The following is a 71,250-nucleotide window of genomic DNA, read 5'->3' as shown; positions in this document are numbered from 1 at the left end:
ATGTAAGGTTTTGTCTTAAATTGATTTCAAGACTTAATTACAACACAGCCCATACTGTTCAAGAAGTAGCAAACAGTGTAGGTAGATTTTGAGATTACTTGGGAACTGATAATCTTTTTTTTTTTTTTTGTCAGTCGTGGGGCTTGAACCCTGGGCTTGGGTGCTGTTCCTGCGCTCTTCAGCTCAAGGCGAGAGCTCTACCGTTTGAGCCACAGCACCACTTCTGGTTTTCTAGTGGTTTATTGGAGATAAGAATCTCTCAGACTGTCCTGCTCGGGCTGGCTTTGAACTGCGATCCTCAGATCTCAGCCTCCTGAGTAGCTAGGATTACAGATGTGAGCCACCGGCACTCGGGGGGAACTGATAATCTTATTTCAAAATCACCTTGTATAAATACATTTTACTCTATTCAAACTAGCCAGTTGAGTCAATTGTGAACCTGAGCTCAACCAATCTAAGCAGAGGGGCAGGACCTGATGCATTAGCAATAAATATTGGCGCAGACTGCATGTTTGCTTGCCAGATTTTTGGCTAATGGCACACCTTGCTGTGCAGAAGTAAATTTTGCCTTGTTGAGACAGTTCTTTATTTTCATGTCTATTGTTGTGACTCCACTGGTTCTTGGAGAGTATATATATATATATAACAATTACTTAAGGGGAGCAATCTTGGTCTCATGAGATGGTTTTCCAGGATGCAGCCTCATCATTATAAGAAATTGACCTCATTCTGGGGTGAATTGTCCTTCAAGGTTCTCTGGTTACTTAGAGGTAATTTCATTCCTTTGTTATAAAGATGTTATCCTTCAGGCCTACCTTTACTGGAATCCAACATGATTGCCAAGAGACTATAAAGAGAACAACTAAAGCAAACACAAAATAGAGGCAGAGATGTCAGGTTTTCCTGCTTTTAGTTAATTTTGGTCAGTAAAAACAGTTTTAAGTACCTATTACAAATATACTTTTTTTTTCTTGTTGTTGGTCATGGTGCTTGAACTTGGCCTGGGCTCTGTCTCTCAGATCTTCAGCTCAAGGCAAGCACTCTACCACTTGAACCACAGAGCCACTTCCAGTTTTCTGGTGATTTATTGGAGATGAGTCTCACTTTCCTGCCCAGGCTGGCTTTGAACCGCGATCCTCAGATCTCAGCCTCCTGCATAGCTAGAATTACAGGAGTGAGCCACCGGCACCTGGCACAAACACACTTTCAACGGTTTGTGTCTATGATAACATTATTAGCCTTTGGAGTTTGAGTACTTACTGAAGTTGCCTATGAGAAATCTCTATCCTTCTGTTCAGTCTACAAGGTTGAGGTTTCCTGTGAATCTGAGTTTTAATTACAGTACAGTAGGTTTTCTTAAAGAGTTTGTGATTCTATCCTCCATTTTAATTGTTCTTTGATATTTCCCCCATCATTTAGGACTAGCTGATATCCATCACTGGGGTTTGTACTGGAGGCCTTGTTAGGTCTGTCCTGGAGAACAGTACCTCCCTCTTCCTCTTTGTGAAAGACCTCACATAGCCTTACCAGAAATCATCTGCCTAAAACCTGTAATCAACTGACTGTCAATCTCCTGATTGTGATCTCAGGTTCTGAGGTTACTTACTGAACTTCCCTGGTCACACCTTCAGACAGTAAGAGGTTCCCCAGGCTCTGAGGATCACTTCCATATCTGCTGTGGTCACACCTCCCCCTTTTCCTATAAAATCCCCGCTTACCTAGTCCCTCCCTTTTCTCTCTCTTCACGCCTCCACCTCTTTTTCTCTCTTCCTCCCTCTTCTCTCTCCACATGCTTCCTTCTCTTATGGGCCAGCAGTTTGCTCTTCCCCCCAATAAACTCTTGTCTGCCTGAACCTTGCACTTGTGAGGTGCTTTACCACTTGAATTACATGCTCGAACCTTTTTGTTTTTATTTTATTTTTAAGATAAGGTCTCACTTTTGCCTTGGCTAGCCTTGGACTGAGCCCCATGAACTGGGATTATTGGCACACATCGCCATTTCTGTCTTGTCTATGGTAGTCAAAGAAATAGGGAAAAGCGTTAAGATTAAAACCCTGCCTGTCTCTAGACTAAAAACCTAGAATATATGTGCAATTTAGCAGAAGTGTTGCTTTAGTAAACTCTTTTTCTTTCTTCCTTTTTCTTTCCTTCTTTCTTTCTTTTCTTTTTTTTCTTTTTTGGCCATTCCTGGGGCTTGAACTCAGGGTCTGAGCACTGTCCCTGAGCTTCTTTTGCTCAAGGCTTGCACTCTACCACTTGAGCCACAGCACCACTTCTGGCTTTTTCTGTTTATATGGTACTGAGGAATCAAACCCAGGGCTTCATGAATGCTAAGCAAGCACTCTACCACTAAGCCACACTCCCAGCCCAGTAAATTATTTCTTTAGGTACCTAATGATACTCTTTATAAATTGCCAGAGGGTTTCCAAGGATTATACTAGTGGTTAATCTGACAGTTCTCTCTCTCAATCTCTCTCTCTCTCTCTCTCTCTCTCTCTCTCAATCTCTCTCTCTCTCCCACCCCCACCTCTATCTGTGCCAGTCCTGGGGCTTGAACTCAGGGCCTGGTTGCCTGGTTGCTGTCTCTGAGCTTTTTTTTGCTCAAGGCTAATACTCTACCACTTGAGCCTCAACTCCATTTCTAGCTTCTTTTGGCAAATAATTGGAGATAAGAGTCTCATAGGCTTTCCTACTTAGGCTGGCTTTGAACTGCAATTTTGGGATCTCAGCCTCCTTAGTAACTAGCATTAGAAGTATGAGCCATTGTCACCTGCCAAGTACACTGTCTCTTTTATAGCAGAGTTTAATGTATTATTCCTCACAATAACTATTACTTTCTTAACATATTAAAACAATTACTGTATCTCATCCTTCTTAATTGGTCCCTAACACAGACTTCAGTTTGAAAATATTTTAGGAAAATCAGTGTCATGTCTCATTTAAATACTATAATTATTTCACTTTTAGAAAGTAACTAAAATTTAACATTTTTCATTGAAAACAGTTTCAAGACTGATGATACAGCTTAGTGATATATCACTTGCCTAGTGTTTTGTTTTTTTTTTTTTTTTTTGTCTGTCCTGGGGCTTGAACTCAGGGCCTGGGCACTGACCCTTGAGTTTCTTTTGCTCAATGCTAGCACTTTATCACTTGAGCCATAGCTCCACTTCTGGCTCTCTCTCTTTGTGGTGCTGAGGAATCAAACCCAGGGCTTCATGCATGCTAGGCAAGCACTCTACCACTAAGCCACTTTCCCAGCCCTTGCCTAGTATGTTTCAGGGCCTGGGTTTGAATCCCAGAACTGCAAAAGAAGTAGAAGAGGAAGAAGGAGAAATCACAATTCTATAAACAATATTGCAAAAAGAAAAACAATTGTCAACTTTTCCTCACTTGCTAAAACTTCCCATAATGGACATTTAGTTTATATGTTATGTTGATAATAGCAGCATTTGAAGTGCCTCTAATTTTGAGTCATTTTTTGCTGAAACCTGTCTGTAAGAAAATTGCTGATAGCAAACTTACTGTTTGACAATCTAAGTACTAAGCTAAGACCATCCTTTTATTTTCTATCAATTTTCTCACATTCTTAGTTGGCTTTCTCTTGTACTGTTCTTGTCACTCAGAGTATTTTAAATGGAACAGGAGAAACATATTTCTCCATGTGTCATCAATAGATTTTGGAGAAAAGAATTATAGTAGAAAATTTCTGTTTCTAGGTCATTAGTGAAATTCAAAATCCAAGGCTATCACTAATTCTAATTACCATGGGTAACCAAGAAAGGCCAGGCTAGTTTACAGTACTGACACATGGTTATTACTCTAAAGCAATCTAATTATGTGTGTGACTATAATAACAGCCAGCTTTTTATTTCTTCAAAATGAATCAAAATGGGCTAATTATCAGATTTGTAAATCAAGGATTCAAATCATGAAAGATTAGTGTACTCAAATATGTATGAATGTATGTATATATGTTTATACATACTTCTAGAGATAGATAGAGAGAGAGAGAGAGAGATACACACACAGAGACAGACAGAGAATCTTTCTGTGGCTAGCTTCAAACTCAAGATCCTCCTGTCTTAACCTCTCAAGCACTAGGTTTACCACATCCAGCAGACTTGTATATTTTAATCAGATTAATCAGTTCCAGTTTTGAGCGTCATCATGGAGAATTAGAACTGATTGAAAATTAAATTGTAGTTGGAGTAAAGGGATAAGTCTTTCCCCAACAGGTGGTGCTAGCTGTCCTCTAATGAGTTGCCCTGGGTTTACCCCTTCTTAACATGTTCCATGACACTGAAGATAAAGAGTGATGTAGGGATTTGCATGGAATATATTCAGAGCTGGCTGAACAGAACGTTCTATGATAAAAGTGTTCTATGTCTTCACTGTCTAGTTCTGCACTCACCTGATAGGACCATTGAAAAATGTAAAGTCAAATTTTAAATGCTATTTGCTACCCAAGCCACATTTGAAGTACATTTGAAGTATGCACATTTGGCTCAATACAGCTCAGTTTTCTGGAAATCCACGGGACAGAAGAACACATTAATGAGCACCACAAGGAAGCAATTAGCAATTATCCATTAGCCAAGGACAAGTACACAGGGTATTCAATGAAGACATTTAAGAAAAATATAAAAAGGAGGGAAACAAAGGAGGAGGCAACAATGCTTGATAGGAAATGTACTCATTACCTTGCTCATGTAACTGTAACCTCTCTGTACAGTGTTGTTACAATAAAAAACATTAAAATTTTTTAAAAGGGAGGGAAAGTGGTTATGAGCACTGTTGGAAGATGGAGTTGGGGGTTGAGAGGGGAAAAACTGGGAGAAAATGAGAGAGGAGGTGACACTGTTCAAAAAGACATGTCCTCATTACCTGACATGTAACTGTACCCCTCTGTACAATACCTTTACAATTTTTTTTTTTTGGTCGGTCATGGGGCCTGAACTCTAGGCCTGGACATGTCCCTGAGCTCTTCAGCTCAAGGCTAGTTCTCTACCACGTTAGCCCACAGCACCACTTCTGGCTTTTTCTGCTTATGTGGTGCTGAAGAATCGAACCCAGGGCCTCATGCATGCAAGGCAAGCACTCTACCACTGAGCCACCTTCCCAACCTTACAATGATTTTTTTTTAAAGATGTAATGGTCTGTCATTCTGTGGTCCAGGACTCCTTGATATGCATCATGGGGCCTTTCCTGTAGAGCCACTGCCATATGAGGAGGAGTAAGGTGGGTGTGGGAAGCAGGAGGTTGTGAAGGATAATGGGAAGCAAGAGGGCTGGGCTCATGTCCCATCATATATGTCTGTACATCTTCATGATTCCCAGATCATTTTTTTAAAGAGATAGATCAAGGTGGATGAATCCTAAACATGTATTAAGCAAAAGAAGTGAGATGCAATAGAATATTTTCTGTTAAATTCTATTTGGGGAGGTTTGAAGCTAGCCTGAGTGGGAAAGTCCATGAGACTGTTATCTCCAATTAAGCACCTGAAAACTAGAAGTGGCTCAAAGTGGTAGAGTGCTAGTCTTGAGCAAAAAAGCTCAAGGATAGTGCCCAGGCCCTGAGTTCAAAACCCACAACCACTACCACTAACAACAAAAATTCTATTTGGTGGGTTAGTTTTTGTATGTAGTGTGTGTGTGTGTGTGTGTGTGTGTGTGTGTGTGTGTGTGTGTGTGTGTGTGTGTGTGTATGAGCTCTAGTATTGTCTTGAACTTAGGGCCTAGCTGTTGTTTCTTAGGGTTTTTTGTTTGTTTTGTTCAAGGCTGATGTTCTTCCACTTGAGCCATAGCTCCACTTCTAGCTTCTGGTGATTAATTGGAAATAATTTTATGGACTATCCTGTCTGAACTGTCTTGGAACATCGATCCCCAGATCTCAACCTCCTGAGTAGCTAGGATTACAGGCATGAGCCACCATTATCTCGCTGTGACTCCACTTGTAAGAAGTTCAGGAAGCAAGATAATGTATGTAAATAGAATTCAGTGTAGTGTTTGTTTTGGGGAAGTACCGATTGGTAGGAGGAACTTTCTAAGATGAAACTACTACACTTAGATTGAAGTATTGACTACACAGGTGACTATCTTTGTCAAAAATTAATCAGATTGTACACTTAGAATATATTATTTCCCAGAGTATGCATTTTTTCCTTAACATGCTTCAGTTTTTAAAAATTAAAATTTGGTGCAGAGGATCACTGGAGAGTAACAACAATAAGTTCTTCAAAATTTAATCTCTCCTTTCAACCAGCTGTATTAGTATACTAGCCAGTGTGAGGTGATTATAGACATAATGGAGTAGTATCCTTTGCTGTGGGCTGATGGAAGCAGAGCTACTGGGCACAACTCTTACAGTGAGCTTCAGACTGCAATACCAGAAGCTAAAAGGCATACTTCTGTCCATTTGGCCAGACAGTGACTTCATGTGAAATGGAAAATGCCCTTTCATAAACTCTGGTTCTACCAATTGATCCACTGATTTTTTTTTTTTTTTTTGGGGGGGGGGGGTCCGGTCGTGAGGCCTGAACTCTGGGCCTGGGCGCTGTCCCTCAGCTCTTCAGCTCAAGGCTAGCGCTCTACCACTTGAGCCACAGTGCCACTTACAGCTTTTTTCTTTTTGCTTACGTGGTGCTGAGGAATCGAACCCAGGGCCTCAGGCATGCAAGGCAAGTGCTCTACCACTGAGCTACCTTCCCAGCCCTGGTTCTACCAATTGAAAAGAAATGTTAAGCCATCAGCAAGCATGGCACTATTCTAATTGTTGCATTTTGTCTTTAGTACCTGATAGAATTCTTGGATAGGATGCGTGAGTCTCTAAGTCCAAAATCTCACTACTGAGAAAAAAAAACGAAACAAAAGTAGAAATGCTGGGGACTGTAGCTCATGGTAAAGTCTTGGATTACATTCTAGCAAACACATACACACGTGCACGCACAAACACACACACACACACACACACACACACACACACACACATAGAGCATGTTTTTGGTTTCATGTTTTTGGTTTTCTGCATTGAGATAGGGTCTTACCATGAGGCTTAGGCTGATCTCAAACCTTCTATCTGTTGTCTTATCCTCCTGGGAATACAAGCATGTCTCACCATGCCTATCATAGGTTAAAATCATAACCCCCAATGTGACAGTATTTTGAAGGAGGTATTAAGGTTAAATGAGGTAATGGGGTTGGCTCCAGCTGGATTGGATGCATGAGAGACTGGGGGAGAGAAGAGATGATGCAGTTGTTAAACAGAGAAGGACTTTGGGAGATAGTGAAATGTATGAATCATGTTAAGGAAACTTTATAATGCTGATTATAACAGTCTCCTCATTTCTCTTCAAAGCACTGAGGAAAATCTATAATAACCATCAGTGGTTTGAATCTAATGCATCAAGTCTGACCTACAAATGAAAATGGAATAAGACAGAAACTGGAAAAGGAATCCAACTATGCACAGATGATACTTCCTCCATACATGTGGCAAAGAGAGAGGAAGAAGAGAGAACCTGGAGACACATACACCAAAATGCTAATTTTTGTCATTCACTAGTAACAGTGATGAGATCATAAATAATAATTTTCAAATGATTTTTGTACGTTGTTGGCTTTTTCAGTTTTTATGGTGACATTATTTTAAAATATTGAAAGTCTTAGTAATGACAGATTATTGTTACTTTTGTGTGCTGCAGTTTGAACATGAGATCATGCAGGCTAGGCTAGTATGCAGCTGATTTGTGTGTGTGTGTGTGTGTGTGTGTGTGTATGCGTGTGCACGTGCATGTGTGTGCGTGCGTGAGTGCATGTGCGCATTCATGTACTGGTCTCAAGGCTTGAACCGTGGGCCTGGGCACTATTTCTGAACTTTTTCTTCTCAAGGCTCTATCACTGGAGCCACAGCTCCAGTCCCAGCTTTTTAGTGGTTAATTATAGGTAAGAGTCTTATGGACATTACTACCTGGGTTGGCTTCAAACCATGATCTCAGACCTCAGCCTCCTGAGTAGCCAGGATAATAGTTGTGAGCCACTAGCACCTAGCAGTGCAGCTGATATTTTTGAGTACATGTATGTTTGTATACTAGGTACCCTTCTAACTGATTACATGTATAGTTTTCCCTTATCTAAAATTTGTTTTCCATGGTTTCAATTACCTGAACAGTATAAAAATAGTAAATTGAAAATTCCAAAAATAAACAAGTTTTAATATAGTACAATATATAGTATATTGTTATGGTTATTCTATTGTTATTATTGATAATTTCTTAGTATGTGTTAAACTTTACCCTAGGTACTTATGTACATGTTACTAAACTCAAGTTTGTTACTCAAAAAGGATAATAGCTTGCCAGGTTCAGTGGTACATGCCTGTAACCTCAGCTGCTTGGGAAACTATTGGTAGAATGATCTTGGGCACCTTTGGAACATTGTATTTTCCTAATAGGTTTTCTTGGAAATTTCTGGTTTGCTCCCCACTTCATCTTTTATGATACTTCTCATTACTAGATATTTACTTATTAGTTTTTAGACCACAAACAACTCTTTCTACCATCTTTTACAAAAATTTATTTCCATACAGTGTTTTAAAGATTTTAAGCATCCTGTGATCATCTACTTACATCATTCATTTCTGCTAGCAGTTTTGAAATATATCCCACCAAAAGTTAGGGAAGTGAATCTTTAGTAAAAATAATGATTGCTTTTGTTTGTTTTATGCCAGTCCTAGGACTTGAACTCAAGGCCAGGGTGTTGTCTTTGAGCTTTTTTTTTTTTTTTTTTTTGGTCAGTTGTGGGGCCTGAACTCTGGGCCTGGGCACTGTCCCTCAGCTCAAGGCTAGCGCTCTACCACTTGAGCCACAGCACCACTTCTGGCTTTTTCTGCTTATGTGGTGCTGAGGAATCGAACCCAGGGCCTCATGCATGCAAGACCAGCACTCTTCCACTGTGCCACCTTCCCAGCCCTGTCATTGAGCTTTTTTGCTCAAGGCTTGTCATCTACCACTTAAGCCATAGCTCCACTTTCAGCTTTTTTTGGTACTTAATGGGAGATAAGTGTCTCATGGATTTTCTTGCCTGACTGGCTTTGAACCACAATCCTCAGATCTCACCCTCCTAAGTAGCTACTATTACAGGTGTGAGCCACTGGTACCCAGCTTAGTAAATATAATTATTAACCATGGAGTACACGAAGTCAAGATGCAAGCATGGCTTAATACATCAACATCGGCATCTCTCAAAGCACCTTCAAGTGCTACTCTGATCTCAAACTGTAGATTCTAGGCTAATAGAAGTGGTACAGCAATAAAAATTCTCCACCCATTTCCCTGAATCACAACTTTGGAGGAAGAATTTCTTATCCCTTACAAGCTGCAATGTGTATATCCCCTGTAGGGTTGTGTACAGGCCATGAGCAATCAGGGCATCAGACAAGCTTGTGTGTCCTCATTTCCAGGAATGACTGTAGAGAACAGAGCAGCTAATCTTACTGGCAAAATGGAAGGAAGCCAAAGGGAGCTGCAAGTCACCAAGCACCAGGACATTCAATGCTTTAAAATAGCTGCCTTCACTTTATGGGTCATTTGAGAAAATCAAAACAGGACCTAAAAACAAGTTGTAATAGAATGTTACCCAATGCACACAAGGATCTGCCACCGTTTTGCTTATTGTTTTTATTTTTTTCCATGTTTACTTCTGAAACTTTAAATCCTTTCTCCCAAGTCATTCATGCCCTTAATGATTTAATTTTCCTCTAGGTACACTCACTATGCATAGGGTAGCTCACTAGTCTCTTCTTGAATAGCTGTGTCCACCTCCCCATCATATGGCCTGTCTAAGGTCACTTTGCTTTTCATTCTCCCATCACTCCTATTTACTTTAATGGCTTTTCCATCCAATCAACTGTTAACAATAAAACCTCAGTTATGTTTCCTCCTTTATCTCTGCTGTGCTACTCTCCCCATACACAAACATTCAATCAAGCATCAAATCAAGTTACTTGGGCTAAGGAATATTTCAGGAATTCGTGGACTTTACAAAAGCTTTTTGTTTATCTTTGACCTAAGTCCCTTCTGTTTCTGTTAGTTGGTAACAATATAAATAGAAGCAGTATGCAATATTTATCTGTCCCTTCCTGTTGTTTATTACTGCCCCCACGGAAATAATATGGGCTCCATTGATGTCAGCAGGCAGAACTACAGCAGTAAAATGTATTTCAGTTGAATGATTATTGCAGATTCTGCTGTGAATAGATTTACTGTAGATACATTTGTGGGTTTAGATATCTATTTACACAAGTAATAAAGTATGATGGCTACACTTCTCCTGTATGACACCAAGCCCACCATTTACTAACTGTGTAATCCTGGGCACTCTGTGAACTGAAGGTAAATAATCCCATTAACAACCTCATAGGTAAGGATGAGAGTTGGATATGTTAATACATGAAAAGCACTTGGAATAGTGCCTAGTGTACAGCTCTGTAAATGTCATTTGGTTTTACTCTATGAGAGCTGTGGTTTTTAGCCAATTCACTCATAGATATTGGGAGGGTTTTGTGAGAGTAAGATTTATTAAGTACAGCTGAGTGGGCCCAGGAATTAATATCATATTTATATTATGTCTGGAGGGTAGAGTTTCAAATAACGTGTTCACTGAGAAAGGCAATATTTTCCAGTTAGAATGTTCCATTCACATATAACATATAAAGTAGTAAGAATAGAAGTTTATAGTCTTCCTGCATGTTAGCGTCCTTTACACTTTTTTTTCAAAAGATGTATCTGACTTTTTTACATGAATATATCTTGTCTTACTCAATCCAGTTGTGGCAAATTAAGGAAGGGGATGGAAGGGTAGAAAGAGCTGAAGCTTTCAATATGTAGAAACCTTAGAATAGAAATCCCAAAAATGTTAGCACTAGTAGCATCGAAAATAGTTTTTCAGACATTCTGCCTAACTCTGGATAAAAACAAGAGTATGATATCTTCAATTTCTTCATTGGGTAATTTAAAATCTGGTTATAATGTGAACATTAGCTGTATATATCACGTTACTTGAGTTCAGCATCAATTACAATCTAAATAAAACTAGTCATATGTTTTCTTTTGAAACTACTATTCAAAATAACTTCATCTATGAAGTTAATATTAATATAAATCTTTTGTTTAACTCTTTGGTTTTCTATATTTTGTGTTTTAAGTCTTTTTAATTTTTATTTTATTTGAAACAAGGTGTGGCTGTGTAGACCAGTTTTGGCCTCATACTAAAAATTCTGTCTCAGACTTCTAAATCGTTTGGAAGTGTGTGTGTGTGTGTGTGTGTGTGTGTGTGTGTGTGTGTGTGTGTGTACTGGGGCTTGAACTCAAGGCCTAAACTCTGTCCCTTAGCTTTGCTAGCTCAAGACTGGCACTCTGCCACTAGGGCTATAACTCTATCTCTGGAGAGAAGAGTCTGATGGTCTTTCTTGCCTGGGCCGGCTTCAAACCTTTAATCCTCAGATCTCAGCCTCCTGAGAAGCTAAGATTATTGTGTGAGCCACAGGCTCCCAGCTAAGTGGCTTTCGAGAATTAGGCACCAGAAAACCGGAAGTAGTGCCATGACTCAGAGTGGTAGAGCACGAGCCTTGAGCAATACTCTATTCAGATGGATCATAACATAGTATCGAATGCATACGGAGAGCATGCTATAGAACCCAGGTGACATTCTAAGACGATGATTTTTATGTGAAAAGAAAAACAAAATGCATAGAATTGTGGCAGCTTTTACATAATACATCAGGAGGAAAAAGTAGGGCAGCACTGAATACTTACCTGTATTTGGGCGAATAGGCCAGTGTTTTTGGTTCACGATGTGGATTGACACCATCTTTTAGGAACTAAAATCTTTCCACTTTTTTACTTCTTTTTCCAGAAAAAAAAGTCATAAGGTATTTTTCAAAGTTATTCGTCTTGGCTGCTTTGGGATATAAACAATATGGGAAAGTTAATAGTCTTTGGAGCACGCACACTCATCCATCCAATCCCCAGGCTCGTCCCACGCCCCGCCCCGCCAGCCGGGGAGTACTACTCGCGGAGCTGTGGGCGCCGGGCCTGGGGAGGAGCCCGGGGCCGGCGGCCTCGGTGCGCACGCGCAGGCGCAGAGCGCAGCCACGGGCGCTCGCAGGCGTGTGAGCGGACAGCGGCGCTCGGGGCAGCATGAGGCCGGGAGAGGAGCGGCCCGTGGAGGGGGGCCTGTGCGACGGCCACTCCGAGGTGGAGCTGCTGGAACTGCTAAAGCTGCGCGCGGCCGAGCGCATCGACGAGGCGGCCGAGCGGCTGGGGGCCCTGAGCCGCGCCATCTGGAGCGAGCCGGAGCTGGCGTACGAGGAGCACCGGGCCCACGACGTGCTGATCCGCTTCTTCGAGCGGGAGCCGCCGGCCGCCTCCTGGGCGGTGCAGCCGCACTACCAGCTGCCTACGGCCTTCCGCGCCGAGTGGGCGCCGCCGGGGCCCCGCGGGCCGGCCGCCGCGCCGCGCGCGCTGCACCTGGGCTTCCTCTGCGAGTACGACGCGCTGCCGGACATCGGCCACGCGTGCGGCCACAACCTCATCGCTGAGGTCGGCGCGGCGGCCGCGCTGGGCGTGCGGGGCGCCCTGGAGGGCCTGTCCGGGCCGCCTCCGCCCGTGAAGGTGAGCGGGGCCGGGGCGGCCGCGCACCTCCGTCCCTGCCGGGCGGGCGGGCGGGCGGGCGGCCACCGGGGACCGTGCCCAGTGCACGGCCCTCGCCTCTGCCTGCCCCAAGGCTGGACGGGGTCCGGATCCGTCTGGACTAGCGACGCCCTGTACCTGAATGTACCGTAGCCGAGAACGTAGAGCCAAGCCTGGTTTTCCTTACCAGTTATTTTTGGTATCTATGAAGCAACTGCAGTTGGCTGGCCGGGTTGTGCGATCTCTGGAGAAAGTTGGGTTATGTTTGTTTGCTTCTTTTGTTTTTGTTGGGACAGGAAATCCTACAGCACTTCATCTGTAGGCTAAACACAAAACCCTTTTGGATGTTTCTTGGTGTTTGGATAGGCAGCTTTTCGTCTTCAGGACCCCCAGACCTCTAGAAATGTACAAAATTAATAATGCAGAAACGAACGCATGCATACTAGATAGGTGGATCTATCGTGAAGCCTTAATTTTTCATGTCACAACTTGAAAGACATGGTCTCCAGGCGTTACACTGGGGGATGTTTATGTTTGTCATAATCTTGTGTTACTGTCTTTCCAGATATGCTTCATTCTCTGAGCTAAGATTCATTCGTCATCATTCAGGTTAAGGAGAAGACAATGTTTTATTTTAACACTCTTTAGCCCATTTTTCCCACCTCAGTAACCTCTTTGTTTTATCACAACAGTTCCTTCTCTTGAGTCTTTTTTTTTTTTTTTTCTTTAAGCTAGCTTCTCTCCTCTGCCTCTGGGGACTTGCTTTTGTGTTTGGTTAGGTTTTGTTTTCTTTGGGCTGGGGCACGTCCTTTAGTCTTTGCACTCAACCCTGAAGCGATGGAGCTTTAACCAGGTTTGTGAAAGGTTCTGAGACAAGATTTCATAAGCCAAACATCTCGTGAGCCAAAGAGAAAGAGCAGCTTAATTTAAGAGTTTGGGTGCTTTTTAACTCTAGAGAAAGATGGTTTGAAAAGAGACACCAACTTCTAATTTCAAATAGTTCTCAGCAAAGTTAACTTACTTGTCTTACCTGAAAAGGGAATTTAAGTTGGCCTTTTGGCAAACGAAAACTTTTCACGCTTGTTTCATTGTGCTCGAATATGTTACCATGAAAGTATATTAGTTGGTAATTTTTCTTTTCCTTTTAAAAACTGTTTGAAGAAGTTAACCTCAAATATCAATGTGAAATGTTTATTCTGTAAAGTTTTCTTTTGTTTAATTAGGTGTTTGGTGACCAATAAATCTGCCTGGTTGAACTGGTGGAATCGAATTAGTAAGTTTGTGTACTAGTTGGCCATTTTTAACCATGGTTATTAAGATTTGTTTAATGCTCTCCATAAAGGATTGAGTTGACTTTTTAAATATATTTTTTATTGTAAAGATACTGTACAAAGGGATTACAGTTACATGAGTAAGGTAATAAGTACATTTCATATCGAGCATTGTTGCCCCCTCCTTTGTTTTTCCCCTACGATCCTTTTCCTCCCCACCTCCCTACTCCCCCCTGCAAAGTCATAAAGTTCATTTCAACGCAGTGTCTTCTACTGAGTTAAGACTTTTAAAGAAGGTAGCACAGAATTGAATCAGAATTGAGTCAGAATTGAGGTCTGAAGCTCAGGCCATCCATCTGAGATAATGCCTAAAGATTACCTCTGGGACATGGGGCAAGCCACTTCACTGAACTCCCCAGAACCGTCTCCCTAAAATCACATCCTGTCACTCACCTACTTCACAGGGTTGTTGTGAGGAGACCTAACAAATTATTCATAGTTCCTTACCAGTAAAGATTATATACATTATATACAATTGTGAAAAAGGCTTAGCCATGGAGAAGCTTTAACAAATACCTCCTAATGAAGTTTGAAGTACTAAGTATGCAGTAGTCAACTTTTTTCAGCTTTGTCGTTAACTATAGTTATTATAAATATTTGAGGAAGCTTCCTGTCCTATCTCTGTATATACTTTGCACCAAATTAATATACCAATGTAAATTAAATTTTGTGATTAATTTAGCATTGTATATTTATGTTCATTGCAAAAATTTCCATGAATAAAACCTCTGTCCATAGTTCAAGACTTAAATGTAGATTGTGAACGCATATGTAAGAGAACCTGTTTAACATTTTTCCTACTAGGACTTGTTATTGTTCTTTGGCTCTGACATAGATATTTCCTTGTAGATAATTGTCCTGGGTACCCCTGCAGAAGAAGATGGTGGTGGCAAAATTGATTTAATTGAAGCAGGCGCTTTTAAAGACCTTGATGTTGTCTTTATGGCCCATCCATCCCAAGAGGATGCTGCTTATCTACTGGATGTGGCCGAACATGAGTAAGTAATTCTATTGGAAGACTTGAAATCAAGGAAAACAGATGTAGATAATTTTGATATCTAAGCCAGGGACTAATACTCCACATTTATACATTTAAGAACTAAACTGAGCCGAGTGTGTTGGTGTTTGCCTGTAATCCCATCATTCAGGAGGAAGAATAGTGCAATGGCATCACCCCTCCCCATCCCACCATAGTTCAAGCTACTTGGGAGGCTGAGGTAGGAACATCACTTAGTCCATGAGTTCCGAGCAGCCTTAGCCACCTGAGACCCTTTCCCCTTACCAACTAAAGCAAAAATTAAACTGAAAGATAATTATATAATATCTTTATTTATGTAGAATGGCGTTGGGCCAAGCCCCTTCTAATTGGGTGTTTATAATTAAACTATTAAAAGAGTGTTTAAAAAGCATAGGAATGACAAACAGCATGTTGACGTTCATGTTCTATATGGTATGTGTGTGTATATGCATGTGCTCGTTTAGGACCTGGGTCTGTCCCTGAGCTTTTTTTTTCCTCCTCAGGGCTAGTGTTCTACCACTTGAACACAGCTCTGCTTCCATCTTTTTGATGGTTAATTGGATATCAAAGTCTGATGGACTTTCCTATCCAGGCTGGCTTTTTATTGTAATCCTCATATTTCAGCCTCTTGAGTAGCTAGGATTATGGGTGTGAGCCACCAGCCCACTGGGCTCATATGATGTTTGAACTCTGAGAGTTTCTGGAAAACATCTTTTTTTAAAATATGTTTTTTATTGTGAAAATACTGTACAGAGGGGTTGCAATTACATGAGCAAGGTATGAGTACATTTCTTATCAAGCATTGTTGCCTCCTCCTGTGTTTTTCCCCTATCATCCCTTCTCTCCCATCTCCACAACTACCCCCCCCCCCATCTATCTTTTGATGAGGAGGTCTCTTTGTAATTGATATTGAACAGTTTTATTCGTTTTGGGAAGACAATATACTTCTCTGTTTCATTTATTATAGTTTGGTTCTTTGCAGAGAGTCTAGATTATTCCCTAAAAAGAGAACATAGAACCTGAGCAGCTGCATATTTATTGAAATTTGTCAACCTATACTTCTCAGATTTGCCTGTTGCCGAAAGCTCACTTTTTTGGTACCTATAAGCTTGTATCGTTGAAGTGGCTTGAATTTTCACACTGGAAATTGTTAGGTATTTAAAGAGGTTGCTCTGTAAGAACACTACCACACAGGTGGTATGCAGGTAAGGGATAGGTTTATTCAACGCACTAGCTGGCACTAGGCCAGCGCTCCACGAAGCTGGAAAAGGGGCAGTCTGGCACCAGGCCATGCCTTATCTATGGTAGGCCAGGTAAAGGGAGGTGGGAGGTGGAAGAAATGTGTGGCCACATCAGATCTAGATGTGACCTCAGTGGTTGCCGATGTGACCTTCACGTGTGCCAGTGGCCTAGGAACGCAGGTACTGGGTGGAGGCTTAGTTGGTCACGAGGAGGGAGGAGTCTGCTTGCCATCCAGGAGCAGACCTTAGAGAAATTTTAACCATCATCGGCTGGTTAGTAGCTCCTAGTCTATACTGCCCAGCTACTTAAGTGATTTTCGCTGTATAGCCTGGCACTTGGCAGTAATAGCAGAATTGTCCCAGCAGTTGATTGTATTCAGGTCCCATTTATCACCAGGGTTTTGATTTTAGAGGTTGAGCATTTTAGCTGTTTGGTATCTTTATTGTCATCACTAGGAATTGGCATTGTGAAAATTGGAAGACTTAACTTTGGTTTCAGAGGTAATATAGTAGCACTTGAATAGCTCTGGAAAACATTAAGGATTAGAAATGCTTGCTAATTCCTCTGGCAGGGAACTGTAGTTGTCCACAGGCTTCCCAGCCTACAAGAGTTAAACTTAAGCTTTTTAGTCTTGATCAGCTTTCTTGGCTCAGTCTTCTTCTTAGTGTCTGGCTTATCCTTTTAATACTATTTGGATGAATTACATAAGTAATTACCTGCATAAGGTATTTTTCTGGTTGGCCTCAAACTTAAGATCTTCCTGCCTTAGCTTCCCTCATGCTGAAATTACAGCTTGCACCACCACATCCAGCTCTAAATTATATTTTTCTTTCCTAAATTAAATTTTGAAGGAAGATTTTTCTTCTCAAGAATTTAGCTCAATATATTGTTCTAGTTGGTGTGTGTATATGTGTGTGTGTTGTTGTGTTTTTTTGTGTGTGATGGTCTTGAACTCAGTCAAGGCCTGAGCACTGTCTCTGAGCTTTTGTGCTCAAGGCTAGTGATCTATCACTTGAGCCACAGCTGCACTTCCAGTTTTTTTTGGTAGTTAATTGGAGAGAAGAGTCTCAGGGACTTCACTGTCCTACCTGGGTTTGAATAGTGATCCTCAGATCTCAGCCTCCTGAGTAGTGATGATTACAGGCATGAGCCACTAGCACCTTAGGGTTATTAATATTTGCTTTTAAAAAACTAAACAGCTAAGCTCTGGTGGTTCATGCCCATAATCCTAGCTACTCAGAAGGCTGAGATTCAAGGATCATGGTTCAAAGCCAGCCTGGGCAGGAAAGTCCATGAGATTCTCTATCTCCAATTAACCTCCAGAAAACTGGAAGTGGTGCTTCTCCAATTAACCACCAGAAAATTGGAAGTGGTGCTGTGGCTCAAGTGGTAGAGCACTCGCCTTGAGCTAAAGAGCTCAAGGACAGCACCCAGGCCCAGAGTTCAAGCCCCACGACTGATCAAAAAAAAACAACTGAAGTTTACCTTGAAAATAATTTTTTACTAATTTGTTTAAAATATGCTAATTAAGGAAAACTACTATTGCTAATGTAAAACAGCCACTTGCATTTTTTCCTTTAATAGTTTACTGTTCTTTAGTTATGTAGATTTGAACTTGGAAGAAATGGTACCAAAGCTATTTTCATGTAGGATTTCTTTTCCATATTGTAATATTAACAGTTTTGATGAAATTCTAGTTTCAAGATAATGGTGCTAATATATAGATTATGTATCATATGCATTTATGCATATAATATATACAAGTATATATCATGAATGATATATGATATATGCTGTAACATATATATATATAATAATTATCCTAAAATCTTAGAAGTTTCTTGTGATGCTTTGTGCATGTTAGGCAAGGTAGTTCTACCTCTGAGCTGTATCCACAGCTCTGTGAATTAGTTTGGAGAAATATTTAGTTAATTATTAGACTTCAGAAAAAGTAGTTTTCAATAATTGTTTGCCTCCTAGTGTGACTGTGAAATATTATGGGAAAGCATCTCATGCTGCTGCTTACCCCTGGGAAGGAGTCAATGCCTTGGATGCTGCTGTTCTTGCCTATAACAATCTGTCGGTGTTACGGCATCAAATGAAACCAACCTGGAGAGTTCATGGTAGTACTGTTCAATATTTTCCATAACATGATGACATTTTAACACAATGTAACTATTTGACTTTTTTTTTAAAAAAAGGATTGAAAACATAATATATGCTATATATGGATATTTTAAAATTTTAAACAGATTTTTCAGAAATTGATTTAACAGAATAATATACCAATCGGGTTGGAATTTGGTTTAGTGGTAGTGTTTGCCTAGCATGCATGAAGCCCTGGGTTCAGTTCCTCAGTACCATGTAAACAGAAAAAACCAGAAGTGGCACTATGGCTCAAGTGGTAGTGCTGGCCTTGAATAAAGGAAGCTCAGGGACAGTGTCCAAGCCTTGAGTTCAAGACCCAGGACTGGTTAAAAATATAGGTATATATGCCAAGAGGCACAAATGGTGTCATATTTTAGTAAGAAATACAAGGTTTTGGCTCTTGAGTGGTAGTGGGTTTGAACCTGGGACTTCACACTTGCTAGGCTGGCACTCTACTGAGTGCCAGCAAAAATGTAAGATTTGGGCTGAGATCTGGGCTGATCTACTTGAGCCATTTTACCAGCCTGAGCCTCTCTGCCAGCCCTATTGTTACTTTTGAGATAGAGTCTTGTTTTATGCCTGGGCCAGCCTGGACCGTGGTCCTCCTGTTGGTTCTTCCCATGTCACTGGGATGACAAGCCTATACCCCCGTAACTAGCCATTGTACTTGCCTTAAAGCTGAGATGATAAACATGTGGCCACTGTACCAGTATTGGTGAATTTACTTTTTGCCCAGACTAGAGCTGAGTCATGATTCTACAATTTCTGCCTCCCAAGTAGAAAGGTTACAGGCTTAAACCACTGAACCGGGTACATTAATTGTCTCTCTTATTTTTTTGGTGCTAATATCAGAGCTTGACCTTGAGGCCTTATGCTTCCCTTGGCTTACTCGCTCACAGCTAATGCTCTACCACTTCATCCACACCTGCAGTCTGGCAATTTGCTTCTTAATTCGAAATCAAGTCTCAAGGATTTTTCTGCCAGGCTGGTTTGAAACTTCAGACTTTTGCCTTCTAGGTCAACAGGCATGAGCCATCAGTGTCTGGCCTTTTTTTTTTTTTCTTAAGCAGTACCGAGGTTTTTAAATTAGGGCCTTTGTGTTTGGTAGCAGATGATTTACAACTTGAGCCACATCCTTATCACTTTTTGTTTAAGTTGAGTTTTTTGGATCTTTTTAATTTTTTTTGGCCAGTCCTGGGGCTAGAACTCAGGACCTGGGCACTGTCCCTGGGCTTCTTTTTGCTCAAGGCTAGCACTCTACCAATTGAGCCATAGTACCACGTCTGAATTTTTCGGTCTATGTGGTACTGAGGAATTGTACTCTGGACTTCATGCATCCTAGGTGAGCACTCTACCATTAAGCCACATTCTCAGCCCAGATCTTACATTTTTGCCCAGGGCCACCTCTGATCTTGATTCACTACCTATGTTTCTACTGTTACAGAACACAGTGAGTTAGGGCTATCCCTACTCGAGGATTGTTAAATCCTGACTGTTTAAAAAAAAATTATATGTATCACTGCCATAATGTAAATATACTAATAAAGCGTTGTCTTAAGAGCACACATTTCTTTTTTAGTTTATGTCCTTATGATTTAGGAAATTGTTCAATATCTATTCTTTGCCTGATTTTTTTATAAGTTGAAGTCAGTTTGTAATTGTTCCTTTTATCAATTTTTCCCCTTGAGTTCTCTAAAAGGAACACAGTATTTTAAAGTAGATCACATGAAATTAGATTTTGTGTATCATTTTATTACTTTGACTAGATGAATCTTTATTCTGTATAGTTAGAAAAAAATATATGTTTTGGAGGTTTTTAGTACATAGTGTTCTTTGATATGCATTTGGTATTTTCCCATAACTAAATGTGACTTATTTGTTCAGGGAGCTGGGCGCTAGTGGCTCACGCCTGTAATCCTAGCTACTCAGGAGGCAGTTCAAAGCCAGCCTGGGCAGGAAAGTCCATGAGACTCTTGTCTTGAATTAACCACCAGAAAACTGGAAGTGGTGCTGTGGCTCAAGTGGTAGAGTGCTAGCCTTGTGCTGAAGAGCTGAGTGAGGGTCAAGCCCTGGCCTAGAGTTCAAGCCCCAAGACTGACAAAAAAAAAAAAAAATGTTCAGGGGTTCTTCTCATTGTTGGCTGACAAACTATAGGAGTATTAAGTTAAAAAAAATGACCACAAGCTTAATTTCAATAATTTGGTTCTTTTTATAGGTATAATAAAAAATGGTGGTGTAAAACCCAATATCATTCCCTCTTATTCTGAATTACTCTATTACTTCCGTGCACCCTCAATGAAAGAACTTCAGGTTTTGACCAAAAAGGCAGAAGATTGCTTCAGAGCTGCGGCTTTGGCTACAGGGTGCACAGTAAGAACTTTTCAGAGTTAATTATAATCAAGAGTTTTATATGTGGACTGGGGCTGCTTATATTGTTAGATCTGAAGCCAATGTGCATCTCCCATTTGGTAATGGTGGCCGATGCCATGTTTGCTGTTGGGGATCTGTCTCAGAAGCTTGCTTTGACAGTGATGTCTTGAATACGTTAAATGAGTTGGTTGAATAGCTAATGCTATTTTACTCTGCTTGCAATAGGAAAGTCTACAGGTCTTCATACTTAACAGCAGTTAGAGTAAGTTGGGTACAACTATGCCATAGAATCCCTGCCTTTTTTTTGTTTAATTCAGCCAAAGATTTTAATGAATTAATCCCTGCTTTTTGCAAGGTATTTTCTTCCCTTTTGGTAGATGAAGTTTTTGAATTGCTTTATCTAGTTCCTTTGGAAGAGAGTATAACAGAATTTGCAGAATTTTTTATTGTTTTGGTGACATAGTAATAAAATTCTTAGGACTTGATGAAATGAAGTTAAAATAGACATAGAGTCCTTTGATTTAAACTATAACGTGCTCTAAAGTCGGATGAGTTTTAGGATTGTACAGGGCAAGAAACTTGCACATAGTTTAGTTGGAAAGACAGGTCTTGGCCTGTCTTTTGCCTTGTACTTCTACTAATTTGGTAGGCTTTAGATGTGTTATTTAATATTTCTGGGCTTCCATTTTCTCCCTTGAAGAATAGGGGTAATAATATAACCTATCACAGGGTTCTTGTGAGAGGTTAAGTGAGATAATGTTTATTAGAGCCTGGCCTTCATGTGTATTTATTACTTAGTTTGTTTTTTTTTTCTGTTCTTCAGAGAAAAGGTCCTTTACATAGTGGCAGTGTCTCATAGAGGCAGTGGTACTCAGTGTGTGTTTACTGTTCTAAGAGTAGGGTGGGTGGTGTCAGAAAGGATCTGAGGAAGGAAACAGTGGTCTGAAGGAAGAGGAAGGTTTTATGGAAGACTTTACACCTGAATTGAGCTTTGAAGGATGATCATACTTTCAGGTATGTAAAGGAAAGGGATGAAGGCACTTGGGGAGATGTAGGCAGCAAAAATTAGAATATAAAAGCTCCTGATGTGTTGTAGTGATTAGATATAGATATGGACAAATGTAGGAGCAAAGAACAAGCCTTCTTGTGCCAGTACCTACCAGCAAAGGTAGGTATAGATTTGGTAAAATTGTGAATTTACATAGGCATTACAGGGACTATTCCTGTACGTATTTAACTTTAAATATTTAGAAAACACAAACAAACTATTGTCGTTATCTAATACTTTATAGTGTGAAATGTTCCCTTAAAGGAGGCTTATTGGATTTAAATCTTTATATAGTTTCTTGTTTTTTTGGTGACTGATTTGCTGATTGATTCACCCTACCTTATATGTTATCAAAAGTACAAGAAATGCATGCTGTACTATTTTATGATTAGCTTTTGCTGACAGTTTGGAGATACAATGCCCAGTTTGACTTAAACGAAACTAAGTTTGTAAATCTGTGTTAAGTAGATACACATACACTGCTTTGGTATCTCCAGATGATTATACTGATGAGTGAGAACTATTGCCATCCCTTTGCTCTGAAGATTTAAGTATCTCTCTCAATGTCCCTTTTCATGCCAGGCAATAGTGTCATTCTGACATATCTTTTCTTTATTTGGGAGTCTGAAAGCTCAAGCAGAGTTCCTCAGAGTGTGGTTTTAGACCTCCAGCATCAGAGTAGAAATTGCTAGGTTCTTCCCACAGCTCTCAGTCACATAGGTCACTGAATTTGACACTTGCTGGCTAGTCTGGAGCTTGGTGTCATTGTATGGTCTGGTGCATATGTAACATAAAACAGAGAGTTTTAGGAACTCTTAGTATTAAAAGTATCTCTGTAAGGTAAGACATTTGAGAAAGTTTATATCTAGAGACAAAATTAACTGCTTTTAAATTTGTGAATTAAAGTTTTTATTTCAAAATTTGTTTTGTAATTTTTTTATTAGGTAGAAATAAAAAGTGGGGCACATGATTATTACAATGTCCTCCCTAATAAAAGCCTGTGGAAAGCTTATATGGAGAATGGGGAAAAGCTGGGGATAGAGTTCATTTCAGAAGATGCAATGCTGAATGGCCCTTCAGGTAATTAAATTCATTTCTTATATATTGAACTATTTAAAAAAGAAAAATGCCATCTTTGGTCAAACAATTTTGGAGGTTTTAATGATAGCTTCCAAAAGTTTATGATTATAGAAATCAATGTAATATATAATATCTTACTAGCAAACTTATTTTTAGGCATAGCCATCTACTTTAGGTTTATATTATAAATAGTTGTGGTATTTAAATTTGTTTAATTTTAACTTTTTTTTTCTTTTTCTTTTGCTGGTCCTGGGGCTTGAACTTGGCCTGGGCATTGCTCTTTTCTGCTCAAGACTACTTGAGCACAGTGCCACTTCCAGCTTTTTTTGAGTAGTTTATTAGAGATAAGAGTCTCAAGGAGTTTCCTGCCCTAGCTGGGCTTTGAGCTGCAAGTCTCACATCTCAGTCTCCTGAGTAGCTAGGATTACAGGTGTGAGCCACTGGTGCCCAGCTTAATTTAAACTTTTAAGCAACTAAAACAGGAAATAAGAGTTTTAATTCATTTGTATAATAAGCAGATTGCTAAGTACTTAGTTATCTCTGGGACATTTTTAGATTCTACAGTGTAACAAATAGCTATTAGAATTTAATTATACTTGGGGTTTTTCATTTCCTTTTATGAGAATATGATAACATTTTTCAAGTTAGAAATCTGTCTGCTGAAATAAAATGTTGACATTCTTTTTCATTCCTAAGGTGTCATTGTCATTCACTGAGAATAAAGACTTCAAGAGAAAAAGCAGTTTAGAGTTGTGTGGGGTTGGTATAAAATAGTATTAGCTTAGTAAATAAAGGAATTCTTTTTTTTTTTTTTTGTTGGTTGTGGGGCCTGAACTCTGGGCCTGGGCACTGTCCCTCAGCAATTCAGCTCAAGGCTAGCACTCTAGCACTTGAGCCACAGTGCCACTTCCATTTTCTTCTGCTTATGTGGTGCTGAGGAATCAAACCCAGGGCCTCATACATGCAAGGTAAGTACTCTGCCACTGAGCCACCCTCCCAGCCCCTAAATCAAGGAATTCTAAGTAGACTTGTTGATTTTGGAACCCCAAAAGATATGTAGCTTGAAAATTAAGGATTTGTCAGTGTATGGGAGGTCATTGAATTAGTTATCATTGATTTATTTGTCCAAGTACATAGAGGGAGAAGACAGATGAAACAGTGATCAACAGCATTTAAGGATATGGAAAAGGCAGAGATCTGAAGGAGACTGTAGTCAGAGAAAGCCAGATAATTAGGATCTAGTTGTCATGGAAGCCAAGACAGTAGAAGATTCCTAAAGGGAAGGAGAATATGTCATGTCAGATGCTGCCAATATGGAATAAAGTAAGTATGATCTAAGGGTCATCAGACCAGCAATTAGAAACTCAGTTGGTCTAATGGAAAATAAGTAAAGCCTGGAGAGACAAAATGTCTAGATCTCACTTTTCTACCTACTACAATGACTGGTGAGACAAGTTTCTTCTCTTTCCAAAGACAGGCTTAAAGGAAAACAGTGGATGTAAACATGGGAAATTTATTTATTTATTTATTTATTTGTCAGTCATGGAGCTTGAACTCTGGGCCTGGGTGCTGTCCCTCAGCTCTTCAGATCAAGATTAGGGGTATACTGCTTGAGCCACAGCACCACTTCTGGCTTTTTCTGTTTATGTGGTGCTGAGGAATTGAACACAGGGCTTCATGCATGCAAGGCAAGCACTCTACCTTCCTAGCCCAAGAAAATATTTTTTTAAAGCAATCCTTGAAAGAAATAGATATAGATGAGTGTTCTGGAAAGAGGAACAGCAGTTCTGAGACATCCTCCTAGGAGATGTTGTAGCTCAAGCACAACTGGAGGGCTGAAAGAGAGCTACCAGGGACATTAGAGAGGTTGTATGTTTATTCTGAACATCATTAGTAGCTCAGTTAAGCACTAAAGATGGACCATAAATTTGTTGTCAAGGTAGTCTTCATAGTCCTGCATTTTACCCTAGCATGTTTCTGCAGTCTAGCTGTATGAGGGAAGACACATAGTCAGACCTGCTCAGGGTTGGGGTTTATATAATAGACAAAAACAATGAAATAAATTGATTGTCCTTAGGTACCATTTGCAGACTGTAGGGCCTAGCTCAGTAAGATGTTAAAATATGTAGTCAGCTTTTCTCCATCCTGTTCACTGCTGTACCATCACTACACATTTCATGTCTGGAACCATCCTGGAACCAAATGCTTAGTATTTTCAGAAGCAGTACTTTTTTTTTTTGTCCTTTTGTTCTGGGTCTTGAACTCTGGGCCTGGCACTGTTCCTTAGCTCTTCAGCTCAAGGCTAACCCTCTCCCACTTGAGCCACAGCGCCACTTCTGGATTTCTAGTGGTTAATTGGAGATAAGAGTCTCACGGACGTTTCTGCCCAGGCTGGCTTTGAACCACGATCCTCAGATCTCAGCTTCCTCAGTAGCTAGGATGATAGGCGTGAGTCATCGGTGCCTGGCTGAAGCAGCACATTTTTGCAGAGCTTCAGAGTTGAGCCTTAGCCTTTATCACATGACTACTAGCTAGCTATGAGCCATTATTTGGTATCTGTAAGCTTTGATTTCCCACTGTGTAAAAATGAGAACTGTTCAAAATGTAAGTGAAGAAACCAGGGATGGTGTACATTACAGCACTTGTGAGGCTGAGGCAGGAGTATTTCAAGTTTAAGGCCAGCCTAGGCTGCATAGTGAGGCCCTGTCACAAAACAAAACAACAGAACAAAAAAGTAAATGGAAATATGTACGAGGCATTTAGAATCTTGTTTGGCCCAAGGCAATTCCAGAGAAATGTTGGCTGCTGTTGGTTACATATCCTCATTGCCTTACCACTTATTCTTGTGTAGTCTGACTTTGCCTGGTGCAGTGTTTGACACATGCCAAACATTCGACAACTGTCCTGAGTGAGCACAAGGCTTTGTTTTTACTGTACTTTATTCACCAAATGTTACTGTTGGCCATGTGAAAGCTAGACATAATGGTAGTTAAAATACCATTTCCTGCCTGGCACGTGGCTCATGCCTGTAATCATAGCTACTCAGGAGGCTGAGCCCGGTCGGGAGTCTGTGGGGCCTGAACTCTGGGCCTGGGCACTGTCCCTCAGCTCTTCAGCTCAAGGCTAGCGCTCTACCACTTGAGCCACAGCGCCACTTCCAGCTTTTTTCTTTTTGCTTATGTGGTGTTGAGGAATCGAACCCAGGGCCTCAGGCATGCAAGGCAAGCGCTCTACCACTGAGCCACCTTCCCAGCCCCTGTGAGACTCTTATCTACAGTTAACCAGAAAGCTGGAAGTGGCACTGTGACTCAAGTGGTAAAGCACTCACCTTGAGCTGAAGAGCCCTTAAGTGGTAGAGAGCATGGATATTGAATGTGCAGATCAAGTGGGGTAAAGAGGAAGTGTGGTAGTATAGTGTAAGGTTAGGTTAAAAGAGTGATTGATATCAGATCATGGTAAGACGGAATATTTTGGCAAATACAGTAGATGTTGCTTAATCTTTAAGAGATCATTGAAGGAGTTCAGGCAGGAAGAATTGATTGTGTAGACCTGGGACAGATACTGGTGATGGTGCTGAGAAATGTTAGGATTCTGAGCTATTTGAGAGGTATTGTTATAGAGTAGGGCAGAACAGGAACTTTGACATGTTCAATTTGACCCACCATGAAGACAACAAGAATCAGGTTGGCAAATGGATGTATAAACATGAAGCTTAGATGAGAGTAAGCATAAATTTTGAGTTGATGGATATTTGAAATAATACGAATGGCCGAAATCTTGAGAAAGACTATGACATGAGAAGAAGGGCCTGGAATTGAATCTCAAATAACTAGTATTTTGTGGTCAGATCAGGGAGTCTATACCTCCAAGACAGACAGGAAGGGAAGGGGCCATCAGAATTTACAGAAGGGAGGGTGACAGTGCAGTGCTATAGGAGGACCAGTAGGAGTAGCTGTGAGCAAGGGCAGGTCTGGGGAGACCTTCGTCAGCACTGTGTGGACACTGGAGGGGTAGGAGAGTCAGTGAGGGTCTGAGGATGTGGATGACTGGCCAAGAACTCTTTATGTTTGCTCTAATGGCACAGAAGATGACTGGCCAAGAAGTCTTTATGTTTGCTCTGACGGCACAGAACTGTAACTAAGTGTAGAATTATGGTTGATTTCATCACTCAAAAGTATTTAACCAAGTATGCTTTTCTTTGTGTTCAAGGATCTACTGACTTTGGAAATGTTACCTTTGTGGTTCCTGGAATTCATCCATATTTTTACATTGGATCCAGTGCTTTGAATCATACTGAACAATACACTGAAGCTGCAGGTATATGTTGTTAGATGTCTGCCCTTCACATTCCCTCTCTCCCTATTAATTAGCTACTTTTCTAACTAGTTCAACCTGTCATTTCATTAACATCACCTAGAAAATACTTGGTTATGGTGGGCAGTGGAGAGGCAGTTCATTAAGGGGTAAACTGAGGAATTAATAAATTCTTAGTACATATGGAGATATTCTAATTTATTTTCTCTTCCTTTTAGGATCGCAGGATGCTCAGTTCTACACTTTGCGTGTGGCCAAAGCTCTGGCAATGACTGCGCTGGACATCATTTTTAAACCAGAGTTACTAGAAAGAATCAGGGAGGAGTTTAAACTGAAACTTCAAGAAGAACAGTTTTTAAATGCAGTGGATTGAAAAATCTTAGTGCTTATTAATCATTAAGAAGTGATTTTTTAAAATTAACCTTTTTAATAGAAGAAAACATGCTTTTCAATTTCATAGGAGTCAGATTTTTTAATACTTGATTATAAGTGAGGACAGGTCAGAATGTGGAAAAACATATTAACTCATATCTGAAATGAAAAAGTTTACAGATCTATACTTGATGGAATTGTATTATTTTGGGAATTGGTATATGATACTATTTCTTAAACTAGATGATATATGAATTACCAGTAATGATATTTTATAAATCTATATGCTGTGTGAGTAAAATCCAATAAGTTAGGCATCTGAAATTAACACTTGTGAAGTATAGATTTTGTGATACAGTGTGGTAAATGTCTTCTCAGTTTCAAAATTTAAATCCTAAGTTTAAGGGAAGTTTGTTTCTAATATCTGATTACATATTTTGGCTTAGAAGTTTATTTATAATGAGTATAGTGTAAGACCAGACTGTGATTCTCCTGTGTAATTCTGCCTTTTTAGTTTTTATATACCAGTGAGTTAATTGAACTTTATCACAATAGTGTAAGTAAGTGCATAAATAAGGAGTCAGTTACTATGTCTGAAGGAACCAACTCAAGCCGGTCTTTATTGTAGCTCACCCTCATACTTCAGAAGTTTTCCTGAATGGCTGTACTAAATTTATTATAGTGACTTAGCTTAGATTATCATTCTTGGTTAGTGTTTGAATTGTGAGCTGAAGGATTTGGGAATAGAAAGAGAAAGGAAGGAAGTGCCTGATTATGTTAACATTGTAACCTTTTAGATAAGGATTCTATTTATGCATATATATTATATGTTTATATTTAAATATATATTGCTTGTTTGTTTAGATGGTGCCTTGCTATGTTGCCCAGACTAACCTTAAATTCTCCATCCTCTTGCCTCAGCTTCCCCCATAGACTGGATTACAAACTCGTACCATTGTTCTCAGATGTAGCTCTTCATTCTTAAAAGATGGATGCTTGTTTTTAGAAAGTTGACAGACCAGGAAGACTTCTAATTTTAGGATTTTATGTATTATTTTTGAAGGATACAACTTAAGTTTTTCTTTTCTTTTCTTTTTTTTTTGGTCCAGTCATGGGGCCTGAACTCCGGGCCTGGGCACTATCCCTTAGCTCTTCAGCTCAAGGCTAGCGTTCTACCACTTGAGCCACAGCGCCACCTCTGGTTTTTTTCTTTTTGCTTATGTGGTGCTGAGGAATCGAACCCAGGGCCTGATGCATGCAAGGCAAGCACTCTACCACTGAGCCATCTTCCCAGCCCCAACTTAAGTTTTTCTTCTGGTATGTTTGATGATTTTTTTTATTGTCAATAGATTCTGTGATTTTATATCTATATCTATTCCCCTGCTCCCATGACTCATACTAGACTATATATTTGAAATCAGTGTTTATAAAATGCACACTTATGAGCTGGGTGCTGGTGGCTCATGCCTATATTCCTAGCAGCTTGGGAGGATGGGATCTGAGGATCACCATTCAAAGCCAGCCAGGGCAGTAAAATCTGAGAATCTTAACTCCAGTTAAAAACCAAAAAAGCCAGAAGTGGAACTGTTGCTTAAGTGGTAGATAGAGTGCTAGCCTTGAGCAATAAAAGCTCAGGAAGGTGTCCAGGCTCTGAGTTCAGTCCCCAGCACTGACACCACACAACCCATATATGGGTGTTTCAGGTATCTAGAATATTAGCTTATCTGTGGCTGTGCAGTACTTTTTTAGTAAATACGGCTTACTTGCTTGAATCATCAAAGTTTAAGATAGCTTTGTGGATAGATCGTGATCACAAATTCAAAAAAAATTTGTAGTTATATCTATCTCTTGTACAACTTGCAATAGAAAAGGGATACTTTGCTTCAGGTACAAGAACAGCAGACTTTTTTTTTTTAAGCCTTTGCTGACTTCAGTGCAAACTTTAAAATGATAGATATGAGGGTGATCTGGCTACAACATTTGTTAAACTCATTTGATCACCAGGGTGGATTTGGCTAATCTGGCTGGCCAGGTGGGTGACCCCTTTCTCCCAAAGCCTCACGTTCAATTGAAGAAGACGGCTGTCCTCAATCGAAGAAGCCTGGTCTTCGGTTAAAGGTATCTGAGTAGCTGCGCTCCTCTGCTAGAACCACCAAACAAGCGCTCAAAGTTTAAGATGATAAGATTTTAATGTGGTGAATTAGATTCTTATGTAACTAGTGGTGTAGGTAGCCCTGCTTGAGGAAAGCTTTTATTATGTGCTTTTCACACCTTTATGTACTTAGTAACAACTTCCTCAAATATTACATTTGTGTTAAAGATATTAACAAGTATAATCTAAAGATAGTTGTTTTTTCTCATGCTAATTTTAAGCAGGCTTGACTATGAGACCTGCATAAAACAGTCCTGTGTTAAAGGCCTGATATGCTTGGGCCCAGAAATATTTCTGGTTTGGGATTTAAAAAAATAATTTGCATATCTTATGGACAGAACCTAGATTTAACCAACATTTTCCTTTATCTTTCATTTGCACTTTGTATACCAACCCTGGAGATAATTTTCTAGTGTTTTTATTATTTTTTTATTTTATTTATTTTTTTTGGGGTGGGGGGCCTGAACTCTTTGGCCTGGGCCCTGTCACTCAGCTCTTCAGCTCAAGGCTTAGCGCTCTACCACTTGAGCCACAGCGCCACTTCCGGCTTTTTTTCTTTTTGCTTATGTGGTGCTGAGGAATTGAACCCAGGGCCTCAGGCATGCAAGGCAAGCGCTCTACCACTGAGCTACCTTCCCAGCCCCCTACAGTGTTTTTAGTGTACCTAAGTGTAGATTGTCACATGGGGTCAGGCATATGAACTCTTCCATTTGTGTCATGTCACAATATTTTGGATTTCAGCTTTGGATTGTTCAACCCTTACTATTAACTACTAAGTTGCTACATGCTATGTAAGTGTGTACAGTGATATTTAGCTTACCTTTAAAACTTTTGGACTACTTGTTAGTCTTACGTTCTCTTTATGTGAGCTCTTCAGGAAACTTTTCCCTTTTAACAACTCTTTGTAGCTCTCATAAGATAGGAAACTTAGGATAAACCCAAACATTTCATATTTTTATGAATACTTGTGTACACTTAAGGCATGTGATTTCCTACAGTCTCACAAATGTGTTTTTTATAGTTCTGTTGCTGTTTTCACTGTTACAATACCATGTTTTGAGTTGGATGACATTTGCTGAGGAGTATATTTCTCAGCACCCAAATAACAGGTGATGAGTTCCCACAGGACCCAGTTCCTCTCAACCACATCAGAACCCAGAAAACAGCTGAAAGCTAGCTACCATCTTACAACTGATAAAGTCTTCTAAAATGTTTTATTTTTATTTATTTATTTTTTGGGTCCGGTCATGGGGCCTGAACTCTGGGCTGGACGCTGTTCCTCAGCTCTTCAGCTCAAGGCTAGCACTCTACCACTTGAGCCACAGCGCCACTTCTGGCTTTTTTCTTATGTGGTGCTGAGGAATTGAACCCAGGACCTCAGGCATGCAAGGCAAGCACTCTACCACTGAGCCACCTTCCCAGCCCCCCTAAAATGTTTTAAAATACTTGATTCACTTTAGTCTGTTTCAACAGAAGAAACTGATATGAAGTTTTTTTTGTTAAGATTCCGCTTCATTTATAATAGTTTTTTTGTTTTATGTGTTTCTAACATGAATGTCCTATATAGTCTGTTTCTGACATAAATTGTAGCGTAAATTTCTAATGTAGATATTCTACATAATCTATGTCTGTGTCCTACATAGGTTAACCTTCAAAATATCAAATTTTCATTGTAAGTGTTACCTGTGTGCCAGCTAGCACCTTCATAAGGCTGTGAAGTGTGATGAACTCCTTATTTTTGTACTTATTGAAGCAAGCATTTTATAGCCCAATTATGTACCTGAGTGATGAATTTTGATATGTAAGTTAATACCTTTGAGTAAGCAGTCTCTGCTACCATCAAATTATAATAATTTTTTGTAATATCTTTATAGATACATATTAAAGTGTGAAAAACTTAAAATGTTCATCTGTGTGTTTAATAACAGTTGCCTTATTTTTAAATGAAACATAAAAATACATGAAGATAAAGCCCAGGTACCCATCAGGATTGTAGCTGTTGGCTTGCTATATAAATGCCATATATTTTTCCTATGATGAGATTTTTGTTGTTGGTCGTGGGGCTTGAACACAGGGCTTGGGCACTATCTCTGAGCTCTTTTGCTCAAGACTAGTGTTGTACCACTTTGAAGCCACAGCTTGACTTCCAAGATTTTTTGTTGTTGTTGGTCGTAGGGCTTGAACTCTGGGCCTGGGCGCTGTCCCTGAGCTCTTCAGCTCAAGGTGGGCACTCTACCACTTGAGCCACAGCACCACTTCCGGTTTTCTGGTGGTGAATTGGAGATAAGAATTTGGCTTTCAAGATTTTTTTTTAAAAAGAATAATTAAGTACTGCCAGGTACCAGTGGCTCATGCCTGTAATCTTAGCTATGCAGGAGGCTGAGATCTGAGGATTGTGATTCATGTAGAACGCTCGCCTTGAGCTGAAGAGCTGAGGGACAGTGCTCAGGCCCAGAGTTCAAGCCCCACAACCGACAAAAAAAAGTCCTTTTAAACATTTTTTTATTTGGCTCAGAAGCTGAAAAATGACAGTCTTCGATGATAAATGTTAGATAGTTAGAGTATTAAATTTGAATTTTCAGAGGCCAAACAAGTTACTTTGGTGCTAGTCCTGAAGCTTGAACTCAGGGCCTGGGCATTGTCCCTAAGGCTAGCATTCTTAGTACTTGAGCCACAGCTCCAATGCCAGCTTTTTAGTGTTTAATTAAGGAGTCCCATAGACTTCCCTGTCTGGGCTGGTTTCAAACCTCAGATCCTCAGACCTCAGCCTCTTGAGTAGATAGGATTACAGCCATGAGCCACTGGTGCCTGGCTTAAGCTACTTTTAAAGGTTGTATTTAGTTGGTTTTTTTGTTTGTTTGTTTGTTTGGAGGCAGTGGCTATGTAGCTTAGGCTGGCTTCAAACTCACGATCCTCTGCCTGCACCTCCTGAGTGCTGGGATTACAGGCATAAACCACCATGCCTGCCTGACTGTTTTGTTCAGATGAGGAGAATTAAAAGCAACCAAAACCTCACATTTTTCCGCTTTATTCAAGATATGCTTAAATTCCTCAATCCATGAATAATTAAGTGCCCGTAAATGACACCAATTCAAGACTAAACAGGAACCTTGTGGCATGCCATCTGAACTAACACATTCCTCTAATATGTAGGATATGAGAATCTCAAGTGTGTTCACTGAGGAGTGCCACTGTTGAAGGAATGAACTTCAGGTTCAGTCACAATCTAAAGCTTTTGCATCCACACTCTACTCCCCTCTGACAGCTACGCAGTACTATTCTATGAAAGTATTTTTCAGCCATAATGCTGTAGCCACAGTTTGGTACATCCCAGGTCACAAAATCCACCCTAGGAAGATGGTGTCATTTTTAAGAGGTGTGTGTGTGTGTGTGTGTGTGTGAGAGAGAGAGACAGAGAGAGCATGTATGCCAGAGTGCCAGAGCCCTAGGTGCCAAGGATACTGTAGCTTTGATTCTCTTGGCTTTTTATCTCTAGGTATTTTCTGCAAAGAAAATTTGAATTTATGTTCCCCAATTTCTGAGATTGCCACTGACCTGCTCTCTACCTCCTGTGCTCCCCCATCCCACCCTCCCCATCCCCACTTCCCCTTCTGAGCTTTAATCTGAAGCCATGAGGTTTTTTCAGCTCAAGGCTAGTGCTCTACCACTGGAGCCACAGCTCCACTTTTGGCTTGTTTTGGTAGTTAATAAGAGACTCACAGATTTTCTTGCTCAGACCAGCTTTCTTCCTCAGATGTTCAGCCTCCTGAGTAGCTAGGATTGTAGGTGTAAGCCACCAGCACCCGGCAGCCACTCTTTTTTTTTTTTTTTTTCTTTTTTATCCTGGTCTGGGGCTTGAACTCTGGGCCTGGGCACTGTCCATAAGCCACAGGCCACTTCCGGCTTTTTCTGAGTAGTTTATTGGAGATAGGAGACTCCCAGACTTTTCTTTGAACCATGATCTGAGGATCTCAACCTCCTGAGTAGCTAGGTGAGCCACCAGTGCCCAGCTCACTTTTTTCGTTTTTCTTTTTTAAATGATAGCTGGGGGGTTAGGTTAATGTAATGTAACCAAGCTAGCCCTTTAATTCATGATCCTTCTCAGCATCCTTAGTGCTGGGATTGCAGGCCTGTCCAACCATACCCAGCACCCTTCTGCCACTTTCTAACTTTTGGCTTAAGTGTGATATCTTTGTTCCAGAGAGTTAAGATTGGACAAAAAAAGGATTCAAATGATCTAGTAGAAAAAAAATTACAAAAGCTGGGCTGGGAAGGTGGCTCAGTGGTAGAGCGCTTGCCTCGCAAGCATGAGGCCCTGAGTTCGATTCCTCAGCACCACAATCACAGAAAAAGCCGGAAGTGGTGTTATGGCTCAAGTGGTAGAGCACTAGCCTTGAGATGAAGAGCTGAGGGACAGCACCCAGGCCTAGAGTTTAAGCCTCATGATCAACAAAACAGCAACAACAAACGATTTATAAAAGCTAAGAAATTAGTCTACAAAGCCCAAATTTCTTACCCTAAAAAGACAATAAGGCTAATTTGATTAATAAAAATTTGCTGTTTTGAGTGTAGAGTAGGCATTAAAAGTTCATGTGATCATCAGCCAGTGGCACCATTGCACGATGGTGGAAACTTTTAAGAAGTAGGGCCCATGTAGAAGAAGTTGTTACTGAGAGTCATGTTTTTTAAGGTCCTTTTCTGCCTGTCCTTTTGTTTCCTGAATACCTCCACATGCTGGTCGAAGTCACAGGTTGGGTTCACAAGCCAAAATGAGAGGGCCAAGCCATCTTAGATAGAGACAATGAGCTAAAATAAACCTTTATTTTTATTAAATTGACCATCTCAGGCATTTTGCTGTTAAGTTTACTATTGGAGTTGACTAAAAATGAAAAATAACAAAACAAACTTATTTTGATGAGTCTTTACTAGAAAAAAAGGGAATTTGCCTTGTAATTAGGATTTATGTTTACAGGTATTTTTCTCATGATTTTAGTATTGATGATCAGTCAAGTTAACTTTGAAATGAAACAGACATTTTTGTGTATAGAATTCTGTTTAATAAAGTAAATTTCAAGTATGACAAATGTTGTTTGGGTCAGTTTGGTTGGAATTGATCTATATAGTTTATAAATACACAGCATTAACATCTCTGTTCTAAAATAATACATCACATTCAAACCCATGCATGCCCTGACAATCAATTGCCACTGGGCATCTCCTGCCTGGCACAGGGGCTTCAAAATCTGGAGGAGAACCTGTTTTTTGGTTCAGTGAGGACAAATGCAGACAGATGTCCAGTGATGGCTTCCTGTTTCTTTTGCTTTTTGATGTTTTTGTTCTCTTAATGAACTTTGTGAATGTTTCTTATACTCACAAATTTCAAAGGGAGTCCCAGTTTATACATTTTCTTGAAATGGTCATGCAGAACAAATTAGGCTTTTCCTAAATTGCTCAGTGATAAAATTACCTTACTGAAAAAAGCATGTCATTTTGAATGAAGACCTGCTCCAAGAGAGAGATAGATGAAGTCATGACGATAAAACATGGAAGACTTAAACACAGTTTTGTAGGCTAGTCATCTCTATAACAAAACTGACAAAATGTAGACATGTATCCTGTCTTCAAAGTTTCACTACCAGAAAGAAATATCTGGCAAAGTCAGAAGAGATTTCACCAATTGAAAGAGCTTCTCTTATGAGAGGTGAAACCTTTGAATTGCAGCTTGCAAATAAAACCGTATGCACATTATTGGTGAAAATGTAGGGCCATGCTGATTTCATGAAGATGAGCGTTAGGGACTGCCCAGTTTCATCTGGTTCAGAGACTATAAAGACACTCATTATTCATTAAGGTGAATAAGCATATGAGATCTAAAAGAGGTTGGACAACAAATGCACCCACAGCCCAGTTATTCTGCTCTTCCCTGGGGACATCTGAATAACAGCATTGGTTGCTATAGTAACATATTCCTGAAGCACCTAGTATAATGCTATAGATACAATAGGTGCTCAATACACAAAAAAGTGTCTTGTCAGTGCCACTTTGGAAACCTAGACAAGAGATAATAAAAATACAGGAGGGTATAGGGTTATTTTTTTAAAACCATTTTTTCTTCCTCTTCCTACAGGTAATTTCTCTGGTACATACCAGGAAGAATAGGAGACTTCAGAATTACAGGCATCTATGAGAAAACAGACCAGTATATTAAATTGAATAAAATGTACGCCGCTGGAAAAATGATCCTGGAGTATTTATCAATGGCATGGGTGTTGATCCTCATGCTCACGTAGCTGTTTCTTGAGCTTTTCCTCTGTGGGGAGCTTCTCTCTGAGGCCAGGGTCAGCTGCACCATCATCCGGTCAGGCTTCTCTCCATTCTCAGGCATGTAGCTTCCCAGGTCATTCACCTCGCCATCGCTGTAGCTGCCGTCCAGCATCACTGCACGGGCCTGTGGTAGCCCACAGGTGCAGGGGAGCTGCAAACACAGCAAGCATACACCCCATGTGAGCTCAGTGCTATCCATCATTCAGAAGCCTGCAGAAGCATGGTATCTCGTGTGTGTGTGTGTGTGTGAATAAAAATTGGATCTACTATTTTAGAGAGAGAGAGAGAGAGAGAGAGAGAGAGAGAGAGAGAGAGAGAGAGAGAGAGAAAGTGTGTGTTTTGGACTGCCTTTTTTGTGGTTTAGTAACCAAGGAAAAATGATCACAGTGTCATTACGGACAGTTACTCTGCCAGACAGCTGGCCTAGCAACCACCTATAAGGTCCATGGTTTGTTCTCCAGCAACACACACACACACACACACACACACACACACACACACACACTCTCTCTCTCTCTCTCTCTCTAAAATAGTAGATCCAATTTTTATTCAACTAAAGACTCTATTGACTCACAAGAAACAAATTGTACAATGGCATAAGATCACAAATACCTAAAGGAGGAGGGCACTACTAAAGATTGAACTTAGGATCTGATACTTGCTTAGGCCAGTGAAGGATTGTTTGTGTTTTCCTTCCTTGTTTTTCTCCCCCTTTTTCTCCCCCTTTTCCTTTCCTTTCTGTCTTTCCTTTTTGTTGTTGTTGAACTCTGGGCCTGGGCACTGTCCCTCAGCTCTTCAGTTCAAGGCCAGCACTCTACCACTTGAGTCACAGCACCACTTCCATTTTTCTGGTGGTTTATTGGAGATAGGAGTCTCAAGGACTTTCTTGCCCAGGCTGGCTTTGAACCATAATCCTCAGATCTCAGTCTCCAGAGTTGCTAGGATTACAGGCGTGAGCCACTGGGACCTGGCTTTTCCTTTTTTTTTTTTTCTCATGAAGTACTGGGGATTGAACCCAAGGCCTTCTGCATGCTAAATACATACTCTACCACTGACATCCACCCTAGTTTCCCCTGCCATCTTTTTCTTGAGACAAAGTCTTGCAGTGTAGCTCAAGCTAGACTCCCTTGCCATCTGAAGCTTTGCATCCCAAGTGCTGTCTTTACTGTGTATACCACCATGTCTGGCACCAAGCCCTTGGCAAAAATATGTACAGATCACATTATTGTGAGTGGGAGTTTGAAAGGTGGCTGTTTGAAGAATAGATTACTACTATGTGGTTAGATTTTATTTTTATTCATTTTTTGTCAGTTGTGGGGCTTGAACTCAGGGCCTGGGCATTGTCCTGAAGCTCTTTTGCTCAAGACTAGTGCTCTACCACTTTGAGCCACAGCACCACTTCCTAGATTTTATGTTTTTAATGAAAAAGTATCTCTAACTAGCTTTACCAAAGCCAAACCTACCAACAAATATAAATTCTGTAATCTGGTATCTCACATGCTACTGTACCAATATCTAGCCAATATTTACAATCTAGAGGAGATTACCATCTCCAAGGAGTTGCAGACTGGAGGGAGAAAGAAAAGGTAAACATAATCTCAGGGCTGGGAAGGTGTCTCAGTGGTAGAGTGCTTGCCTTGCATGCACGAGGCCCTGGGTTTGATTCCTCAGTACCACATAAGCAAAAAGAAAAAAAGCCGGAAGTGGCTCAAGTGGTAGAGCGCTAGCCTTGAGCTGAAGAGCTGAGGGACAGCGCCCAGGCCCAGAGTTTAGGCCCCATGACCGGACCAAAAAAAAAAAAAGATAATCTCAGAAGCCGGGCACCGGTGACTCATTCCTGTAATCCTAGCTACTCAGAAGGCTGAGATCTGAGGATCATGGTTCAAATCCAGCCTGAGCAGGAGAGTCCATGAGACTCTTATCTCCAATTCACCACCAGAAAACTGGAAGTGGCACTGTGGCTCAAGTGGTAGAGCACTCACCTTGAGCTGAAGAGCTCAGGGACCAGGCCTAGGCTGAGTTCAAGCTCCAAGAAAAAAGATAACCTGAGAAATGCTGACAGCTGAGAGCACATATGAAGGAAAACTCCCTGGGATAAGGTGAATTTGTTCCTGGTGGATTCTTTCATTGCATCTCTATATTTGTCAGTAACTTGTTCTACAATGTTAAATTGTCTCTTCCCCTTTCCCCTTCCTGGTATTTTTTTCACTAAATTTTCACACTATCAAAAGGAACTATATCTTATTTAAATTTAGTTCAGAGTAGGTGAAATATATATAGTAAATTTCATACGTTACATCATACATCGTTCTGTTTGCTCTTCACAAGAAGTAGGTAAAGGAGGTGGTATGATGGCCCTATTTTACAGAAAGGAGACCTGCCCACAGTCCCAGCACCTGACGCTTTATGTTACCTTCTCCCGCAGCTTCCGTTCCTTCCGCTCCTGCACGGTGGTCAAGTAGTTGACAGCTGCATATTCTAGCACTGAGAGGAACACAAACACAAAGCTGACCCACAGGTAGATGTCCACGGCCTTGATGTAGGACACACGGGGCATGGAGGCATTCACTCCTGTGATGATGGTGGACATGGTCAGCACCGTTGTGATGCCTACAACAAACATTGAGAGCAATGAAAACATGTGCTTGGTTTACTACGTATAATATGGATGGTGTTGTGTCTGGCTGTCTGGTATTCGAAGGTCTCCCTCCCTCCCCTCTGTCTAGCAAACACCTACTCAACTTTCAAGTTTTAGCATGTTTTTTTGTTTGTTTTTAGTTCAAGCAAGTACTGGGGCTTGAATTCAGGGCCTGAGCACTGTCCCTTAGCTTTTTCACTAAAGGCTGCTGCTCTACCACTTGACCATACCTCTAGTCTGGCTTTTTGGGAATATCTCTTGGATTTCTTTGTCCTGTCTGGCTTTAAACTGTGATCCTCAGAGTTCATCCTCTTTAGTAGTTAGGATTATAGGCATGAATATATAGACATCAGTGCTTGGTGAAAAGATTTAGCTTTTACAAAGCTTTTTTTAGGGTCCTCTCTCATCATGTACACATTTTCTTCTCTGTAGACTCATCCTATCATTGGATTGCTTTATCCCTCTCAGGGAATCTCACACATTGCAGCAGCAGCATTTCTTTTCTTTTTTCTTTTTTTAATGTGAAAACACTGTACAGAGGAGTTACAATTACATGGGTAAGCATCATCATTTCTTTCAATTCTTTTTCTTTTTTTTTTTTTTTGGTGCCTGTTCTGGGGCTTGAACCCAGGGCCTGGGTACTGTCACTGAGCCTTTTAGCTCAAGGCTAGCACTTTACTACTTGAGCCACAGCTCCACTTCTGATGTTTTGCTGATTAACTAGAGCTAATAGTCTCAAGGACTTTCTTGCTTGGGCTGGCTTTGAACCTTGATCCTCAGATCTTAGCTTCCTGAATTAATTAGGGTTATAAGCATGAACCATGGATGCTTGGCTTTGATTCAGTTAGTCTTGAGACTGCTGCTGTAGAGTCTTGTAGTTCTGACTTACTTTTATTACCTGGCAGGCATCCCTAGAGCCACTCCACAATTTTACCAAGGATGATAGTGTTAACATCATTTGTGGTAGAGAGATTTTCAAACCAGAATGCATACTTAATTGGCACACTAGCTGTTCAAGCTGCAGAATACCTATTAGAAGACAGGGCATCTGTCTGTGGAAATTTGCCCAGAATTTCAAATTAAGCTCAGAACATTTGCTTGGCCAACATCAAATCACAGGGGATTGGGGTCACCTTCAGGGGTAGATCCAATCCATTTTCACTAAAACCTGATGGGTCACATACTCTCTTGCAGGCCCTGACTTGTCTGAGCAATGGTACTTTGTACAAATAAATAAGATATAGTTAATGGCAAGCAGCCATTCTTGGTTCTTACCAAAAAATTAATGGGATTGCTTGTTAAAATGTAGTTTCTTATAGGAGCTGAGAATATGGCTTAGTGATAGAATGCTTGCTAGCATGCATGAAGCCCTGGGTACCTCATGAAGGCTTCAGTACCACATACATAGAAAAAGCTAAAAGTGGGACAGTGGCTGAAGTGGTAGAACGCTAGCCTTGAGCAAAAAAGAAGCCCAGGCCCTGAGTTCAAGTTCCAGGGCTTGCCAGAAAAAAAAAAGTAGTTTCTTAGAAGTGCTTGTCACTGTCAGGGACAGTGCCCAGGTCCCAAGTTCAAGCCCCATGATCAAAATAAAATACCACCCCCCCCCCCCACACACACACACATTCTTGGCCCTTGGCCATTCCAATTCTTCTACAGATATGATGAGGCCAGAGACATCTTTAAAAAAAATTTCCCTCAGGGAAATCTCTTGGCCTACCTTTTGAGAAGAAGCCTTGTTATATAATATGATGCATTCTACAAATGGGCAGAGAAAGCACCCAAAGGGCAGGTTCTGTACCCCAGGATGTGGTTCCAACTAAACTAAAGGTGGGGTGTCTAGATGGATATTGAGAAACTGTTCTCTTATACAGAGTCTTCATTATGGGATTTTCCCTGGGAATCAATACCCTGGAATATTTTCAAATTAGAATGCCAAAAAGACCAATTGTAAAAGAATGATTCTTTCTTTCTTTCTTTCTTTCTTTCTTTCTTTCTTTCTTTCTTCTTTCTTTCTTTCTTTCTTTCTTTCTTTCTTTCTTTCTTCCTTTTCTTTCTTTCTTTCTTCTTCTTTCTTTCTTTCTTTCTTTCTTTCTTTTGTCGGGCTTGAACTCTGGGCCTGGATGCTGTCCCTCAGCTCTTCAGCTCAAGGCTAGCGCTCTACCACAGTGCCACGGGATTTTCTGGTGGTTTATTAGAGATAAGACTCTTACAGACTTTCCTGCCCAGGCTGGCTTTGAACCGAAATCCTCAGATCTCAGCCTCCTGAGTAGCTAGGATTACCGGCGTGATCCACAGACACCCAGCTAAAAGAATGATTTCTATGTGGAAGAAATTACTTATGTTTTCCAATGCTTGGACTGTGCACTTGAACTTGAAATGTCCCTTACCTAAGGGGACTCTGGCTGGCACAGCTCTGCGGTCGATCCAGAAGGACACCCAGGACAGCATGACCATCAGGGTGGCAGGAAAATAGGTTTGGAGCAAGAAGAAGAAGATGTGGCGGCGCAATGTGAAATTGATGTACAGACGGTTGTACCAGCCTGGGGAATAGAGAAAGAAAAGACAGTGTTCTTCTCATCTTTCATAAAACAGGTTTTATTCAGGGACTCAAAAATGCCTTAGAGAGTCCACTGGAACTATACTATGACATTAGCAGAGTAGAAGTGGAAAATAAGGGACAGAAAGGTATAGTAACTCACACCACCTGAGGGAATCCATCTTAAAAAATTTTTGGCCATCCTCCTAAACACAAAGTGAACCCCTAATAAAGATTATTTAAACCTTTTGGAAGAAAAACCCCCTCTGTTTCCACCTCCTGGAGTTCATTTCAAATAAATATTATATATGTGATAAGATATACATAGGTATTGAGCCTTTGGTTTCCTCTTTTGGTCTCACTGTGTGTAACCCTAGAGTCCTATGTAATTTATCCTGTCCCAGTGTATTTTAGATCTAGTTTCCACATATAAGAGAAAACATGTGCTGTTTATGTCTCTGAGTTTGGATTAACTTGTACTAGGCCCACCCATTTCACTACAAATGACATAATACTATTCTTTCTAATGGCTTTGTAAAATCCACTGTGATAGGTACCACTTTTTTCTTTGATCCACTCATCTATTGCACGGCATCAGGGCTGTATCCAGAATATTGAACTCTTGTTAGTCAAAATACAGTCTAGAGCTCAGCAGCCTCACTGCTACCTGGGAGCTTGTTAGAAATCTAGACTCTTGAGGCAAAAAGCAACAGCAACAAAACAACAGCAACAACAACAATAAACCATCCCACCACTTCCACTAATGCTTGTATCCCACTCGATTTCACTGGGGACTCCATCTTTGGTTTAAAATGCAGGCGATTGAGGCTCTGCTCATTAACAACCACGTCATATCTTTCCTAATAGGGGATGGACCGCCACAGCTATGGTGCAAGCTATGTAACACAGCCACACCCCAGCCTCACCTGTGCTGCTATAGAATGCTAGTTTGGTGGTGGTGTGAAATTCTTGAATGAGGAACTGAGAGAGTGAGATCCGCTCATCTGTCTTTAAGGAGTCATTGCCTTTTTTCCAGTAGAGCATGAGGTCGTCTTCTGTGTAGGCATCTGGAAGAATGAGAGGCAGCATCAGACCCAAGATGAGGAAGACAGACCTGTCTGGGGGCAATGTGGGACCTATGTTTCCTAATCTCCCACTCAAACCACCGGAATTGTGTTAACATAGTGTACGTAAATAAACTGCCATTGAAACAGAGCAAAACCAATCGCAGAAAGACAAATCTTGTTCTCCCCAGTCGTCCAAAAGCCATCTGAGCAAACGCCCAAGTGAAAAGGCTTATCCACAATCCAGCTTGTCTTTGCTAAGTTAAACCAAATGGTTTTTCTCCTTTATCTCATGAGTACCATCAAACACAGGCCTTGTGGATGCTAAGCAAGCTCTAGATACAATCCTAGCCTTGATATGGCTATTTTGTTGGTCAGAAATGGTGAAATACTAGAAGATGTCACATGATTCTATCTTATAAACCTTTCTGCACATTTCCTTTCTTTTTTCTTCCTTTTTTTTTCTTGGAGAGGGAGGGCAGTACTGGAATTTAAACTCAAGGCGTCATGCTTCCATGTGAGCCTTATTTCCAGCCTTGCTTTTTGCTGCTACCATTTTGGAGATGGAGTCTAGTGAATTTGTCTGCATGGATTGGCCTCAAGTTGTGATCCTCCAGATCAAAACCTCCTGGACAGCTATGATGATAGATGCAAACTACAGGCCTCCAGCTCATTTTCCTCATTTTTTTCTTCTTTCTAAGTATAATGATTCTCTGATTGATAGCAAATGCCTTTACCCACTATCAGATGATATGGACTACATTGTAGTAAAAAGAATCCATGAAGAAATGTGAGCAGAAAAGACCTTTTTTCAGGTCTCCAATTGTGCCTACCCAGAATAAAGTCAATCTGATTCCATGATTAGCACTGTTTGGTATCATAACTGCCCCCCACCCCATTTTACTATTTCACAGTCCAGTTACACAAACTCTCCAATTGCCTGGCTGTAACTGAAGTGAAACCTATTGGGGTTGCCAGTCCTTGTCTCCCCCCTGTAAACCATCTTTTGTGTGACTCCCTAGCCCTTCACCTGTGTGAGGGATAGTACACTCCTCAGACCAGCTTGGCTATGGTACCCTGCTGTTATGACTTCACAGAAGTCTGTGAATGTATTTTGTGGTATTCATGATTAGTATTCACAACTGGATTTAAGTAAAAGGCCTTGAGAGCAGAATGGAGACTTCCTGGCACAACTTGCACGTGTGGATTGTTCCCAGTCTGCCCTGCTGATTGTGCTGCAGACAACCCCCTATCGCACAAGCCAGTGTTTTGTAGTGTATCTCTTGTTATGTACAGTCTACTGTTTCTATCTCTGTGTAGAACCCTGGCTGCCTCAACCTGAAGAAGCTCTGTTACAGATGGGGGCAGAAGCTCCCTTGTTGTGGGGAAAAACAAGACTATTGCCAATAAACTTGGTATTTCATCATGGCTCAACCACTCAGGTGTCTGAGACAAGGGCTGACATTCTTTTGAAGGGGGATTATAATCTTCTCAAGGGGATCTTATGAAGGGAAGGTAACAACACAGAAGCAAAGCCTCAAACAGTAACTCGTCCTGGCTCATTGGTCCTGGGTGTTCCACACCCTTGCCCTACATCCAGTGGCCTACATAGCTGACCATTCGGCCCCTGCTATGTGTGGTGTTGGTTGGCATCCAAACACTGTCTGGTCCCAGATGTCTGGAGCTAGGGGCCATCCACTGCTATGCTGGCTTACAAAAGTGCTCTAAATCAATGACCGTGAATATTAATCCTCTGATACCACAAGTACTGCCAAGGCCAGGGATCGTGGGGCAAACTGGAGCCAAGGAGAGTCCAGACTATGCCTGTCAGAAGCAGTGCTCAGGCAGACAGAGGAGAAGGGAGCAGATACTGGGGAATGAAGGATGGAGCAGCTAGCTTGGGTACTCTGCCTCTGCCTGGCTCTTTCTAAGGTCTAGTTTGGATATGTGCTGTTGTTTTATTGTCGTAAAATACACGCACCTTCAAAACTGCTGTCCTACTTACTTTCCAGCATTCAGCGGTATCAAATCTATGTTTTGCGACTGTCACCATCAGAATTCTTTTCACTGTCCCAGTCTTTCCTTACGCCCTACACCTACAACTACTATCCTACTTTCTGTCTGTGATTTCTAAGTAGAAGCATATGGTATTTGTGTGTTTGTGTTTGTGTTTGCCTTATTTTACCCATCACAATGTCCTCAAGGTTTAACCAGATGGTAGCTTGTGACAGAATTCTCTTGCTTTTAAAAGAAAATGATATTCCATTGTGTATAGCATATTTTACTTGTCTAGTCATCGATCAGTGAACACTACTGCAATTTTAGCTGTTGTGAATCGTGTTACTATGAATATAGTTGTATAAATACCTTGTTAATACTCTTAATATGTGTAGGTATAGGTCCAAAGTTATCACATGGTAATTTTATTTTGAATATAATAACAGTGACATCACATTCCTTTCAATCCACAGTGCACAAAGTTTTAGCTGTCCATGTTTTCACCAGCACTGGCTCCTGGCTGTCTGATAGTAGCCATGGGAACTCACTGTAGTTTTAATTTGCATTTTTCTAAGGATTAATGGTGTGTGTGTGTGTGTGTGTGTGTGTGCAAGTGTGTATGTGTGTGCATGCATGTGTATGTGGTCAGGGATTGAACCCAGGGTCTCAGCATGCTAGCAAGTGTTCTACCACTTGAGCCATGCTCACAGACCAGGGTTAGTGATGTTGAGCATGTTCTTATGTGAACCTTAGCCAGTTGCACATCTTCTTCTGAAAAATATTGATTCAAGTCCTTTGCCACTTCTTTAGTAGGTTGTTTTGATGCTGTTTAAGAGTTCTCTTTATGTGGAGCTGGGAAGGTGGCTCAGTGGTAGAGTGCTTGCCTTGCATGCATGAGGCCCTGGGTTCGATTCCTCAGCACCACATAAGCAAAAAGAAAATAAAAGCCGGAAGTGGAGCTGTGGCTCAAGTGGTAGAGTGCTATCCTTGAGCTGAATTGCTGAGGGACAGTGCCCAGGCCCAGAGTTCAGGCCCCATCACCGGACCCCCCCCCAAAAAAAAAAGAGTTCTCTTTATGTTCTGTTACTATATATGGTTTGTAAACATTTTCTCCCATATTGTTGGTGCTATCCTTTGGTGTACTAAATTTTTATATTTTCATGAAGTCTAATTTGCCTGTTTTTTCCTTTGATGGTTGAGCCTGTGTTCTCATTTTAACTTTCCAGTTGGTGGTACATAAGAATCTCAACAATCACATAAACTAGAAGTGGCAGTTCCACAGGATAAATGTTGCCAAATTTCATGTTGCCAAGAATTTTTTTTCAGTAGGAATGGTACTTAGTAGAAAAAAATAAAAGCTCTCTGGATGATTTGTCTACGTGGGAATATGGACACGGGTACACATTAGGCCAAAGGCTTTCTACTTCCCCTCCCCAAGCAGCTTTGGCCTAGGAATCTCTGTGAAAATTCTTAGATATACAGAACAGTGTTTCCAACCATTACTACAGGAATGAAAAAGATCCCTTATAGGAACAGATTTTAGTCTAAATTTATTCCTGAATTTTAAAATTACCCTTATTTGGTTTCCATCTCCACAATCACTTTTAAAAGCACAGCCACAAATGAACAAATTCTACTGTTCCTGCTACTGAGAGATGGAGGCGTTTGGAATTGCATGGTAGGGCACCAGACTACTCACAGCTTTCGATCTCGAGTGAGCACGTTTGTGTGTCCAGGGGAAAGCGGCTGAAGTCCATGTTGCACATTGCAGTCACAGTTACCCTAGAAATAGAAACACAAATCCAAGTCTCAGAGCCTGCTACAGGCAAGTATAGGAAGATAAGGCAAGCAAAAAAGATTTCTGCTTCCTTCCTACACAATTGCTTCCTTCCTGTAATTCCAGAATTTAGGTAAGAAGCCTGTGAGTGAAACTCTCTTTGAACTACTCTCAGATATTTCTGATTAACCTCAGGATCTATGTGAGACAGATAGAATATCTCTGCCAACTTCAGCGTATTGAAGTATTTTAAAGAAGTAATGCTGTCCATCAATGTAGCCATGTAAAATAAAAGCCCTAATCTATAATATGGTCTCTCAAAAGAAACTCTTGCCTGGGTATTGGTGGTTCACACCTGTAATCCTAGCTATTCAGGAGGCTGAGAACTGGAGGATAACAGTTCAAAGTCAGCCTTGGTAGAAAAGTCCTCATGACTCCATCTTTAATTAACTACCAAAAGCCAGGTTGCAAGTGTGGTTCAATTGATAGAGCACTAGCTGAACAAGCAAGGCAAGCAAGCAAGCTAGATAAATATGCCAGGCCTTGAATTCAAATCCCAGTATCAGAAGAAAGAAAAGAGAGAGAAGAGCAAAAAAAAAGGAGCAAGATTTAAGACCATACATTGTTCTCTTGTTTTAGATTAAGTCAACTTCTTTCATTCTTTACTGCTTTTATTGACATTCAATATTGTGCACTGCATTGTGCTGTACTAGTTTCTAAATTCGGCATTGTCCCCCTGAAATATATCATTATTATTGTTGTTATTGTTACTATTATTAATATTTTGTGACAGACCTGGGGCTTGAACTCTGGGCCTGGGCACTCTCCTTGAGATTCTTTTTCCCAGCATTCTACCACTTGAGCCACAGTGCCACTTCAGGTTTTTTCTGAGTAGTTGATTGGAAATGATTTGATGAATGTTGGTTGAAGTTAGTAAGACGAACATGAGATAATAATTTTTTTGGGGGGGGGGGTCTGGTTGTGGGGCCTGAACTCTGGGCCTGGGCGCTGTCCCTCAGCTCCTCAGCTCAAGGCTAGTGCTCTATGACTTGAGCCACAGCACCACTTCTGGCTTTTTCTGCTTATGTGGTGCTGAGAAATTGAACCCAGGACCTCATGCATGCAAGGCAAGCGCTCTACCACTGAGCTACCTTCCCAGCCCTGAGATAATAATTTATGTAGGAATTTTACTCATTAAAGATATAAGAAATGTCTATGCTGAGTGGAAAGTGACACTTCCCCAAAATAACTGGAGCATAAAGGACTAGAGGCACAGTTCAAGTAGCAAAGCACTTGCCTGGCATGTGTAAAACCATTCAAATCCAACCAAATTAAAAAAATAAAATAAAATAAAGTAAAACGTGGGCTGGGACATAGATCAATTGATTTGAGCACTTGCCTAGCATGCTCCAGTTTCTAACTTCAATCCCTAGTAATACCAAAATAATAAATAATAATACATATAGGATAGGAGGTAGACTATAAGTATCAGCTTAAGAAATTTCTCCAGCTGTACTTTCAAGACTGAATAGCTCTTTAAAAGTTCTTCCCCGCCAGGCGCTGGTGGCTCATGCCTGTAATCTTAGCTACTCAGGAGGCTGAGATCTGAGGATTCCAGTTCAAAGCCAGCCAGGGCAGGAAACTCGGTGAGATTATCTCCAATTCACCACCAGAAAGCAGGAAGTGGTGCTGTGGCTCAAGTGGTAGTGTGCCAGTCTTGAGCTGAAGAGCTCAGGACAAGCGCCCAGGCCCAGAGTTCAAGCCCCACAACTGACCAACACCCCCCCCCCAAAAAAAAAAAAAACCCAAAAAACAAAAACAAAAAAACAAGTCTTCATATGTAAAGTTAGTTTTCCTTGATGCCACCAAATTTGGTGGGAAATTGGATGTTCAGAGCCCAATAGCACAGTGGTTGTTGCAAGCCAGCGCTTAGCTGTAGTGTTACACGCCGTCTTGTAGGAAGCATCCAGCATACTTGGTTAAGTCGCCGGATTGCCCTTCCTCGCACCTGAGGCTGTACAGAACTTTCCCGTCGGGCTGGACCCGCAGCATGACGTTGTCTGTGGTGGTGTCGTGGATGAAGGAGCGCTTGGAATGCACAAAAAACATGTCAGGGACCCAGATCTTCTTCACCAGCCTCCCATCAAATGTCATGCTGAGGTTGTTGGTGCTCGGAAAAGACAGCCGCTCATCCTTCCAGTAGTGCCTCAGGTAGAGGGTCATCGTGAAGTCCTGGGGGCCAGACAGACAGGAAACCCCAAACACACACTCACAACCCCACAGGGTCAGCAGGAGATTCCTCAGCCTCTCCCTTCCCCCCTCCCCCATGGCGATTACTCTCAGGAGGCCCTTCCTCCCCTCCCCTCCCCTCCCCTCTGCACTGGGAGCCTCCTGCCACCACCAGCTGTGGCTCAAGTTGACAGTTCCAGGGGGTGCATGCCAGAGAGCAGCCCACATCCAGAGGGAAAGGGGGTGGGTGAACGGACCAGCCCCCTTGCCCCTTCTTCATGCTCCTCCTGAGCTCGTTCTTGGTTGGTCCCTGGCCAACCCAGTGGGACCATCGGTTCGGGAGTGGCTGGTTGGGGAGCATGGCTCTTTTTGCTTCTTTCCCTTCCCCATCTCATTGCCCACTCTGTTCTAGGTCACATCCAGATTGTGCCCCCCCCCCCCCCAAACAAACCACTGGGCTAGAATGCTTGTCTTGGGTCGGCTTCTTGGAGGACCCAAACCTGTAAGTAAGTCCTGTAAGTTAAGTTTTGTGGAATGCTCTGTTTTTGATCTCGGCAGATCAAAGAAAAGGGGTGGAGGAGAGTGCATTCTTTCTACCCTGTAGTGTCCCTTTGAGAGCTTTTGCGCAGAGAATGGATCCCAGCTATGCGATCCTGGGTACTGGGGGCAGCAGAGGAAGTGGAGAGTGATCAGGTTTGTCATCTGACTCTATTTGTTACTTATCAATGGATCAGTGACACATTTCCCAGAGCCATCTCTAAATCAAGTGTGGGAATTCTCACCTCCCAGGAGAGCTGTGAGATTTAGTGTCTTCTGGAATGTAGACTTCCTACTGAGGGATGGGCTGTGTGAGTGTGAGTCTCCCTGCCTGCCTACAGCCCTGGTCAGAGAAGCACTCACCATGTCCACCTCTGAGATGCTGTCCAAGCTCTCCACTTGTACATCCACACCAACAGGAATGGCTGGGCCTGGGAACCGGACACAATGTTAGCATGTATTCTTTTTACTTGAGTTTGTATTACACAAGAGGTAGGAAAAAGGGGCATTTCTCCTAATACCTCAGAGTCATGTCAGATTGGAAGGTTTTGGTCAATGCAAACTTGAACTCTGGAAACCCGAGACAAAAGAGGTGGACTCATGGGCTGGCTGCCTGGAATAGCCCAGCAAGTTATTATTATTATTGTTGCTGTTGTTAATAATAATACTAGTAATGATAATTTAACAAAGTTTTTTGTTAGGAATCATCCAGATTATTCTGAAATGATATGACTATGGAACATTCTTCTTTGATTCCATATACTATCTAAAGTTATGATATAGACCTAGGTCAAAGGTTGGGTCTGAATAAGGTGTTACCTCCTTGGTGTGAGGACATCCATTTTATTTCCTGCTTGCAGCCTTTTTGATTTGACCTTCTTTTATCATGGAAGCCAGTAGCTCTCTGTCTGGCCATGGGAAAGGCATTGCTTGGGGATAGCACCCAGAACCAAAGGGTCATTTATCAAATCCACACATCTGCATTTTTGCTACATCTAAGGAAAATGTAATGCATCACAAAGGCCTTAAAAACATTAGATTGGTTGTGATTTCTGGGCCATAAAATACGTTATTAGGTTGGTGTCGATAGCTCACTCCTGTAATCCTTGCTTCTTAGGAGGCTGAGATCTAAGGGCCATGGTTCAAAGTTAGTTCAGGCAAAAAAGTCTATGAGACTCCATTAACCAGAAAAAACTCTGGGCTAGAGGCATGGCTAAGAAGTAGAGCATCAGTCTTAAGCTAGAGTGCAAGGGCTACAGGTCAAGCTGTGACACTAGAATAAGCAAGTAAAACAAAACAAAACAAAAAGTGTAGGTGGAGGGAGAAATTCTAATAAAGAAGACAGATTCCTGATCGCTCCTCTCTGCTTTCAGGATGTAGGTTGGGCTTGACAGACTCCAACCACCATGAAGTAGAAAGGGAGATTTGGCTCCAACAGCTGCCAATTATGGAATGAACAGAAACTCCTTTTGAGAACCTATTTATTTGCTTGAGGGGCAAAGCTGACAAGGGCAAAAAAAATTAAAAAAAAAAACATGAGAATGATTTGTAAAACAAATATTTTTTCCAGAAAAAAATAAAGCCCATAAGGAACTATTTGACACTAAGAGGCTGAAACCCAGCAGCCACAGGCTAAGGTATCAGAGGGCTTTAGCTTCCATCTGCACTGAGTCATTATTTTCTCAAGCTATTTTCATTTAATTAAACCCCACAGACCGTGTTCTTCCCTCACACATGTACCCACAGTTCATCTGCAAGCTCCCAAATGAGAGCAAATTTAGTGAGAGGCTGCCAGGCTGAATTTCAGACAATTTTCAGGGGGCAGCTTTGGGCTGTGGCTGCCTGGTCTTCCCACAGCCCAGGAGTGAGCTTCTCAGAAGTGCCTTCAAGGACAACTGGCTGCCCTAGCTTGTCATCCACCTACCAGTGCTCGGAAGAATGTGTTCAGCAGAACCCAGGGCAAGGAGGACAACTCTAATCAGTAAAGCCAGAAAGTCCCTGGGCTTGATTTCCTGACCATGGACAGACAGAAGGATCCTTAGAAAGAAGGCTTGAGCCAGTAGCTCACACCTAGAATCTAGCTACTCAGAAGCCTGAGATTTGGAGGATCACAGATTAAAGCCAGCCCAGGAAGAAAAATTCAAGAGAGTACATCTCCAACATAACTATTAGAAAGCAGAGCTAGAGATGTGGCTCAAGGTGTAGAGCACCAAGCAAGCAAGCCAGCTGAGCAAGTATGAGGCCTTGAGTTTAAAACTAAGAAAGAAAGCAAGGAAAGGAAGGAAAGAATAGGAAGGAAGGAAAGATGGGAGGGAGGGAGGGACTGAGGGAAGGAAAGAAAGAAAGAAAGAAAGAAAGAAAGAAAGAAAGAAAGAAAGAAAGAAAGGAAGGAAGGAAGGAAGGAAGGAAGGAAGGAAGGAAGGAAGGAAGGAAGGAAGGAAGGAAGGAAGGAAGAAAGGAAGGAAGGAAGGAAGAAAGGAAGAAAGAAAGAAAGATATCCCCATAGGACTGTGCCTCTCCTACCTCCGAAGCCAGGCCTCATGCTGAAGTCATGGTCGTCAATCCTCAACAGCTGCTCTGACTTGGTCAGAGGTGACTTGGTGATGTCAGGGCTCCGTTTCAGAATTGGACTGTGAGAAGAAAAACAGGTTGACCAAATATTCCAAGCAAGAGAGATGAAAAACATTTCTATTCTGACTTGCTTTTGATAAGTTTCCCAGAATGTTATTTTCTCCTTGTACGTGTAGGAGAACCCCTCTTCTTTTTCCATTTTCTGGATAAACAACCCAAATGATACCAGATGACACAGGTGTTTGTAAAATAGTGAAACCCCCAACCCTGTCTCAAGTCTCTGATTTTGGGAGTCTGGGAATCAGGCCTGGGAACTGATTGTTTTTAAAGCTTCTCAGCACTGGAGAAGGAGGTCAGTGGTAGAGCTCTTGTGTGGCTGCTGCAAGTCCCTGGGTTTGATGGAAGCAAGTAGAGGTAGGGCTGGCTTCCTAAATGGTTTTTAATAAGTAACCAAGACTGACAGCTGCTGGTGCTGGTTTTTTTTTTTTTTTTTTGGTGCCAGTCCTGGGGCTTGAACTCGGGGTGCTATCCCTGAGCATTTTGCTCAAGACTAGTGCTCTACCACTTGCGCCACACTTTCAGCTTGCTTTTTTTCCTTTCCTTCCTTCCTAACTTACTTCTTTCTTTCTCTTTCTTTCTTTCTTTCTTTCTTTCTTTCTTTCTTTCTTTCTTTCTTTCTTTCTTTTCTTTCTTTCTTTCTTTCTTTCTTTCTTTCTTTCTTTCTTTCTTGTTTTTTGGGGGTCTGGTCATTGGGCCTGAACTCTGGGCCTGGGCACTGTCCCTCAGCTCTTCAGCTGAAGGCTAGCGTGCTACCACTTGAGCCATAGCACCACTTCAGGCTTTTTTTTCTTCTGCTTATGTGGTGCCGAGGAATCGAACCCAGGGCCTCATGCATGCAAGGCAAGCGCTCTACCACTGAGCCACCTTCCCAGTCCTTTCTTTCTTTCTTTCTCTCTCTCTCTCTTTCTTTTTGGGGGGGGGGGATCTGGTCGTGGGGCCTGAACTCTGGGCCTGGGCGGTGTCCCTCAGCTCTTCAGCTCAAGGATAGCACTCTACCACTTGAACCACAGCACCACTTCTGGATTTTTTTCTTTTTTCTTATGTGGTGCTGGGGAATCGAACCCAGGGCCTCATGCATGCAAGGCAAGCGCTCTACCACTGAGCCACCTTCCCAGCCCCGTCTTTCTCTCTTTCTTTCTCTCTCTCTCTTTCTTTCTTTCTTTTTCTTTCCTTTCTCTCTCTTTCCTTCCTTCCTACCTTCCTTTCTTCCTTTCTTCCTCCCTTTCTCATTCTCTTTCCTTTCTCCCTTTCTCAATCTCTTTCTTTCCTTCTTTCCTTCCTTTCCTTTCCTTCTTTCCTTCCTTCCTTCCTTCCTTCCTTCCTTTCTTTCTTTCTTTCTTCTTCTTTCTTTCTTTCTTTCTTTCTTTCTTTCTTTCTTTCTTTCTTTCTTTCTTTCTTTCTTTCTTTCTTTCTTTCTTTCTTTCTTTCTTTCTTTCTTTCTTTCTTTCTTTCTTTCCTGTGGAGATAAGAATCTCATGGACTTTCCTCCTGGGCTGGCTCTCAGGCATTAGAGGAAGGTTGGGCTGGAGGAGAATGAGTGGGTGTGGCTGAGCCTGTTTTCCTTGATGTTCATTGGCCACTCTGTGAAGGGAGAATGGATTTACCCATGTCTGATGCCACCCACCCTGTCTCTATGGGACTTGACTTCTGGATTGCCTCTGTGGCAATTCGTAGTTATTTTTTTTCTAAGTAATGTATTTGCAGGTTTGACTTTTTTTTAATGCATTCATTCACCATTCACCCTCTTCCCTCATCCACAGGTACTTCTTTTATTGGTTTCTTATTTATCTGTCCAGACTTGCTTATATAGAAATATGTAAGAACAATGAAATAGTCTTAGTTCTCTACTTCTTTACACCCAATTAGCATTTTAGGAACTCTTTTATGTCTACTTGCCTTTCCTTTACTTAATAAGCCTTGGATTTGTTTGTATACCAGAGAACCCCAAGTGCCTTATTCTTTTTTGTTATTGTTCTAGTACTAGGGCTTGAACACAGGGCCTGAGCACTGTCCTTTAGCCTTTTTGCTCAAGGTTGGTACTCTACTGCTTGAGCCACAGCTCCACTTCCAGCTTTTTGCTGGTTAATTGGAGATAAGACTCTCATGGACATTCCTGCCTAGGCTGGCTTTGAATTGCGAGTCTCAGATCTCAGCCTTCTGAGTAGCTAGGATAACAGGTGTGAGCCACCAGTGCCTGTCTTGTCTTATTCTTTTTACAATGCAGAATTCTTTGAGTGGATATTTCATAAACTACGTGACCAAGCAGTCCCCTAGCAGTAGATGTTTGGATTTACTCCCAGTCTTCTGCCCTTATAAACAGCAGCCTTGAATATTGCTCATTTGCTCATCAGCACAATCTTTGAAATCCATAGATCACCGTCCTCCCAGATCCTCCATATGCTGACACCTGGCCAACTCTTCTTCAGGGGAGCTGACACACACTTCCTTTCCCACCGTGTAATGGCTTCCAAACATTGAGCATATGTCAGCATCTCCTACCAGACTCATTATCATCCAGATTCCTGACCCTCCATAGCCCCTACAGTGTCTGGTACAGTAGTTTTGGGCAGAGGACAAGAATTTGCATATCTGACAAGGTTCAGAGTCCTAGATACTGTTGCAGGTGATAGGTATGGTGGTCAGAAGAAAAATCTTGAAAAACCCTAGTGCATTTGTATCTACCTCTGTCCTTTGCTATCTTCTTTCCTGAAGGAACTCTCTAGTATTGAGGACCAAGCTACCAGAAGTCTGTCTCCATTCTGCAACTGCCTGCTATGTGCCTTTGCACCACATTCCCTGCGCATGATTTTCCAACTGTTAAAGACCAAGCTTGATGATTGGCTGGGATGCGTAGAGGTAACTGAGATGCCAGCTGTGGAAGCACTTTTCCAAGCATAAAGTGAAACACAAAGGGAATACGGCCTTATGGAGCTGAGGAGGGAAGCCGAGAGTAGCCAAGAAAGTGGTTGCCCAGGGAAAGATCTGAACTAGTGAATGAGGACTGAGCAGCCCATGGGTGTAATAGAGAAAGCTGGGACATGGGGGTGGGGAGTGGGGGGATGGGGGGGCAGTTACTACTGCTACCCACAGCACTCATACCTTCTACCTCCTTTTAGGGTCCCTTCCTCTCACCTCTCTCCCTCTGCTTCCTGATTGGGGGAAGTGGGGGGCTGGAAACACTGCTGAGAATCACTGAGATAGAAGTATGGAAAGAAGCAGCATCCTTAGACTGGTGTGAGCATTTGTGGCCATACCTGACTTGCTTGTGGGCATCTTCATGGGCTTCTCGTCTCTGTCTTTGAGGTCTACTATGAAAATAAAAAAATAAAGACATTCTAGAGACCAGTCTGGGTACTCAAATCAACAAAGCACCTTCACCTTCCATATTTTCTCCAAATCTAATAAAAATAAATGTGTGTGTGTAGGGGGGAAGCATCAATAAGTCATTTAGCCTTTCCATGAGCATTTTCTGAGTGCCTGTGAGGAGCTGGGACTAGAGAATTAAATACTTAGAAAGTCTGATTTGGAAAAGTCTTTCTTAAAATACCTTCCCTACTAGTCTACATATGCTTGAAATTGATTCTTTTAAAGGTTTTTCTTTTTTTTTCTTTCTGGGAGTTAATTGGAGATAATAGTCTCACAGACTTTCCTGCTCAGGCTGGCATCAAACTGTGATTCTCAGATCTCAACCTCCTGAGTAGCTAGAACTGTAGGTGTGAGCCACCAATGCCTGGCTTTTTAGAGGGTTCTTGAAGGTTGACATTATAACTTGAATCCATCATCAACTATGGGGAGTAGTAGATTGTCAGACAAACTGTTTTCTCCTTGGGCATCCTTGCCCTCTGGCTACTGGCATGGAAGAAAATGGGTGGTAAGGCAAAAGAACAGAAGGAGGAGAAAAGCATTTATTGTTTATTTGCTCCCTTCTTCCAGGCCAAGGACCTGTGTCTCTCTTCCCCAGGGAGATTTGTGGTTTCCTGCTCCATCTGAGTGCCAAGTTGGTACCCTGAACTTCATCTGTTCTCTGTGAGGAGTCCTTTCAGTCCATTATCATTAGTGAAGCACTGCTGTTTCCTGCTGGATATGCACACATCAGGATGATTGCGTGGGGATTATGTCATCTGTTGCAAAGTGGAACAAGGGCAGGCACATGCTTAGCAGGAGTGGGGCAGGAGCTACCTTGAGCATAGCTGACTCCAATGAACTCTCAACATAAAGAAGGCATGCATCAGCCCTAATAGGAACAAGACAAACAAGAGACTAAACAAGGAGTCAGATGAGGAAATAAGCTAGACAGGCACTGTAGGGCAGTGTGTAACCAGAGCTGTGTGCTGGCTGCAGGAGGGCTGTCCAGCTCTGAGATGCCCACTACGAAGCTGAGTCTAGCGTAGAGGATACTGGGAAGTAGGACTTTTAAAGTGTTTCCTATTGTTGCTCATGAATATTTTAGAAAATTTGTTTATTACATATTCATAAAAATTGGAAAATAGATTAAAATTAAAGGAGAGGATGGAAGAAATTGAGAAATAACATCTGCCTTCCTGTATATATCCTTGAAGGGGAGAAAGAGAGAGAGAGACAGACAGACAGACAAAGCTGGGTGCTGCTAGCTTTTAAATTCAAGTTATAATATTTTTCTTGTTTTTCATGTCATTGACATCCTTTGACCACCCCAGATATGTGTGTTAAAGTTAAAATTAAATATAATGAAAAAAATAAGAAGAAAGCTAACCCTGCCTGAATACTTACTGAACCTGCGGGATGAGCTGCCCCCATATGACATGTATTCATTGGAGCTATTCCTCTCCACACCCTACCAGGTAGGCCTTCCAGTATCCACAATTTATACAAGAGGGAACTAAGGCATAGAGGATATAAATAACTTTTTAAAGTGATGCAGCCAGCAGTCAGACCCAGAAAATCTGACTCCAAGGGATGAAGGCAAGTCAGCCAGTGTCCTGTTAGATGATTTGCCTCCTACTGCCAGAAATTTGGTTAGGTGTGGAAGGTCTGCGCTTCCTTCCTTCACATAGAAAGGAGCATGGATCTCACAAAATCAGTGCCTCATATGTGTTCATTGAATAAAGCAGCAGGATGCTATGAAGGAAAAAACAGACATGTCTTGAGATGACTTACGATAACATTGATGATTTCTGGATGAAATAGTAATGTGCTTTCTTCTTTCTTTCTTTCTTTCTTTCTTCTTTCTTTCTTTCTTTCTTTCTTTCTTTCTTTCTTCTTTCTTTCTTTCTTTCTTCCTTCCTTCCTTCCTTCTTTCTTCCCTCCCTCTGTCGCTCCCTCCCCTCCCTCTCTCTTTCTTTTTCTTTTTCTTTCTTTGTCCATGTGGACCTTTCACTCATGGCCTGGGCACTGTCCCTGAGCTTTTTTGCTCAAAGCTAGTGCTTTTACCATTTTGAGCCACAGTGCCACCTTCTGGTGCCTAATTGGAGATAAGAGTCTCATGGACTTCCTGCCTGGGATGGCTTTGAACTGCAATCCTCAGATCTGTCTCCTGAGAAGCTAGGATTATAGGTGTAAGCCACTGGTGCCCAGCAAAGTATTTTTTTTTTCAACTCTCTATTCCATTTTGGCTAGAACAAAAAATTCTGACCTATGGAACTGCCTGTTATGAATTTGTTGTAGACCCTCATGTTACATATAGATGGAGTCTTCCCAGGCTGCTCTCGAATGCTCTCAGATTAGAGTGGTCTAGAGGTGTGAGGACTGAGCCAAGAGGCTCATTCAGCCAATAGCAGGGCACCCTGGAAAATACTACTTTGTGGTGCTGATAAAAATCATTTCAGGGCTGGGAAGGTGACTCAGTGGTAGAGCGCTTGCCTTGCATGCATGAGGCCCCTGGGTTCAATCCTCAGCACCACATAAGCAGAAAAAAGCCGGAAGTGGTGCTGTGGCTCAAGTAGTAGAGCTCTAGCCTTGAGCTAAAGAACTGAGGGACAGCCACCCAGGCCCAGAGTTCAAGCCCCATTACCGACAAAGTTTTTTTTAATTAAAAAAAATATTTCAGTGAAGCTGAGCACTGGTGGCTCACACCTGTAATCCTAGCTACTTAGAAGACAGATCTGAGGATCTAGGTTGAAGCCCAGGCAATAAAGTCTACAAAACTCATCTTTAATTAACCACCAGAAACCCAGAAGTGGGGCTGTGGCTCAAAGTGGTAGAGTGCTAGGCTTTAAGCAAAAGAGCTTAGGGACAGAACTCAAGCTCCATGATAGAAAAAAAAAGCCATCTCAGCATAAATAGAGGGACATGTGTGTGTGTGTGTGTGTGTGTGTGTGTGTGTGTGTGTGTGTGTGTGTGTGTGTGCTAGCACGGGACTTGAACTTAGGGCATGGGTGCTATCCCTTATAGCTTTTGTACTCATGTTGGCACCCCTATCACTCTGAAACACAGCTCCACTTCTGGCTTTTTGCTGGTTAATTGGATATAAGAGTTTCATGGATTTTTCTGCCCAGGCTGAGCTTCAAACCATGATCCACAAATTTCAACCTCTGGAGAAGTTAGGATTATAAATATGAGCCCCCAGTAGGCAGCTGAGGACCTTCTTTTTTTTCCCCCCAAAAATTCATTGTGGTTATTTTAGTCAAAAAGTAAAGAATAAGAGGTTATAAATTATTAAGGAACATACAGTGAGGACTTTAAAGGTGAACTAGAAACCTTCAGCGGGGCAAAAACAAAATCAAACAACTTTCCCCCCAGTACTGAGGATCAAACCCAAGGTCTCACGCAAGCCAGTTATCACTTGAGCCACTTTCTTTTCTTAGTATTTTTGTTTTTAGTTTCTTTTCTGCTAACTCTGACAAGTCCTGAACTTGTCTTCTTGCTTCTGCCTCTTGAGTAGTTGGGATTACCAGCATGAGTCAAGAGGCCTTTGTTTGTGACAAGGGAGCCAAGGACTGGCTATTGAAACCCTTTGTGTAATCCAGAACACCTGCCGTCACCCCTTGACTCATAATTCCCCTTCTGCCTTCACTTAGGGACACTGAGGACACGTGGACCTGTCTAGCCCCACTTGGACTGATTGGTAATGTGTCTCCAGAGAAGTGTCCTTACTCATGTGCATACAGTCCCTGAATAGGCACCCCACTCAGCTAACCAGAGTGCCTCCTGGGCCTGCCATGTCTATCCCTATTGCCTTATGCATCATTACTTCTCACGAGGGAGCAGCTGCTTTCTGCCATGACCCGCCTCCTTAACCCAACCACTACACCTATCCCCTGAAATGAAAATCACAATTGTGTCATGTCCCCCCACTTCCATGATCAAAGATCCTCCACAATCAAAGTCAAAGCCACAGCAGCTGGGCATGTAATAAGAACCATTATAGCGGCTGGGAAGGTGGCTCAGTGGTAGAGAGGCTTGCCTTGCATGCATGAGGCCCTGGGTTCGATTCCTCAGCACCACATAAGCAAAAAGGAAAAAGCTGGAAGTGGCGCTATGGCTCAAGTGGTAGAGTGCTAGCCTTGAGCTGAAGAGCTGAGGGACAGCGCCCAGGCCCAGAGTTCAGGCCCCAAGACCAGACCCCCCCCCCCAAAAAAAAGAAAGAAAAAAGAACCATTATAAGCCTCCCACCCACTTTTCTAGCATCCCTGACATGCTGTCCCAGCTTCTTCCACTTCCTCCTCCTCCTCTCTTCTTCTTCCTCTTCCTCTTTTTCCTCTTCTTCCTCCTCTTCCTCCTCTTCTTCCTCTCCTCGTCGTCGTCTTCTTCTTCTTCTTTCTTCTCCTCTTCTCCTTCTTCTTCTTCCTCTTCCTTTTCTTCTTCTTCCTCTTCCTTTTCTTCTTCCTCTACTTCTTCCTCTTCTTCTCATCATCATCTTTAAGTAGTTGTACAGAGTTGCCATCTAACAAAGTAGTTTATTAATACAATGCATCTTGACCAATGTTAACTCTTTCAACATTCTCAACCATCTCTCCCGAACCCATCCCTTCCTTCACTTTAAAATTTTTTTTAGGATATACACTGAATCCTTGCCTGTCCCAAGTTCTTGAAATTATTTATTTCATGTCTATTCTTTGCTCCTGATGTCCTGACCATCTAGAACCATCTTTCCCAGCAGTCTTCACATCATGTCTTCCCCAGCCACTTCCATGGACTTCTGGATCAAATCATCCCTCCTCTTGGAAGCATTCTGGCTTTTTCTCCTTTCCACTGGATTCTTCCCACTGAATTCCTCATGTGTTTTTATTGGGATCAATATGTGCCACCCTGTGTGGCACACTCTGTGACTACCGCTTATGTCATTTGTCTTACACATGTCTATAAAGCCCTATGCAGGGTGCAGAGCTGACTTTACAAAGAAGAAACCAAATGCAGAAGGAGAATAAATGAATGTAATCCACAAAGTTGAATCAACCAAAGTGAAATGTGGTTTCTAGGTTCAAACACCTGCTCAAGACAATGCTATAAAGTTGCATTCTAGCCAAGAGAGTCAGTAGAAGGAAGTATATATTCTGCTTAGAGAAGACAGGCAATGTCAATTGTTACAATAAAACTAAAACATCCTAGTTTACCTTGGTATTTCCTCCACCCCCAGGGGAATGTTCTTCACATTCAGAAAAATGAAATGGATTGATTGCACCTCCAAAGGTTGTCTAACCCTCTGCCCAGACTGCACATCTTAAAAATTGCCCTAGAAGCTCATGTGTGAGACCAGTCAGCACCTCTTACTTAGCACCCTGCCAACAATAGACTCAGACTATTCGGAGGGCTCCGACATTCAGCCAACACTGTGAATTCTTAAGGAGCCTGGCACCAGTGGCTCACACTTGTAATGCTAGCTAATCAGGAAGATAAGATATGAGGATCACACTTTAAAGCCACCCTGGGCAGAAAATTCCATGAAACTCTCATCTCAATTAACCAGCAAAAAGCAAGAAGTGGAGCTACTGCTCAAGTGGTAGAAGGCCAGCTTGAGCTCAAAAGCTAAGGGACAAAACTCAGACCCTGAGTTCAAACCCCAGTACTGGCATACACACACATAATAAATAAATAAAAAGAACCAAACAAGCAAACAAAAAAGACCAGGTAAGTGAGATATTTAAGGATTCTATTGCAGAGAAAATCTGTACTATAAGAATGAGGCCAGAAGACTGGGCTGTCTTCATGTTTATAAAAGACAAAAGAGAATACTAGAAACTGCTGAGTCAATGCTCCACGTAGATTTCTGATCATGTTCTAGAACCTTGATTCTAGAAACAATGTAGGAGCATTGCAGGGTTGGGTCAGATCAGTAATAGCAAGCCAGTGTGAGTCTGGATTGAGCAGGAACTCCTAAACTGTCCCCATGTCTCTGGATAGGATCTCCAGCTACATTGTCCAGTGGCCTGTCAAGCACAAGTGTCCTCAAACAAGGACAGCCTCTGGTGGAGATAAGACTCCTAGTAGACTAAGAATCTACACAGACATTTCTTGTCCATGTCCAGCCTAGCAGCCCAGATCTGGGGTTCACTGAGCTTTTTACAATACCTAAAGTACACATACACACAGTTTGGAGGCTGTTTTCCCACTGCTGTTCCATTAGGCTTGGAGTTTGGTGATGGGTTCTTGGCTTGCCTAGAATAACTATTTAAGCAAGTATGGAATTTCTTTTCTGGTCTTGGGGCTCAAACTCTGGGCCTGGGCACTGTCCCTGTGCTCATTTTGCTCAAGGCTAGCACTCTACCACTGAGCCACAGCACCACTTCTAGCTTTTTCTGTTTATGTGGTACTAAGGAATCAAACCCAGGGCTTCATGCATGCTAGGTAAGCACTCTACCACTGAGCCACATTCCCAGCCCCAAGTATGAAATTCTTTTTTTTTTTTTTTTTGGTTGGTCGTGGGGCTTGAACTCCAGGCTTGGGCGCTGTCCCTGTGCTCTTCAGCTCAAGGCACGCACTCTACCACTTGAGCCACAGTGTCACTTACAGTTTTCTGGTGGTTTATTAAAGATAAGAGTCTCCGGGACTTTCCTGCCTGGGATGGCTTTGAATCTCAGATCTCAGCCTCTGGAGTAGTTAGGATTACAGGTATGAGCCACCAGCACCTGTCTGGAATTCTTAAAGAACATATACACCCAGGCTTCATTTTAGCAGGGAGGCACATACGTTCTGGGCTGTGCTAAGCAGTAAGGGGTTAGGAGAAGGAGCTGAAGATCTTGTTTTATAGAGGTGGCCAGAGAACCTTCCCAGAGACCATGACAATCACACAGAGGCTTGAGTGGACGTGAGACAGACTGATGCTGGAAAAAAAGTCACTCAGCAGAGGCATGGCAAAGGCAAAAGTTACCATACAGAACTCACTGGAAGGAGCAGCTAGCATGGTGTAGCTATGCTGGTGACACAGAAGAAGAGAGCTCAGACAGAAGACTGAATCAGATACCTGGGCTTGCTCTGCCATCTAGCCAAGGCTGAATATAGATTGGACTCCAGGATCTGCTCACAAGTCACATAGCTGGGACATTTGTACACAGGGCTCCTGGGTGACACTGTTCAGTTAGGAAGCCAGCACTATGTCTGGAACCTGATTTTCTAGCTAGAGGAGACATGGAAGTTTCTCCTCTCCTGATCTGTGTCCTCTGCTGGGAAATGAGGGATTGGGTCACAAGATGGCATTGAGAGCATTCTAGAAGGAGGCAGAATGTGTGACAGGTGAAAGGCACTTTACAGATCCAGTCCAATAAACTGAAGGTAGTGGTGAGAAGGGTGTTGGCTTCTACACAGACCCACCAGCACTAGTTGCACATAGTTTTAATTTGAACTCAGGGCCTTGAACTTGCTAGGCAAATGCTTTACCACCTAGACCTTTCTGCTTTTTTTAAAGTTAATTTCCAGATAGAATCTCATGCTTTTGCCCAGGCCTGCCCCAAACTTCAGTCTTCACAGCATGTAAATAGGCTTTGAGTAGAATAGATTATCCTCCACAGTATGAGTAGACTTCAGCCAGTTGAAGGCCTTAAGAGAAAACATGAAGGTTTCTCAAGGAAGGAACTCTGTTTTAAGACTGTTTCTTAGCTCAACATAGCATCAACTCCTGCTGGAATTTCTAGCCTGCTAACTTGCCTTGCAACTTCAGAATTAGCAGCCTCATAATTTCTTAAAGTAAATTTCCTAAAATGAATCTCTCCCTTTCTCTCTCTCTCTCTCTCTCTCTCTGTCTCTCTCTCTCTTTCTCTCTCTCCTCTCTCTCTCATAGATGAAATGGATATATGGATGGAAGGATGTGTGGATGGAAGAATGTGTAGATGGATGAGTGGATGGATGAATGGATGGATGAGTAAATGAATGGATAGATGAGTGGATGGATGGGTGAGTAGATGGATAGATGGATGGATGAGTGGATGGACATACACATGGATGTACATGTATATGTATTGATACACACTGTTGGTCTGTTTCTCTGAGGTCCTTGATTCATATGAAACATGACCACTGTTTGACATTGAGATCTGCACATCCAAGGGGGATCAAAGTTGTTGCTGGTGCCAAAAGACAGTGGTGGGTCAGACAGTGGTGGGTGTAGGACCAACTGGGCAGGACCAGCCCAGCTCTGACTCACCAACTGTTCCTATGTACTGAGATTCAACTGCTTTTAGGAAATTATTTTCCTGTGAGTCCACTTGAGTTTTACTTCTGCCCAAATACTTTCTGTTTCCATCTTACAATGGCGAGAGAGCACAGGCGTGGAGAAGTAGAGGGACTGGGTCTGTGGCACAAGTTTTTGTACCTTTTTAGGCTTTGTTGTCTATCTTTAAAATGAAAGTTTTCAAAGGGTCCTTTAAGATCTAACATTCTGTAAGAATTCTTTGATGTGTGTCTGTCCACTGCTAAGCTGTCAGCCATCGAGGGAAGGGAGGGCTATGTTGCTTACATGCTCTCACCAGGCCTGGGTATAGCACTTGGGCACAATTATTGAATGAAAGAAAGAATAAAGCACAGGAATTGCAGAGGTCAGGATTCACTTATGTATTTATGTGCAACATCTCTTTCTTTTATTTTTAACCTTCTTTGGCAGTGCTAGAATCTGAACTAAAGGTCTTGTGCTTATAAGGGAGATGCTCTACTGCTAAGTCATATCCTTGGCCTTTTTAGATTTTTTAGTTTATTTTTGGACTAGGGTCTTGATTTCGCCCTGAGCCAGCCTCAGATCATAATTCTTCTATCTGTACCTCTTGCTGAGATGAACAGGTTTGGGTATCACCACTTCAAGTTTGTTCTTTGTAATAAGGTCTTGCTAACAATCTTGACTAGCCTGGCCACCAAATATGATCCTCCCCTTTCTGCCTCCCTAACAGTTGGTATTACAAGTGTGCACCGCCATGCCTGGCTCTGTGTCCAGCAATTCTTTAGTTTACATGTATCAGATATTGTACTTGAACCTAGAGAGACAAAGCAAACAGATACAGGTAGAGTTCTCAAGGGGCAGGAAGATTTGTCAGACAAGGCAACCTCTCTGCTAACTCTCAGAGGAAGATGAGAAATGAGGCTGAGTGAGAAGAAAAAGGGTGTCATGAACATGGGAGCCACAGGTGCAGAGTCCTCAGAAAACTATAAGGATGAGGGCTGGGAATGTGGCTCAGTAGTAGAGTGCTTGCCTAGCATGCATGAAGCCCTGAATTTGATTCCTCATTATCACATAAACAGAAAAAGCTAGAAGTGGTACTGTGGCTCAAGTGGTAGAGTGCTAGCCTTGAGCAGAAAGAAAGAAAGAAAGAAAAAAAAGAAAGAAAGAAAGAGAGAGAGAGAGAGAGAGAGAGGGGGAGAGAGGGAGGGAGGGAGGGCGAGGGAGGAAGGAAGGGAGGGAGGGAGGGAGGGAGGAAGGAAGGGAGGGAGGGAGGGAGGGAGGAAGAAAACAATAAGGGTGATAGCTAGATAGTAGGTAGGCAGAGACAAGACCAAAAAGCAGAGTGGGGACTCAATAATCCAAGCAAATTTTCTGGAGAACAAAGTGACAGGCAAATGCTACTAACTAAAGTTTCTTTTATGTTCACCTAGTATACTTTCAGTTCACGGGTTTCTTATGGCCCTCCTCTTTCTCATTTTTAGTTTTTGGTCCTCACATTTGCTAGGATGGCACTCCTACCACTAAGGCATGCCTCCAGCCCTGATTTTGGCTGGTTATTTTTGAGATAGGGTCTTGCTTTCTGCCTGGCCACTCTTCTGTGTGCAATCTGCCTTCTCCTATGACTAGGATGACAGACAGATGCCACCACACCCATCTCTTTGTTGAGAGGAGTGGCTTCAAATAGCAATTTTTCCGATCTCAGCCTCACTAGCTGGGCGCTGGTGGCTCACGCCTGTAATCCTAGCTACTCAGGAGGCTGAGATCTGAGGATCGCAGTTCAAAGCCAGCCCGGGCAGGAGAGACCGTGAGACTCCTATCTCCAATAAACCACCAGAAAACCGGAAGTGGCGCTGTGGCTCAAGTGGTAGAGCGCTCGCCTTGAGCTGAAGAGCTGAGGGACAGCGCCCAGGCCCAGAGTTCAAGCCCCACGACCGACAAAAAAAAAAAAAAAGACCCAATCTCAGCCTCACAAGTGCCTAGGGTCACAAATGGGAGCCATCAAGGCCCAACTACGTCCATCTGTTGCTGACATCATTAATGGCACTTGGTTGCTCTATCTTCTACCTAATTAATTCTGACTTTGGTAAGCCTGCCCCTGTTGTCCACCCCGTCCTTCTAAAAAAAAAAAAAACCTCCCTGCTTCACTCAAATGCCTCCCTCTCTCATTTGTAAGGCTCTCCGGGGCCCAGCCTGGAGCTGATTTAGTCACTGGTGAAGTCACTGTGCTGTAATAAGCACCTGGTAACTAGCATAGAAATGTCTCCACCTCTTTGACTCTCTTCTTTTCCAGCTCTACACTCACCTCTCTGCTCTCTATTTTTCACTTTCACTGTGTCCTCTTCCTCTATCCTTGTTTACTTAGAGGTACTGGAGTTTTATTTATTTATTTTTATTTATTTATTTGGGTCCGGTCGTGGGGCCTGAACTCTGGGCCTGGGTGCTGTCCCTCAGCTCTTCAGCTCAAGGCTAGCGCTCTACCACTTGAGCCACAGCGCCACTTCTGGCTTTTTTTCTTTCTGCTTATGTGGTGCTGAGGAATCGAACCCAGGGCCTCATGCATGCAAGGCAAGCGCTCTACCTCTGAGCCACCTTCCCAGCCCGGTACTGGAGTTTTAATCACAGCTTCCTGTTTACTAGGCAGATGTTCTACCACTTGAGCTAATCCTTTGGTCCTCTTTGTACTTGGGATAGAGTCCCATTTTTTGCCAGGTCCTTAACCTGATCCTTTTCTCCCCCCACCCTCCACCTCCAGCTTTTTTTGTGTGTGGTAGTCCTGGGCTTGAATTCAGGGCCTAGGCCCTGTGCTTGAGCTTTGTTGCTCAAGGCTAATGCTTCAACACTTGAGCCATAGCTAAACTTCTGGCTGGATTTTTTTTATGCTACATTGGAGCTAAGAGTCTCAGACTTTCCTACCTAGGATGGCTTTGAACCATGATCCTCATATCTCAGTCTCCTGAGTAACTAGGATTATATGCATGAGTCACTGGCACCCAGTCGATCCTTCTTCATATACTCTGATCTTCCTTTTTATACTTTCCACAGAGCTGGAATGACAGCTTTTTCTGTTGAGATGAAGTCTGGCAAAGTATTTGTCCAGACTGGCCTCAAATCTTGATCGTTCTGATCCTAGTCTCCCAAGTAGCTGTGATTATAGCTGTGAGTCATTTTGCCTGGCTCTCCTCCTCCTCTAACTTCTTAAATGTTGCTCTTCCCCAAGGTCTGTCTTTGATCCTGTTCTTATTTCATGTGATGTGCTCACTCTGGGTACCTCACCTACTACCTCTGAGGACTTGCTTTAAGTCTCCTGAGCTCCTGATTTACATTTTCTGCTGTGCCTGGGCACGGAGTTCCATGTATCTTGTGAATGCATCCAGGTCCATATATTCTTTATTTTGTTTTATTTTTTTTTTGTCAGTCGTGGAACTTGAACTCTGAGCCTGGGCGCTATTCCTCAGCTCTTCAGCTCAAGGCTAGCACTCTATCACTTAAGCCACAGTGCTACTTCTGGCTTTTTCTGCTTATGTGGTGCTAAGGAATAGAACCTAGGACCTCATGCATGCAAGGCAAGCGCTCTACCACTGAGCCACCTTCCCAGCCCCTATTCTATTTCTTGAACCTACTCTCCTGTTCTCCTGTCCCCACACAGTCCAAACATCTGCTAGATACTCACTTAAAACTGCTTTCTTCACTGTATTTGATGTCGGTATAATTTGTGGAGGGGAAGGGAAAAAGATCGTTTAAATAGGGATACAGGTGAACCCATTGCAACAATGAAACGTACAAGTCGTTATGTCAAAAAGGAACTTTACAACTTTGATGTGGGGGGGACGATTGGGTGAGGGGTGGGGGGAGGATGGGAAGGGATGGGAAGGGGAAACAAAGGAGAAGGCTACAATGCTTGATAAGAAATGTACTCATTATCCTGCCCATGTAAGTGTAACCCCTCTGTACAGTATTTTCACAATAAAAAAAACCAACAACACTGCTTTCTTACCCAGAAGCCAACCAAACCCTGGCCCTCCAAGCTCTCCCAACGTTCTCAACTCCATCTTCCCCCATCTCTGCTCTTTCTACCATGCATGTATTTCATTAGGCCTTTCATCATCTTCACCTCCCTCAGGAATAGACCAGGCTCTCACTCTTCCCATCCATCTACCACAGGATGCAAGCAACAGATTACTCTGACGTGGAAATCTGCTGAGACTCATTCCTCTGTGCCTTCACAGTAAATATAAACCTTTAGCATGAGAGAATGCAGAAGAGTGGTTCTCCAGACTCCTCGTAGTATCCCTTTGCTTTCCCTGAGCCTGACTGGCATTTGTCCAGGGGCTATAGTATAGGATAGAATGTAGAAAGCTCTAGATATATTTGGCTAAATTTCTTTCCAAATTGGAAAGTGGACCCAATTAATATCCCATCATCCCAGTTAAATTACATTTTTACGTATCCTAAACTTTCAAAGAGCTTTCCTTCCTTCCTTCCTTCTTTCTTTCTTTTTTTCTTTCTTTTCCCCTCCCTCCCTCCCTTCCTCCCCTCTCCCGCCCCCCTCCTTCCCTTGAGCAAGTGGTCCTTTTTGATAGGAATCTGCTTTGTTCTCATAATTCTATGTTTCCTTCTCAGCCCAATTATTTTTATATAACCAAAGATCCTATATGAAGGACTTGCCTCTCCCTTCTTGGCCCGATCAGTTTATGTAGCTAAAGATAGAATATGAAGGATTGATCCCCAGCCCATTGTCCCAAGCCTATAACAGACGCCAGGCAAAATCCCAGGTATGTGCAAACGTGCTTGATTTACTGGCAGGGCAATCCGCCTAAGCCCAGCTGTACACATCCCATTGTAGGCCCAACTGAAAAGCTCCTTATTCTTTTTCCGTTCTCCTCCATTTTCCCAACACTTTTCAGCACCAGGACTGACTGCCACCACTACCATGCCAGGGCCTACATTTGTGATGCTGCAGAATCAGCCAGAAGCCAGTACTGTGAGCTCAGCCAGAAGCCAGTACTGTGAGCTCAGCCAGCTGTTTGGGAGTCTCCAGTAAAAGATTATCTCAGACTCCAGCAGGCCGGGGGCCCTGAGGGAAGGAGACAACTCCCACAGGCCCCAACTTCTAGCCCCCAACTTCGCAAAGCTGGGTTTGCTTTCTTGTGACTTCACACCTCTAAACTGTGTTTCCGTCCAAAGCTGGAGCTGCATTTGGAACTAAGGCTGCTACTCTAAACAGGAAGGACTCCCTTCCCTCCTCATGAATAAGGGCAGAGTGCTGGATTTGCTTGTCCCAGTGCCGCAGTGATTGACCGATGTAGGCAAGCAGATGTGCGAGGCCAGACTAACCAATCAGGGCCGCCCAGGTGAGGCCTTAGAGCAGGGTGACCAGAGGGGAGCGTCTCCCTGTGGGAGTTGCCCTGCGGTGGGTACGAACAAGACAGCACGTACTAAGTTGCTTAGCTCCGCCCGGGCCCCTCCCAGCTTGCAGGTAGAGGACAAGCCAATGACCCTTCTGGCCCTACAGCTTGAAAAGTTGTGTTTTTAAAAATTATTATTTCTCATTATTGAAAAGAGACTCACCTTTCTAACAGAAATCATCAGAAATCATAAAGCGTCCTCACATTTGTAAGTCCCATTAGTGATTTGAGAATTGGCAGATTTGTGCAGACATCAAAGAATTGTCCTTGAGTTCTTTCATTTTTTAGAAACTATACAAACGTTCTTTCCACCCCCCCCCCCCAAAAACCTTACACTCAGGACAATTAATTAGGCACTTAAGACTATGTGGTGATGATACTGTTCAACCTAGCATCGTTATAAAGGAAAACATAATTCTAACTTCTTAAAGGAGATGGGGGCATAAAGGGAAAGAGGAACAGGCCTTCACACAGCACAGCTAAGCTGGAAATGATGCTTCATTTGCGCTCAGCTTGACACGCCACCCCTCTGTCTCCCTGGGATCCCAACATCCAGAGTCCACTCACCTGCCTTTCTTACCCATCTCCTGAGCTTCTCTTTCTGGCCAGGGCATTCGGCTCTCAGCGACCAATACCCATCCGCACCACAAAAGGAAGACACCAAATTTCATATTCTGTACAGCCCGTGTGGATTTCCCAATCCAAACAGCACTCTCAAGAAACCGCAGAAAGGAAATAGATGCTCTTTTTTTTTCTCTCCTAAGACATTATTGGTCTGTTCCTTATTAGAAGGACGTTTACTCATGCAAAAAAGAAAAAAAAATCAACCAGCAGTATGTAATCTGGCAAGCAGGAGAAAGCAATTTCCACTAAACCTATAAATCCTCCTACGTCAGATGGCAGGGATTTTCTGAACTGAGGTTGGATTCCTGTGTCCCTGTAGAACAATTATTTTGGCTAAATTAGTTCATCATGAAATGCGGTGAATATATTGGTGGTCTGGCTATTTGGTCCATTGAATAGAAAGAAGTGAAAACCACCAAAGCAATTTCCCAAATGAAAACGGTCCAGAGGTGCTGAAGTGCTCTGCATGCCAGGCTAACAAGCTCCTCCCTCATCTAGTTTAAGCTTCCGGCCATCATTTGCTTTGCTGAGGGCTGGATTTGGACAGCTCCCTGCCCCCACATCTTCCTGGGATTGAATCTCTACCGTCTCCCACTGGTACCTGAATGGACCATGAGGCTGAGATTGAGAGGCAAGTGGGAAAGAGGATCCTTATGTTTATTCTTTTTTATTTTATTTTTATTGTTATCTTAGAGGTGATATACAGCAGGGTTACATTTACACGTGCCAGACAATAAGTACATATCCTTTCATATAGCTAGTCATCTGTTCGCTCATTCTTTCCCATTCTCCCCCTCCCATCTCCACCCCCAAGTTGCATAGTTCACCTTCATGACCGTCCAGCGCGCTCCACTGCTGCACTTTTTCACCTGTTCCTTTCATTCTGTGCTCTCTCCCCACCCTCCCAGAGGTACACGTGAGTACACCATGTATAAGGTAAAGAATACAGTCATCAAAAAAAGAAAAAACAAATTAAGTAAAAATCCTTTGTTTCCCTATCATTGGAGTTCATTTCAGTATGTACATTATGTATGTGTGTGTGTGTGTGTGTGTGTGTGTGTGAGAGAGAGAGAGAGAGAGAGAGAGAGAAGAGGCACTTGGGTTTTGCACCTTTGTCATTCTCTCCTATGAGTATCTAGCATCCTGTGTAATTTGTCATGTCCCAGTGTGTTTTAGATCTAACTTCCATATTTCAGAGAGAACATGTGTCATTTGTGTCTCTGATCTTAACATGATTTGTTCTAGTTCCATCCATTTCTCTGTCCATGTCCCAAATGATATTATTTTATTCTTCCTAATGGCTGTGTAAAATTCCATATGGGTACCACATTTTTTGGATCCACTCATCTATTGTGGGGCATTGACCCAGTTGGGTTGTTTCCATATCTTGGCTATTGTGAATAGCCAAATTAACATAGATATGCAGGTATCCTTATCATATCCTTGCTAATGTCGCTCAGGGTAGATGTCAAGGAGTGGTATGGCTGGGCTGTAGGGAAGACCTATGTTTAGTTTTTTGAGGAACCTCCAGACTGCTTTCCATAGTGGTTGTACTAGTTTACATTTCCACCAGCAGTGCAGTAGGATTCTTTTTTCCCTGCATCTCCACCAGCATTTGTTGTTCAAACTCAAAATGTTGGCCAGTCTAACTGGGGTAAGGCGGAATCTCAAGGGTGTTTTGATTTGCATTTCCTTTATGGCCAGGGATGATGAGCATTTCCTCATGTGTTTCTTTGCCATTTTCACTATCTTCTTCTGAGAAGTCTCTTAGATCCCTTGTCCATTTAGTAATGGTTTATTAAGATCGGGAGGGGTTAGTTTCTTTAACTCCTTGTATATATTCAATATTAGACCTTTGTCTGATATGTTACCGGTAAAGATTGTTTCCCAATCAGTTAGCTGGCTTTCTTTTTCTTTCTTTTCCTCCTTCCTTCCTTCCTTCCTTCTTTCCTTCCTTCCTTTCCTTCTTTCCTTCCTTTTTTTATGCCAGTCCTAGGGCTTAAACTCAGGGCTTGGGTACTGTCCCCAAGCTTCTTACGTTCAGGGCTAGCACTCTACCATTTGAGCCACAGTACCACTTCTGTTTGTTTTTCTGTTTATGTGGTACTGAAGAATTGAACCCAGGGCTTCATGCATACTAGGCAAGCATTCTACCACAAAGCCACAT

The 71,250-nt window shown here is 42.1% G+C and overlaps 2 protein-coding genes across 2 annotated transcripts; one reads left to right on the top strand and one right to left on the bottom strand.

Moving 5' to 3' along the window:
• The first annotated feature begins 12,158 nt into the window (after positions 1–12,158).
• On the top strand, positions 12,159–28,711 carry Pm20d2 (peptidase M20 domain containing 2). Its single transcript, XM_042679598.1, has 7 exons — positions 12,159–12,667; positions 14,866–15,014; positions 18,257–18,399; positions 20,640–20,794; positions 22,787–22,922; positions 27,132–27,239; positions 27,455–28,711. Exons 1-7 carry the CDS (start codon positions 12,194–12,196, stop codon positions 27,607–27,609), a joined length of 1,320 nt encoding a protein of 439 aa, XP_042535532.1. The 5' UTR covers positions 12,159–12,193; the 3' UTR covers positions 27,610–28,711.
• A 6,629-nt stretch (positions 28,712–35,340) lies between these two features.
• On the bottom strand, positions 35,341–69,203 carry Gabrr1 (gamma-aminobutyric acid type A receptor subunit rho1). Its single transcript, XM_042679583.1, has 10 exons — positions 69,027–69,203; positions 54,749–54,802; positions 51,387–51,493; positions 49,227–49,294; positions 48,106–48,329; positions 46,020–46,102; positions 42,185–42,325; positions 41,110–41,262; positions 38,498–38,694; positions 35,341–36,235 (listed from the first exon to the last, which is right to left on the bottom strand). The coding sequence occupies exons 1-10, from the start codon at positions 69,128–69,130 to the stop codon at positions 35,942–35,944; spliced, it is 1,425 nt and encodes a 474-aa protein (XP_042535517.1). The 5' UTR covers positions 69,131–69,203; the 3' UTR covers positions 35,341–35,941.
• Positions 69,204–71,250: the final 2,047 nt, after the last annotated feature.

Source organism: Dipodomys spectabilis, unplaced genomic scaffold (assembly GCF_019054845.1).
Source record: "Dipodomys spectabilis isolate Male_0828 unplaced genomic scaffold, ASM1905484v1 ptg000053l, whole genome shotgun sequence".
Classification (NCBI taxonomy): domain Eukaryota; kingdom Metazoa; phylum Chordata; class Mammalia; order Rodentia; family Heteromyidae; genus Dipodomys; species Dipodomys spectabilis.
This window is presented reverse-complemented; position numbering and strand designations above follow the sequence as displayed.

What these genes read in the sequence shown, in the direction of transcription:
- Pm20d2 (XM_042679598.1), top strand. Translation starts at nt 12,194, where the DNA reads ATGAGGCCGGGAGAGGAGCGGCCCGTGGAGGGGGGCCTGTGCGACGGC. An exon ending in ACCAACCTGGAGAGTTCATG is followed by an intron (nt 18,400 to 20,639) that starts GTAGTACTGTTC and finishes TTCTTTTTATAG; the next exon opens with GTATAATAAAAAATGGTGGT. An exon ending in ACAATACACTGAAGCTGCAG is followed by an intron (nt 27,240 to 27,454) that starts GTATATGTTGTT and finishes TCTTCCTTTTAG; the next exon opens with GATCGCAGGATGCTCAGTTC.
- Gabrr1 (XM_042679583.1), bottom strand. Translation starts at nt 69,130, where the DNA reads ATGAAATTTGGTGTCTTCCTTTTGTGGTGCGGATGGGTATTGGTCGCT. An exon ending in CTCACTCGAGATCGAAAGCT is followed by an intron (nt 42,326 to 46,019) that starts GTGAGTAGTCTG and finishes TCATTCTTCCAG; the next exon opens with ATGCCTACACAGAAGACGAC. An exon ending in AACGGAAGCTGCGGGAGAAG is followed by an intron (nt 36,236 to 38,497) that starts GTAACATAAAGC and finishes CTGTGTTTGCAG; the next exon opens with CTCCCCTGCACCTGTGGGCT.